Below are 69,620 nucleotides of genomic sequence, written 5' to 3'. Positions count from 1 at the left end.
TGTGAGGTCATGTTAACCGTTGTGACATTGGTCTGCAGAGCATTGTGATGCAATTTCATTGTAACAATATCTCCTAGGATTGATTGCTTGATCTCACACAAGTAATATCTGTGGTGAGGGCAGTTTTGGATGATAATCACCCTGGTTACATACCCATTCACCACTTAAGCTTCGTTTTGAGGCCCGTTTCATTGACAGGATGCTAAACATGGAGGATGTATGGTCGTTCATGATTTTAAGAAGCAACAATGTCACAGCTACTTGCCTAGACTTTTGCATGTGGTTGAAAATACAACAGGAATGTCTTGTAGCATAACAATGTCTCTCCCCCCATCTTAGTACTCAGAAAAACATTGTTTTCCATCTAATTTCTTTCAATAATAGTCTGGTGATTAACTAAATACAGAAAGGATTGCTCAGAAGAGGCTCCAATTTTGAATGTGGATCTATGCCAAAAGAGGACTCAGAAGCAGCATTTTGATTGGTTCTTGATGTCACACTCATCAGCCAGTGATAAGAGAGATGGAGCTGGTGCCCTGACTTCAAAAATGAAGCTTTGTTTGTTGTTTAACGCCGCACTCAGCAATATTCCAGCTATATGACGGCAGTCTTTAAATAATCAAGACTGGACCAGACAATCCAGTGATTGACATCATGAGCATCGATCTACGCAATTGGGATACGATAACATGCATCAACCTAGTCAGTGAGCCTGACCACCCAATCCCATTAGTCGCCTCTTAGAGCATGAGTTGCTGAAGACTAATTCTAACCTGGATTCTTTTATGGCTACTTAAATCTCATTACATGTTTTTATAAGGTTGTCCAGTACGTTAGAAATTTACAACTCACCTTAGTAATGACCTTCGACACGCATGCTTCTTTCATGGCTTCAGAGGTAGTGGGTAAAAGTGACTAATGTTACAATGTTTAACAAATAACCGGAATGGTGACTTTAATACTTTTGAGTAAGAGCCATATGACGCTCTTGGAAATCTTCCAAGAAAGAACATGCTCGGTTGTACCTCGAAAGTTATGATTTGTTTGTTTGTTTGTTGCTGAACGCCGCACTCCGCAATATTCCAGCTATATGACGGCGGTTTGTAAATAATCGAGTCTGGACCAGACAATCCAGTGATATACATCATGAGCATCGATCCACGCAATTTGGATACGATGACATGCATCGACCACATATTTACAAACGACCACGAACAAAAAAGACCACAACATAAGACATTAGCTTTAAATTTGCTCTTGTTAATTATATATATAATGCACGTGTTGAAAGATTGACCCAAACAAAATAATTTGCCTTGAAGAAATCCCAGGCCATAATATATTGTATTTACGAATGGTTTTTTGATTCAGGAATACAAATCTACTTTAAATGAAGAAGGTGTAATCTAAAATGTTGCCGAATCGTTAGCCTTCCCAGATGATAACGTGGTATCGTTTTAAGCTTACGTACGTTTCACCTGTGAACATGTTAAACGAAACAGTAAGTCGTGGCTCCTGTCCACCAGCGTTCGTAGCTACGAGTGAGTGAGTGGGTTTTGGTTTTACACCGCTTTTAGCAATATCACGGCGGGGGGCACCATTCACACATTGTACCCATGTTGGGAATCCAACCCGGGTCCTCGGCGTGTCGAGCGAAAGCTTTAACCATTAGGCTACCCAACTGCCCCTGTAGCGCAACGAACTTGGTAAAACTTATCATTATCTATAAAGAAAATACAATTCAGCTAACATGAAAGCTGCAGTAACGAAATTATAACGTAATAGCTATGCATTTTGATGAGGATTAACGCAGTAAGGATTGTTGTGTATGAAGAGGATTATCGCAATAACAATTGTTGTAAATGGGAAGGATTATGAAACTATAGAGTGTTGTGTATAATGAGGAAGGTTATTTAAGCAGGGATTTACGCAAAGTTTGCACATCGGTTTTTTACGTTTATAACTCCATAAAAGCGAAACACATATTGACATTAATTCTTGTAAAACGTCAATAGTCTTTATTGAGTATGGATGTAGGCCACAGGCCCATAACACAAATAATGTAGTCAGCAACAACAGTTATAAACACAATTGTTATTTATTTGTAACCATCTGCATGTATATTTAAACACTGTGTAGAACAAGTATTATAATTCTTATGAATAAATACATCAACAATAAAAACTTCACAAAACACACTTAAACACAATAAACTGTAGACAACTGTACGAAATCAGTGACAGCAATGCAATATAGACCCCTCCCATTCTGATGACAGCCAATCAGGAAACTGTAGTCTGTTAGTGGGCACGATCTAATCTTATGGATCTACTTTTATGGAATATTTGTGGTTAGCCAATCCAAATTCACATGCAATGTATTTATAGCAATAAAGATTGTTGTGTATTTTTCATAAAGATTCCTGTGTATGGCGAAGAAAATTTCAGCAATAATGATTGCCTGTATGATGAAGACGATATCTGCAATAAAGAGTGCTGTGTATGAGAAGGAACGAGAGAGAGAGAGAGAGAGAGAGAGAGAGAGAGAGAGAGAGAGAGAGAGTTTGTTGGAGATGTTTGTAGCAACATTGCTGTCTAATGCTGTGTAAGAGTGTGGTTACAGCAGTAAAACATGTTGTGAATTACTGAGGAGGACTGATCAGCTGATGCTACTCCCTCTGCATGGAACTATGCTCTTTAAGCCTCGTTTTCAATACAAGATAGCGAAAGTATGAAAAAGGGCAATACTTTAAGAGATTGCTGTGTTTGACGAGGAAGATTTCAGCAGTAAAGATTTCTGGTATGGTAGCGACGATTACTTCAATGGATATTGCGGTCTATAAGTAGGATTAGTTTAAAAGATTACTGTCTGCGACGAGCAAGATTACATCAATAAAGATCGCTGTGGACAGAAGGGAATATTAAAGGACAAAGAGTCCTGTGAAAGGCCAAGGAGCGCTGACACCGACGACCACAGCTGTCACTACAACTGCCTTTCTACGGTAACTGGGGTATCATTGGGTGTGGACATCACCCGCAACTCATTCTTACACTTCACCACAGATGCGGAAGGTTATACTTCCCTTGCTACTCGGAACATTCTGACCAGCAAAATAAACCCACTATATCTACTGATCACATTCTTCACATGGAAGTCCTACATCGTGTGGCTTTCTTGGAATGGAGCCCACGTGACCACGGACAGCTGCAGCTTATAACCCATGCCAGGGCACCATGGTCGTCGGTTTGAACATTATGTGGGAGACAGATGCTTTCTTTAGACACCATGTGCTTTATTAACAGTTCTTCTCGATGCATCATTCAACGGGAGTGATTACAGCATTGACAATGATTGTCTTCATTAGCAATGTATAGATTGTGTCTATGGTAATTTTGATTGCAGAAATATAGGTGTTCTGTGTGATGTCGGTCAGCAACATTAAAGAAAGAAAGACTGCCATTTGTGATAATGAACATTTTAGCAATAAACAGCAATATATGATCAGGAGGATAACAAGCATAAGAAACGCTGTGAATTGTGAAAGAAGAATATTTCCATAATACAGCCTACTGTATGTGATGGGTGGTGCTTAAACAATATAGACTTGTGAAGGATAAGGACGATTACAGCAATACAGATTACTTTGAAGGATAAGGAAGATAACAGCAATACAGATTGGTGTGTAGGATATGGATGATTACAGCAATACAGATTGGTGTGTAGGATAAGGAAGATTACAGTAATACAGATTGGTGTGTAGGATAAGGATGATTACAGCAATACAGATTGGTGTGTAGGATAAGGAAGATTACAGCAATACAGATTGGTGTGTAGGATAAGGATGATTACAGCAATACAGATTGGTGTGTAGGATGAGGAAGATTACAGTAATACAGATTGGTGTGTACGATAAGGGAGATTACAGCAATACAGATTGGTGTGTAGGATAAGGAAGATTATAGTAATACAGATTGGTGTGTAGGATAAGGATGATTACAGCAATACAGATTGGTGTGTAGGATAAGGAAGATTACAGTAATACAGATTGGTGTGTAGGATAAGGATGATTACAGCAATACAGATTGGTGTGTAGGATAAGGAAGATTACAGCAATACAGATTGGTGTGTAGGATAAGGATGATTACAGCAATACAGATTGGTGTGTAGGATGAGGAAGATTACAGTAATACAGATTGGTGTGTACGATAAGGGAGATTACAGCAATACAGATTGGTGTGTAGGATAAGGAAGATTATAGTAATACAGATTGGTGTGTAGGATAAGGATGATTACAGCAATACAGATTGGTGTGTAGGATAAGGATGATTACAGCAATACAGATTGGTGTGTAGGATAAGGAAGATTACAGCAATACCGATTGGTGTGTACGATAAGGGAGATTACAGGAATACAGATTGGTGTGTAGGATAAGGAAGATTACAGTAATACAGATTGGTGTGTAGGATAAGGATGATTACAGCAATACAGATTGGTGTGTAGGATAAGGAAGATTACAGTAATACAGATTGGTGTGTAGGATAAGGATGATTACAGCAATACAGATTGGTGTGTAGGATGAGGAAGATTACAGTAATACAGATTGGTGTGTATGATAAGGGAAATTACAGCAATACAGATTGGTGTGTAGGATGAGGAAGATTACAGCAATACAGATTGGTGTGTATGATAAGGAAGATTACAGTAATACAGATTGGTGTGTAGGATAAGGAAGATTACAGCAATACAGATTGGTGTGTATGATAAGGAAGATTATAGTAATACAGATTGGTGTTTACGATAAGGAAGATTACAGCAATACAGATTGGTGTGTAGGATATGGAAGATTATAGTAACAAGATTGCTGTGTAGGATAAGGAAGATTACAGCAATACAGATTGGTGTGTATCATAAGAAAGATTACAGTAATACAGATTGCTGTGTAGGATAAGGAAAATTACAGCAATACAGATTGGTATGTATGATAAGGAAGATTATAGCAATACAGATTGGTGTGTATGATAAGGAAGATTACAGCAATACAGGTTTGTGTGTATGATAAGGAAGATTACAGTAATACAGATTGGTGTGTAGGATATGGAAGATTATAGTAACAAGATTGCTGTGTAGGATAAGGAAGATTACAGCAATACAGATTGGTGTGTATCATAAGAAAGATTACAGTAATACAGATTGCTGTGTAGGATAAGGAAAATTACAGCAATACAGATTGGTATGTATGATAAGGAAGATTATAGCAATACAGATTGGTGTGTATGATAAGGAAGATTACAGCAATACAGGTTTGTGTGTATGATAAGGAAGATTACAGCAATACAGATTTGTGTGTAGGATAAGGAAGATTACAGTAATACAGATTGGTGTGTAGGATAAGGAAGATTACAGTAATACAGATTGGTGTGTATGATAAGGAAGATTACAGTAATACAGATTTGTGTGTAGGATAAGGAAGATTACAGCAATACAGATTGGTGTGTAGGATAATGAGGATTACAGTAATACAGATTGGTGTGTAGGATAAGGAAGATTACAGCAATACAGATTTGTGTGTATGATAAGGAAGATTACAGCAATACAGATTTGTGTGTAGGATAAGGAAGATTACAGTAATACAGATTGGTGTGTAGGATAAGGAAGATTACAGTAATACAGATTGGTGTGTATGATAAGGAAGATTACAGTAATACAGATTTGTGTGTAGGATAAGGAAGATTACAGCAATACAGATTGGTGTGTAGGATAAGGAAGATTATAGTAATACAGATTGCTGTGTAGGATAAGGAAGATTATAGTAATACAGATTGGTGTGTATGATAAGGAAGATTATAGTAATACAGATTGGTGTGTATGATAAGGAAGATTATAGTAATACAGATTGTTGTGCAGGGTAAGGAAGATTACAGCAATACAGATTGCTGTGTAGGATAAGGAAGATTATAGTAATACAGATTGGTGTGTAGGATAAGGAAGATTATAGTAATACAGATTGGTGTGTAGGATAAGGAAGATTATAGTAATACAGATTAATGTGTAGGATAAGGAAGATGTCAGTAATACAGATTGGTGTGTAGGATAAGGAAGATAACAGCAATACAGATTGGTGTGAATGGTGAGGAAGATTACAGTAATACAGATTGGTGTGTAGGATAAGGAAGATAACAGCAATATAGATTGGTGTGTAGGATAAGGAAGATTACAGTAATACAGATTGGTGTGTAGGATAAGGAAGATAACAGCAATACAGATTGGTGTGTAGGATAAGGAAGATTACAGCAATATAGATTGGTGTGTAGGATAAGGAAGATTACAGTAATACAGATTGGTGTGTAGGATAAGGAAGATAACAGCAATACAGATTGGTGTGTAGGATAAGGAAGATTTCAGCAATACAGATTGGTGTGTAGGATAAGGAAGATTACAGTAATACAGATTGGTGTGTAGGATAAGGAAGATTACAGCAATACAGATTGGTGTGTAGGATAAGAAAGATTACAGCAATACAGATTGGTGTGTAGGATAAGGAAGATTATAGTAATACAGATTGGTGTGTAGGATAAGGAAGATTACAGCAATACAGATTGGTGTGTATGATAAGGAAGATTATAGTAATAGAGATTGGTGTGTAGGATAAGGAAGATTATAGTAATACAGATTGGTGTGTAGGATAAGGAAGATTATAGTAATAGAGATTGGTGTGTAGGATAAGGAAGATTATAGTAATACAGATTGGTGTGTAGGATAAGGAAGATTACAGCAATACAGATTGGTGTGTATGATAAGGAAGATTACAGCAATACAGATTGGTGTGTAGGATAAGGAAGATTATAGTAATACAGATTGGTGTGTATGATAAGGAAGATTATAGTAATACAGATTGGTGTGTAGGATAAGGAAGATTATAGTAATACAGATTGGTGTGTAGGATAAGGAAGATTACAGCAATACAGATTGGTGTGTATGATAAGGAAGATTACAGCAATACAGATTTGTGTGTATGATAAGGAAGATTATAGTAATAGAGATTGGTTGTATGATAAGGAAGATTATAGTAATAGAGATTGGTGTGTATGATAAGGAAGATTACAGTAATACAGATTGGTGTGTATGATAAGGAAGATTATAGTAATACAGATTGGTGTGTAGGATAAGGATGATTATAGTAATAGAGATCGGTGTGAATGATGAGGAAGACAACATATCAATTCTCGATTACAAATGCCCAGTGCCCAGCCAGCCCTTCCCCGTTCCCGAATACCAAATGGTAGGATGGTCGGTCCCTAAGGAAGAAGAATACGGCCAAAAGACGACAGCATGAGGACGACGACTGCATCAGTACATAAATACATATAGCTGTGTATGACGGGAAGCACCGCAGCAAGGAAGATTGCCGAGCATTGCGATTTTTATTCGTTTTTATTGAAAAACGTGTTTCAGTAAATACTGGAGAAACACGTGTTCACGGGAAATGCTGTTTTGAAGTTGTGATCGAAAACATCTTACGTTCTCATCTCCGAACCTTTTAACTGCATATTTTTTTCAGTTCTATCACGTTTACAATTGTTTTCAATGACTTATGAAAGTTATGTTACATCTTCAAAAGAAAAACATGGTTTTTTTACAAATAAATAAATGTTGTACAAATACTATAAGCATTACACACTCCACAACGCATCCCGCATCAATTGTATGTGAGTTTGGAAAGTAATATTAAAATACCTTCTGGTGAATCCAACCTACGTATATATAAGATTATGTTTTTACTATTTCCCTTCATAATATATAACTCCATGATATACTCCTATAATACTCAGTCTCGATTATCTGCCCAAACAGATTCCATTGGGCGTAAAAGGAGAAATGGTGGTGAACATAATATGAATGGATAACTGAAAATCCGCTTTGGTAATCTCCCCTGAACCGAGGGGCGGTCGGGTAGCCTAGATGTTAAAGCGTTCGCTCGTTACGTCGAGGACCTGGGTTCGATTCCCGAGATGGGTACAATGTGTGAACCTCTTTCTGGTGTCCCCCGCCGTGATATTGCTGGAATATTGTTAAAAGCGGCGTAAAACCAAACTCACTCCCCTGAACCGTGTCTCGCTGACAGCATGAATTGTCGAAGGGAGTCAGACCGCGGGATAGACGAACCGATTTTGACAGTTCAAAACGATGGCCAAACACGTACATGCGTCAAATGGCGGATTTTAGACAATTGTAGACACTGAGGTTAATACTTAATATGTAATATTATGTAATATAATGCGGAGAACCACATTGACTTTCAGTCGGACATTTGTTATCCAGATTTTTATTTGGTTTTTAACACAAACATAATGTATTGAATAAAACCACTAAGTAGTTTAATTTTTATCCCTTAAGGTATGAAAAGTTCCCTGATTTATACTAATTATTGGTGTGATTTGGGGACGCTGCTGGATTACGTGCAACACCTAAACTTTGTCATATTTCTTTTCAAACTGCAAGTTACATTTAATTCTAACATACTTCTTGTATTCAATACCTCATTAGGATATGCCAGACAAGACCTTATAAATGTGTTTTTAAACATAATTTCGTAAATACAATTTCTTTCGGGACATCCAGCATGTTTTTTTTCTCAGAAATACCAGAGAGTAAATTCTATTTTTTCATTTCTTCCTGGAACAGTGGCATCCCCAGCCTGGTTCCCTGGGTATGCTGCGCTGGCGCTATACCCAGGGAACCAGGCTGTGGCATCCCCTAATGTTCACACCATGTCTGTATGGATTACTTTTGGAGATAGGGCGGTCGGGTAGCCTAGTGGTTAAAGCGTTCGCTCGTCACGCAGAAGACCCGGGTTCGGTTCCCGACATGGGTACAATGTGTGAAGCCCATTTCTGGTGTCCCCCGCCGTGATATTGCTGGAATATTGCTAAAAGCGGCGTAAAACCATACTCGCTCGCTCGCTTTTGGAGATACCGGATGACAGCGCAGTAGCCAGTTTGTCTATTTTCATCCAGAGGAATGCCTGGTCACTTTCATGAAATATACTGCCTGGCTATGTATTTGATTCAAGTGCAGCTTTCAAACGTATTGTACTTAATACATGCAAACTATTACGAGTGTGCTGTGCGTCCTTCGCATTTAGTCGCCCTTGAGTCTGCGTTCCAGAGACTGGTGGTGAAAAATCTCTTTGAAACACGTAAAACGGTACTGGATTTCTGTGTGTTGTTTAATAAATAAAAATGCTGATTGCGGCATAAATCAACACACGAACAAATCTATGTGCATGTCATCCAATGGTTACAATGTTTCTGTATTGTTTCTTACTGATGTGCTTCACTGAAACAACTTTGTCTCCAGCACTGTATAATACCGCAACATTTGTAAGATTTTGTGTTGCAGATAGATATAGTACAGCGTTATAAATACCTGTATGAAAACAAACCTATATTTAAATGACAAGGTGGAACTCATATATTTTCTTCAACAATACTTACTCATGTCGTTAATAAACTGAAGTAAAAGACGGATAACAAAATGGAATTCCCTTATTCCGTGATACGGGTTTGTCCCGATTAAAATCCAAACTGACCCACTTTGAAAACGTATATTCAAATTGTTGTAAAATTTGGCAAAATGGACACATAAATACAATTACAGCGTATTTAGGCATGAGAGAATCCATCACAGCAATAAGTTGTTAGCGTTCGAATGTCAATCGATGCTTTTCGAGATGGCTTTGAGGACAAAAACACCTTTAATGCTTGAAAACATGTCTATATCGTTTTCATTTTGTGTCTGTTAAACAAATAAACAACTTCTCTCCCTCAAATAAAACTACGTATTGATGTATTGAGTGAGTGAGTGAGTTTGGTTTTACGCCGCTTTTAGCAATATTCCAGCAATATCACGGCGGGGGACACCAGAAATGTGCTTCACACATATTGTACCCATGTCGGGATTCAAGCCCGGGTCTTCGGCGTGACGAGCGAACGCTTTAACCACTAGGCTACCCGACCGCCCCTATTGATGTATTGGCTAGAACATGTTATCCAAAATGGCAGCATTAGCCTGTCTCATATAAATGATATTTAAATTTTGTCTTTATCGCCCTCATCTTCACATGGAAATTTCTTCTGAGGGCTACGTATCACAACAAAGGCATATGAATAATAAAACCGCCGTAATATAGCTGGAATATTGCTGACTGGCGTTACACAACAACAACAATAAGAATAATAAAATAACATTGTGCACTCACCTTTCTCTGAAAAACGACTCAGCTGCGGAGGCAACTTTTGATGTTACAAAGCTAACAAAGATTTACAAAGTATTTCTTTGAAAAATTGTCGTCTGAAGCAAGCTGTTTAAATCCAGTGCAACGGAAATGAGCTTTGATTGGTTGAAACAGCAAATACGGAATCACGTGGTTTGACCATTGAACACCTGCAGTGAAATATACCACTCCACTCCATGAGTGTTCTGACAAGTGTTTGTGAAAACACTTGGTTCTCATGGCAACCAAGGTCAGGCTCAGTGACTTGGTCGATAGCCTACACACATACCCGGATGTTGCCCATACTATCAATCACTGGTAGCTTGTCTGGTCCAAGCCGGTCTGGCCTGTAAGTGGCGGTAGCAACCTGTAGGGCTGTACAAGCTTACCATTTTCGAGAACATCCGTTGTCATCATTATTTTGCCTTTTGCACCCAACGAATTCTGTTTAAAGAGTTAATCGGGACTGATTCAGCTGTGGTGTTGACGTGTTATATTTATATTGTCTGGTCCAGGTTCAATCGTTTACTACAGGCCGCCATCATTATTGGAATATTGCTGAGTGCGGCGTTAAACAACAAACAAATAAACCAATAATTTGTGCTCATATAGTATTATCGAATCTTTACTAGTTATACCATCACAGAGTAGATTCATTCTGATCAGAGAACATTGTACTGTATATCGAATCTTTACTAGTTATACCATCACAGAGTAGATTCATTCTGATTAGAGAACATTGTACTATATATCGAATCTTTACTAGTTATACCATCACAGAGTTGATTCATTCTGATTAGAGAACATTGTACTATATATCGAATCTTTACTAGTTATACCATCACAGAGTAGATTCATTCTGATTAGAGAACATTGTACTATATATCGAATCTTTACTAGTTATACCATCACAGAGTTGATTCATTCTGATTAGAGAACATTGTACTATATATCGAATCTTTACTAGTTATACCATCACAGAGTAGATTCATTCTGATTAGTGAACATTGTACTATATATCGAATCTTTACTAGTTATACCATCACAGAGTAGATTAATCTGATTAGCGAACATTGTACTATATATCGAATCTTTACTAGTTATACCATCACAGAGTATATTCATTCTGATTAGAGAACATTGTACTGTATATCGAATCTTTACTAGTTATATCATCACAGAGTAGATTAATTCTGATTAGAGAACATTGTACTGTATATCGAATCTTTACTAGTTATACCATCACAGAGTAGATTCATTCTGATTAGAGAACATTGTACTATATATCGAATCTTTACTAGTTATACCATCACAGAGTAGATTCATTCTGATTAGTGAACATTGTACTATATATCGAATCTTTACTAGTTATACCATCACAGAGTAGATTCATTCTGATTAGTGAACATTGTACTATATATCGAATCTTTACTAGTTATACCATCACAGAGTAGATTCATTCTGATTAGTGAACATTGTACTATATATCGAATCTTTACTAGTTATACCATCACAGAGTAGATTCATTCTGATTAGAGAACATTGTACTATATATCGAATCTTTACTAGTTATACCATCACAGAGTAGATTAATCTGATTAGCGAACATTGTACTATATATCGAATCTTTACTAGTTATACCATCACAGAGTAGATTCATTCTGATTAGTGAACATTGTACTATATATCGAATCTTTACTAGTTATACCATCACAGAGTAGATTCATTCTGATTAGAGAACATTGTACTATATATCGAATCTTTACTAGTTATACCATCACAGAGTAGATTCATTCTGATTAGAGAACATTGTACTATACGGCGCTCCTGTATAATAGATGGTCCCTTGTATCAGTGCACAAGCGCAATCAGAACCGGAACCGGATATGTTTCAACCTGTTCAATACTTGTTTAGTTATCGCCATTTCACACTTGTTCTCTCAAGTAAAGTGGTCGAACAAATGGACCTCGGTTCTTATTTACTGATCAAATCAAGGATGGCAGCGCAGGATTTTTGATTATTGTGTTGCTTGATTTAATCAATGCTTATTGGAACATTCAAACAGTTTGCCTTCTTTACTTTATATAATCTGCATTCAAATTCACTTTCTACTCCAACCAGTACTCTTTACTGACAGAGACGTAGAGATAAATGCACCTAACACCTACGAGGGGCGTTCAATAAGTTTTGCAACTTCAATATAAGACCAAGTCGCAGAATATCTTTTATTTTTCAATATAAACTCCATTCACCTCAATACACTTATTCCATTTGTCCTTCAAGCTTTTAATACCACTTTTATAGAAATCCGTAGATTGGCCCTCTAACCACGCCTCTGTGGCAGCCTTTATGTCCTCGCCATCCTGCAAGCGTCCTCCACATAGGGCAGATTTCATTTGCCGGAACAGGAAATAGTCACTGGGGGCTAAGTCTGGGCTGTAGGGTAGGTGATTTAACTGTTTTTAACTCTGCGACTTGGCCTCATATTGAAGTTGCAAAACTTATTTTGAACGCCCCTCGTACTTAAAATAATTTAAAGTGCGTGATTAGAAATATCACATATCACTCTCCATCACATCGCTATTCATTAAAGTATTTCGATTTGAGGTGTGTATGTTTATCTGAAGTGCTATTGGTCATGTTTGGAGTGAGTATGTTCATTTAAGAAACTTATGTTCATCTGGGGTGCTTGTGGTCATCTGTGAGATGTGTATGTTCATCCGAGGTGCTGTATTCATCGGATGTGCTTATGTTCATCTGTGTGTACTTATGTTAATCTGTTGTGCTTATGTTTATCCGAGGTGCCCATGTTTCTCCGAGGTGCTTTTGTTTATCCGAAGTGTTTATGGTCATGTTCATCCGAGTTGCTCATTTCATCCCATGTGGGGGGCACGGGTGGCCCAGTCGTCTAAGGTTCCGCCATTCGCTGTGTAGAGTTGCGTCCCTTGGGCACGCCAGAAACCTATGATTGTGGGTTCGAATCCCGATTCGCCCCGATTATGTTTCTAGGTTTGTGGGTTTGACCGAAGTGGTAAACGTCTGAGACCTGCATCACTTCGGGCTTTCCTCCCACATTAAGCTGACACGCCGTGATATAACTGAAATAGTGTTAAAAGCGGCGTTAAACCCAACTCACTCACTCATCCCGTGTGCTTATGCTAATCTGTGGTGCTTATGTTCATCAGACCAGCATTACACCCCTTACCGGGTTGTATGGCTTATCAATGCATATGGAAAAGGCGACTATGCTTGTCGTAAGAGGCGACTAACTGGATCGGGTGGTCAGACTCCCTGACCACCGTCACGTAGCTGTAATATTGCTGAGTGCGGCATTAAACAACAAAGAAACAAACCAATAATTTGTGCTCATATACCACTGAGGATTATCGAATCTTTTGAATGGGCGATCGATAACAGCCCGGATGGTAAGATATTGGAGTTACGTCCCTTAGTGCGTGGTCTGCTCTGCTTTCCCTTGACATTATCAAAATGTATAATAACTGCATTCATTTTACAATTTGATGTTATAGAATATGATAAAAAAAAGTTATTGTATAGCAGTTTTCATATCAGACCCCATATCAGCCCGAGGATGATATGGGGGTCTCGGGTTGATTAGTGGTGTGATATGACACCTGCTTTATAATAACCTCAAAGTATTATAGTTACTAGTATATGTTTCATATGTTTGAACCAATAATTGCTTGTCCCAAGTTATCTTCAGCGTGGTGCTGACATGAATCAACTGAGTTTACAGAAGAAGTTTAAGTTGTGTTATCCATTTGATTTATTCAAACTATTATTTTTTGTGTAAAGCTTATATACTTTTCTTATTCATAAATCATATTAGTCGCTCCAGATAAATTGCCAATGCGACGTTAAATTATAACTCACCCTTGACAGCTACATGACATCAACCAATGGCACATTTGCAAGAGATGGATAACTATGACGTTGAATATTGTCACTTATAGAACTATATGTATGAATAATAAAAAAACATGGCTTACATAAACCGTAAGGGACCGGATATCGTGAATTTACCCTGTGTGTGTAATGTTCGTTCAAAGTTTTTAGTGACTTGATGAATGACTACAGTTTGACCTCACTCATCCCCCCACCCCCACCCTCACCCCCAGCCTCTACACTGTTATATTTCCAGTCCAAAGTCTCGACATCAATGTCTAGACACACCAGGCTTGATATTATTCATCCACGACACCAATTCCGTTTTGAGTATGACTTCACCGGTGTTACGTACATCGACTAAAAATGCTGAATAGTTCGTCACGTACTGCTATTCAGTTTGAGCTCACCCCAACCAACAGTAAACGTGAGTAAATGTCACGATGCTTTCCCTGTCATGGTATTTTGCAAACTTATATGTACTACACAAAAGAAGTAAAAGAACACCCGATGTTTTCATATAACTATAGATAATTTGTCGTGGCTAGTGGGTATTGCAACACACAGCCTTCTCATTGTGGGTGTTCTTTATGTTGTATTGAGTTGCATGTTTGTGACACCCCCGAAGCCATAAGGTCGACCGTAAACTGGAAGGTTAGGTTAGTTTCTGAATATATATCATTTTGATAGAAAGAAACAACTCGATTTAAATTTAACAAGGAGGCCAATGAGATGGGACATTCAGATTCCTGAACCTGTGGAACATCTAGACTTGCTTCATTTTAAGCTATAGTTTACAGTAAGGGCTTGGCTGAAGGGAACCTAATATCAGGGACGGTAAGACAGGCTACCGTATTTCCTCTATTAGACGCTCGGGCTTCTATTTATTTCGGACAAGCCTTTGACCCGGCGTCAATTAGAGGTCCGGCGTCTATTAATACCCCCATTTCACTATGACCACGAATGTCCCGAATCTTCACGAAATGGAAATATTTTGTGTTCGTAGATATCCGTAGATATATCTCAAACAATTCTCGACCCGGCGTCTATTAGAGGCCCGGCTTCTATTTTTTGCACTGAACAATTGACCCGGCTTCTATTAGAGGCCCGGCGTCTAATAGAGGAAATATTGTTTGGTATGGCATTTGTTTGCTTCCACTAACTAGAGTCAGAGTTTGAGACAAGGCGACTGATGACACCAACACGGAGTGAGTGAGTGAGTTGGGTTTAATGACGCGTTGAACAGTATTCCCGTTTTATCACGGCATTTCTCGGCGTGTCTCCGGCGCGTTTACCACTTGTTGAAACCCGCGACCACAGGTTTGGTGCTGACAAACCTAGAAACATAATCAGAGCGAACCGGGAACCTTCGACAATAGGTTTCAGGCGTGCCTAAGGGACACAGCTCTTCACAGCCCTGCACGACCTCCACCCCACCCATCTACCAGGATTTCACACACAAGGGACGCTGCATGGTAGCTATTAGTTTCGGGAATCTACTCATTGATAAAAATCTGGTTCTGAATAAGAAGCCGCCGACCTTGCCTCTCTCTCTGCCCTCTGTCGGGATTCCTGTTTTTTTGTTTGTTTGTTTGTTGTTTAACGCCGCACTTAGCAATATTCCAGCTATATGGTCTGTAAATAATCGAGTCTGGACCAGACAATCCAGTGATTGATATCATGAGTACGATCCACGCAATTGGGATACGATGCCATGCGTCAACCAAGTCAGCGAGCCTGACCACCCGATCCCGTTAGTCGCCTTTTACGACAAGCATAGTCGCCTTTTACGGCAAGCATGGGTTGCTGAAGACCTATTCTACCCCGGATCTTCACAGGACCCAGTCAATTGGGATCGATGACATGCATCAACCAAGTCAGCGAGCATGACCACCCGATCCCGTTAGTCGCCTCTTACAACAAGCATAGTCACCTTTTACGGCAGGGATTCCTGGTAAGATATCACACTCACTAACACAATGATGATCCGGTGTCACGTCACAAACAAACACTTACACGTTGATGCAAGTTGTGTGATTGGCGGGTGATACAGGTGCACAGGGCATGCTTTCGATTTTCGCGAACACCTGGTGTTATCACTGACTTCAAGTGATCCATTCATAATTTGTTCACCTCTATTTTGCCTGGAATCAGTTTAGGCGGATAATCGAGACTGGTTATTCTCTGTCTTTGACGTTCTGTATTAACAAGGTGTGCCTGATTGGGTGTCATCGTGCCCCGACGGCGTGGCTTGATGCTCATGCATTCAACCACTGGTTTTCCTGTCCCAGTCTCGACACGGACGACCGCGATACAACTAGAAAATATTACTGATTGCGGATAAAAATACATTCACTCACTCATATGCATTCAACAATTGAGCTTTCATTCAAACAAAATAGACCCGTGAAGGTCTGGAGTAGACCCGTGCTTCCTGTAAAAGGAGGGCGGTCGGGTAGCCTCGTGGTTAAAGCGTTCGCTCGTCACGCCGAAGACCCGGGTTCGATTCCCGACATGGGTACAATGTGTGAAGCCCATTTCTGGTGTTCCCCGCCGTGATATTGCTGGAATAGTGCTAAAAGCGGCGTAAAACCTCACTCACTCACTCCTGTAAAAGGCGACTATGCTTGTCGTAAGAGGCGACTAACGGGATCGGGTGGTCAGGCCTGCTGACTTGCCAATTGCGTGGATCGATGCTCATGATTTCAATCCCTGGATTGTCTGGTCCAGGCTCGATTATTTACAGCCAACCGTCATATAGCTGTAATAATGCCGGATGCGGCGTTAAACAACAAACAAACAAACAAACAAACAAACAAAATAGTTTTTGAGGAACTTAAAACTTACCATAAATGACATGCCCGGGTCTAGTCTTTCTGTATATTTGGGGCGGTGGGGTAGCCTAGTTCACTCGTCTGGCCGAAGGCCGTGTTCGATTCCCCACATGGGTACAATGTGTGAAGCCCATTTCTGGTGTCCCCTGCCGTGGCATTGCTGGAATATTGCTAAAAGCGTCATCAAACAACACTCAGTCACTTCTCTATACTCAGACACCAGCAACTTCAGTGTTTTTTTTTACAAGTATGTTGCAAAGAACCTCGAATCAAGATAAACTAAGTGCTCTATTAATTGAGGAAATTGCCTTTCTGCCGCCAAGCTGACGAGGAAGTTTGTTTTTCATATAAAGGGACGGTTTCGTATCTGTGCTTTCATACCCGTGTCATGCACAACACAGATGAGACATATTAATAATCGCTACAGCAGTGCAGTGCAGTGCACATTAGGCAGTCGAGGAGCCGCGTGCACTTTCGAGAACTGGGGATCGCTGAGGCGTAGGATAGACTACGGTCCGTTGTCGAATACTTGGTTCTAAATCCTTTAAGAATATATCTATAGTGTAAGAAGTACGCTCTACCCGAGGAAGAGAGGAAGACATATCGTTAGAGTTGTGACTTGAATTTCTTCCACCAGGACCGGAAAAATGACGATGGTTGGGAACGCGGCGAGACGAAGGTATTTGCTTTTTAACTTAATTGTTAACTTTTTTTAAGTTGCTAAGTCCCGATAACATTGATAATAAGTGTAGAGAAGTATCACGTGATACTCCATACTAATTTTTCCGTTCAGTAATATTTACGTCCATCGTCACTTTTGGCTTTTCTCCGACATAACGCTGAAAGCAGCGTTATAACGAATATAATGTTCTGTCCATTCTATACCGGTACTTAGAAGATAAACATACACTTTTTAACTCGTTAGCTGACATAAATTGAATTTAGAACCGAACGAACCGACATGTAGACTGGCATGTACAAATGGTTGGCAAACATATGAATATGTTCGATAAATGTCAACTTTTCAAAAGCTATGTTCTACTTTCTTTTCTTACATTGTAAGTGTTGGACTCTGACACCAAGTATGGCTAGAATGAAGGGAAAAGGCCGGGTTGTCGGACACTTGCTGTGACCACCGTTATATACTTGTCTTTGGAAGGCATTTAGAAGTGATACACATAAGGAAGAGAATTCGTGAATGGCATCCATAAATTCTCCGCTATGTATTTGATTGTGTTCCTTGCTCGTGTGAGCCATGCTGTGTTCACCCCATACTAGAATACGAAGGCAAAATTATATTTTTTAATCGAAATCTGATTATTTTCTCGTTATTTCAAAATTTTAAAAACAATTTCGAATTTCTTCTCGTTACTGCTCTTATTTTCTCGTAATTCTATTATTTTCTCGTTGCTTCGATTAATATTTCGTAATTTCAATTATGTTTCTGTTTCTAATTATATTTTTGAAAATAGATTTTTCGATAAAATAATTGAAATTAGGAGAAAGTTATCGAAAAAATATTTTAATAATTGAAATAACGAGATAAATACTCGAAATTTCGATATAAAAAATATAATTATGCCACCAAAGTTGCAGCATTAGGCTTTCGTGAGGCTATGGTCGGGTCTTTTTAATGATGAGCTGGGATTATTGTTTCAATATTTCATCATACATTATTTTCTGGTTTTTAATTTTTGTTTATGTTTTATGTCTAATGAGAGGGAACAAGGTAAATAACATAACAATTCATGCCGGTTACGTTGTACATGTAAATGTTTAAAGTAAGAATATTTTACGTCAATTAATAGGTCTTCAGCAACCCATGCTTGCCATAAAAGGCGACTATGCTTGTTGTAAGAGGCGACTATCGGGATCGGGTTTTCAGACTCGCTGACTTGGTTGATGCACATGTTGCTGAGTGCGGCATTAAACAACAAACAAACAAACAAACTTTTATTGAGGTTTCCTTTTTTGTTTATTTCTAGCGCCAACCGCCAGTCTGGGGCACTCTATCAAGGCCTCAGCATGGCTCGGGAACTTGGCTTACCAGAGAACCAGCTGCGAGCTGCTCGCGTTCAGAATGTTCCCGATGAGATCAAAGCCCTTCCGTACTTCTATGCTAAATTCGGTGACAGCAAAGTCGTAAGTGGATTATACATAATGTTCATAACATAGAAGTTTTTTTGTTTTTAGTTAACGTCCCCCTCCGTACTCACTTATATTCCAGTTATCTGAGACGGCCTGTACACTCTAAACCCAAGTGTTCCACTTCTGAACACTAGACAGAACACATGGATGTAACACTTTTAGAACGCGTCCATGTGTTCTGAAAATATTCTGAACGTTGATGTTCTCGACCCAGAACAGGAGTGTTCTACAAACATATTTAGAACGCTTCAACGTGTTCTGACGATGTAACGCTTTTAGAACGCCTGTCAAGTGTTCTGGACCGAGATTCAGAACACTACACGTTCTCGGACACGTACTTCCACATTACTGAAACGACAACTCATCGTGTGTGTCGAATACAATTTACCCGATGTTTTTCAAGGTGTACAAATTTAAACCATACACCCATGCATATTATCTGGCATAAAATCACACGGACGAAATTCTGAACTGCAACCATGAATTCTTTATTACATTTGTTTGGGATGATCATGGATATTCAAGTCACTTATGAGTCAGAGTTCTTCATGAAAGATTACAAACTGTCGTGTAGCAAATTGAAGCATACTTCCATACTTAAGATAACTTAAGTTTCAAGCGCATGTACTTCGCAGATGTTTCTTGTGGGTAAATATCCCCAAAGGACGATGTTCGTAACAGCGACATGACCATCGCAGGCTTCAGGAAACTTCATGTGAAATATGACTCCCCAACATCCTACAACACAAAACATTTATTTGATCATAGTCATATAGTTATCAAACTCGTACATATTACATAGGACATTATAACAAATGTTCGTTAGTAAACCCAAGATTACCGTGACATTTGTTTCATTATTTATAGGTTGCAAAATGTTTTGCCAAAAATGTCATTTGACTAACAAAGTTACCACTTACTTGGATAAAGGTTAGAGCAAAATATACACAAGTACCTTCTTATTTGATCTGCAAAACCTTGTGTCTTTTCCTCCTTTGTGTAGACGTGTGCCCTGTGCAATAATTTCCATGGATGGTACTGATTATCTGCAATGCACCCTGAAATAGAAACAACAAGACTGATTCTCTAAAATATTTCACATAAAATAGCCAAAAACATGTCCTATGAAGGTTTAGTTCTTTTTGTTCATTACATACTTACACTACTGTCTGCTGATTTCGATGCATTGTCGATGCTTGCTGATCATGCCCTCGGATCCCAAATTTAGATGTTCAGAGATTTGTTGCACGTAGCCCGCTTCGCACTTTCAGGCGATTCATATAGAACCTGAAATATATATTCATTTTATTTGAACATCATTCAAATAAACGGAAACGTTCAAATAGTGACACTTGCAATTTTGATTGGAATTTCAACTCATAATTTATAAATAAAGCGTGTGGAACAATGGCAGAAATGACGGTCAAAATGGCGAGTAATATGTCGTCTGCTATGCGTTTTGTAAGGGGCCGGTTTTACTTCGTTGGGATCAGCATATGAATATATCGCCGAAATATTACATTATTTTAGGTACATATTAAATATGAAACAAAAGTATTCCTAGATGGATACTTACCACAGACACACCTCAGATCATAGGAAATTGTAGCGCCAAATACATGCGACGTCACGCCAGTTTCTCACATAACGGATGTGAATCACAGAGCATGGACAGCTTTGAATGCTTGTTAGAAAAACAGAACACCGATGTTCTATTAATGGAACATGTGTTCTCGCATATAACATTATAGAACACAGCAGAACACACGCGTTCTAGGAGAGAACGCAGGCGTTCAGCAAATAGACCGTATAAGTTCCAGAGCACCCATTAAAGATCCAGCTAAAATTAGCCATCAGAATGCCAGTGTTCTGATACAAGTAAATGTCCCCAATGCAAGCAAGTTATTTCCATGTATTAGCAATGAGTTGTATTTCAGTAATGTTTCTTGTTGTATTTATTCAGGCTACATATAAGTTATTATTAACCCAAAGTATGCCATGTTTATAAACTATTTATTATTCATCAAACTCAAAATATAACCCTTCTTATACACATTTTCTGTTTGACATACCAATCTACCAGCCTCTCTTCTTCTCAAAAATAAATATTCCGAAAACACAAATATGATGGTCGAATTTAAATTTGTCTAACAGCATTCAGCACATTATCTCTGCTAATGTGCATGGACTTCTCCCAGGAGAGAACACACGCGTTCTACAACAGATCACAGGCGTTCAGCAATAGAACACGTGCTGCACGAATTAGAACATTCGTATTCTGTGGCAGAACGTATGGACGCGTCCAGTGTTCTATATTAGAACACATAGATTTAGAGTGTAGTGTAAGTGAGTCGGGACCCGACAAACCAGTGATTGATATTATGAACAACGTCCCGCGACGTCGGGTACGATGGCTCCAAATGAACCATGTCATCGAGCCTGACCCCCTGATCCATTAAGTCGCACCTGTGATGATCCGAGTTAGAGTTGATCTTCAGCAACCCACGCTTGTCGTTATAGGCGACTAACGGGATCGGTGGTCAGGCTCGTTGGCTTGGTTGATGCATGCCATCGTATCCCAATTGCATGGATCGATGATCATGATGTCAATCATTGGATGTTCTGGACTCGATTATTTACAGACAACCGTCACATAGCTGGAATATTGCTGAGTGCGGCGTTAAACAACAAACAACCATTAAGTCTCATCTTACGACAAGAATGTTACTAGCGAACATTTCCAACCTGGAATACTTAACGGTGGTTATAACACAGAAATAGTGAGTGAGTCGGTGAGTGAGTATGGTTTTACGCCGCTTTTAGCAATATTCCAGCAACATCACGGCGGGGGACACCATAAATGGGCTTAACACATTGTACCCATGTGGGGAATCGAACCTGGGTCTTCGGCGTGACGAGCGAACGCTTTAACCGCTAGGCTACCCGACCGCCCCTTAACACAAAAATATGAGGTTTAACGTGTGCATGTTTTTCAAATGAACCAGAACAATGTCATGAAAACATGGATGTAATGTTGTTTTTATTTACAAAATACTAAAATACAATATTTATATATTTTCTTTCAGGCACAGAGATACGTTGAGGAACACGCACAGGGGCCAGGCTATTACCTTTTACGGCTAAGCTCGAAGGGAGATAACTACTTGTCGCTCTCAGTCAGGTCGGTTGAAGTTAAAGCGTGTTTCTATGTGCAAATAATTATTGTGTGTTGCAATGTGTCAGATTTCGTCAGGTGTTTTTGTTGCAGTTTCTGTTGCAATGCGTCTCAGATTTTCCATGGACCTCTTCTTCTACTTCCACGCACATTGTCTGTTACAAAGTTGGTTGTGCCTGTTAAGACCACAAACTGTTTCTAGTGGTTGGTTGGTTGGTTTGTTGTTTAACGCCGCACTCAGCAATATTCAAGCTATATGACGGCGATCTGTAAATAATCGAGTCTGGACCAGACAATCCAGTGATTATTATCATGAGCATCGATCCACACAACTGGGATACAATGACATGCATCAACCAAGTCAGCGAGCCTGACCACCCGATCTCGTTAGTCGCCTCTTACGACAAGCACAGTCGCCTCATACGGCAAGCATGGGTTGCTGAAGACCTGTTCTACTCCGGATCATCACGGGTCTGTTTCTAGTGGCAATTTATAGTTTCTCTTTAAAAGCTGATTTAAATACATGTATGTTGCTTTAGCAAATATATGCTGTGGCATTTGTTACAAAGTTTCCTTAACATCGCTAATTTTGTACAATTGAAGGTTAAATTTTATCTTCAGCCACCCATGCTTGTCGTAAAAGGCAACTCACGGGATCAGCTGGTCAGGCTCGCTGACTTGGTTCATGCATGTCATCGTATCTCAGTTACGTAGATCGATGCTCGTGAATTTATAGCCATTTGAAGGTATAATAAAAATCCCAATTTTCGATGATTTTTACTGCCTATCAGTAACCACTTACACTTCAAGACCAATGTCGAAAACCCCTAATTCTCAAAGAAAAGTCCACGCGCATACATTTAAGCTGGCCTAAGTGTGCGCAGTACATTATCTCATGTTCCAAATACATTTTTGAGATCCTTAAGGTATTACGTTTGTGACTTCATACTAGAAACTGGCAGTTTCATCTATTTCAAGGGATTCGTCTTGGGGCTTCCGATACGACCCTATTTCCCAAAAAATATTTGTTGTAACTCGCGGCTGTCCTATGGATATATCGCTGCGGTTTCAATGTTTGGTATACGTTTTCAGTTTTGTGTGTGTTCATGTGGTTCACACTTTGCCATGATACTTTTGACTAAAGTATTTAGGTCACTAGACTATAGACAGGGTTGGGGATCATGAAATATTTTATTCACAACAACAATGTACCCACAGGTATTTATGATTCCTCACTGGGGCGGTCGGGTAGCCTAGTGGTTAAAGCGTTCGCTCGTCACGCCGAAGACCCGGGTTCGATTCCCGACATGGATACAATGTGTGAAACCCATTTCTGGTGTCCCCCGCCGTGATATTGCTGGAATATTGCTAAAAGCGGCGTAAAACAAAACTCACTCACTCACTCATGATTCCTCGCCCTTTGTGTTACGAATGTAGTATATGTATTAGAGAGCTAACATATTTATCTTCTAAATGTTTTACTTCTTATTCTCATAATACTTTGTTTCTCGCCACCAGCATCGATGCAAGCTCTGTCCGACATGTCAACGTGGTGATTGAACGAAATCCAACCCTGAAATACTACATCGTAGAACAGATCAAATTCAACTCCTTCAACGAACTGTGCAAAAACTACAGCAGTCAGAGGATCCGGAACCTGGAGCAGATAGATAACGTCAGACTCATCCACCCAATCATCCACGGAGCTGAATCCAAGGAGGCCTATGCACCCCTGAAAGGCGGAATGCCCAGCACATCCAGAAGGTACTCCGACAACAGCCCTCCTAAAACACCCGATGCTGGAAAGCTTACTCCCCAGTTCGATTTCGGAGTAAGATGCGTGGATGGTCCTCAGCAATCTCGAACTCTTGGAGGAAGGAGACGGTCGGCAAGCAATGCAACACGCCCCCTGCCCAAACCACCAAAGTCCAACAGTGAGACCCGACCCCCCTGCCCCCCTCCTCCGGGGTCAGGAAGCAACCCAGGCCTGTACTACTCGTCCCCGAGGGATGTGGACAAAAACAGGTTCGACGAACTCCGGGATGGATTGATGGATACAGATCTCTGTGAATGTGGTGTGCCCATTTGTGATTCCCAACTCCCCCAAGGCTGGACTCTGCACAAGAGCAACGACCCCGCCTCGTACGGCTGTCTCTTCTACCAGAATACTGAAGGTGAAACAACATGGGTCCTGCCTCTCCATATAGTACCTGGCATCACTGCCAAGATGAAGAACGTGATCATCAAACTGAGCAACCAGAGCGGGAACTCTCCCCCATCAGTGCTGTTCCCGCCGTATCAAGATAAGACGAGGGGACGAGGGGACGGTCCATGGAATGGAGTGAATTCCATGTACGGTTCCTGCAGAGATACGAGGGAATTGGATGAGGATGACTAGGTCCATAGATGCTCCTTCTTCTATGGACTCGCGCATGAAGGCATGCACTTGCTATCGCATCTCAATTGAATGCATTTATGAGAACGTATGATCAGAACATGGCAGTGGACTGGGCGTGACAGAGGGTAGCATTTGTATGATACATCGTTACCCTACAGTAAGTGATACTTTCATCTGAATCTCTTTCCTTGGAAACCAATGACTACACGGAATGCAGGACGTCAGCTTGACCATGTTCTGAGTTCTGGTGAGACACTTGAGAAACTATGCCCAAGACGGATAATGGATTGACTGTTTGTGGGGACATTTATCACTGCTGAACCAACAGAATTGAGGAATATTTCCAGAAGATTCATTTATTTCCATCGTATGGAAACTTCACAGGACAATAACTGCTCAATCGTGTCCATTTCTGACCCGTAAATTATACGTTACTCTACGTCTATAGGTCCATTGGAGCCTCACAATGTATGTAACTGAATGTCCAGGTTATGGTTATATAGCTCAACGGATTGATACATTTAATTTATACTGCAATCAAATGGTTTTTACCATGTTTTCGATATTTTTGTAATCGATAGTTTGGTGTGTAGAGTGGATAGCCAGGGGTGCAGCATAATACTTATTACAGTAAACTACGGTTATAACGAACTCAAAGGGACTACTAATTTTAGTTCGTTATAACCGTAATTGGTTATAAGCATATATACAGCATAACCACAGCATATAGTCGGGACTAAAAAGTTAGTTTGTTATATCCGTTAGTTCGTTATAAGCGTGTTCGTTATAACCGTAGTTTACTGTACTACCTTTGATGCCCATCGACCGTCGGGTAACCTCAGATGGAGGCCTGAGATGTTCTAATAATTCAATACTGTTGGCAGACATTTTCAGGATTATTAATTTAAGTTCATGTATTATGGGTATTTTATGACTCGATTGAAAATATTTTTGCAGGGATATTCTTAGAGGAACGGTTACACAATAGGCGGTTTGTATAACACTTATGTTTGCAATTTGGTTATTCTAAAACTGATTCATTCTTGACATTCACTCATCCCGGAAAACGTGTGATCAGTTGATGACGTAAGATACCATTGGGACTGGATTTAATACGCAGTTCGTGTATGATCCATATATTTGTTTTAATTTAAATTTAGTTTCAATTGAAAGTCAAGTCGAAGTTAAAAGTGCTATTTCTCAGGAAAATGTTTAATAATAGCACATGTAAATATTTCCTTGTTTCATAGAGAGCTATATCACGAGATGGCTATACGACATGGAAATACATTTGACATGTCCCTCAAACTACATGCCGTTTCCTGTGACATATATCACACACCGCCGGCAGTAGTATACTCAGCATGGTTAGAGTGAGTGAGTGAGTGAGTTTGGTTTTACCCCGCAATATTCCAGCAATACCACGGCGGGGGACACCAGAAATGGGCTTCACACATTGTGCCCATGTCGGGAATCGAACCCTGGTCTTCGGCGTGACGAGCGAACGCTTTAACCACTAGGCTACCCGAGCGCCCGCATAGTTAGATGTTACGCTGTGGCAGCCATGCCACATCTTGAAGAACCTTCCTTCAGTTTCGGTAACCACGAGGCAGCAATCTGTAAACATAAAGATCCCTAGAATGAATATAAAATAATCTGAATATAATGTTGGAATAAGATACCAAAGACTCCTATTTCATTACATTGTTTTGTGTGAAACGTCTCGGGATTTGTTATCTAAGTAAAACCTATATTTTTGTAGATGAACAACACCCTGCTACTATATGATGTTTTAATATTTAAAGCATTTTACTTTTTATTTGTTATATAATGTACATAGTTGCATATTTAGTTTTAACAATTTTTATATTTGAACGTTGAAATAATGTATACATAATGAATTGAAACATCAATTTTTTAATAACACATATATGCTTTAATATATTTTAAATTTCCTGCTTGTTGACATAACCCCCAAATAAGATTGAATTAAGAAGAAATGTATATACTTTGAGATGGTTTTCACCCAATCTCATTAAAATCAGTTTTTAGTTTTCGCCTCTGCAAAACAAAGATCTGAGGACACCCCATTACAGGCTTCGTCAGAACGCAAACTTTGTCCGACCAATGAAATGAAAGTCGAGATTAGCCAGTCAGAGAGCAGCTCACTGGAGCTATACGGTACTGATTTAAAACTGACGACTACGCTTTGAAATTTTTTTTGACAAATTTTCTGTACTTACAGTGTGAAAACTGAACAAAAGAACATTCTGGAATGTTTATTAGATGATCTAGATTGTATGCCAGTACATCTCACGTGCCATGCAAAGTCTGTTCCGTTCAATGTTTAACCCATTGATGATAGACGAATATTACAGTGAGCTAGCACTATAAATCGGCATTAGTCCGGACTAGTACAAGCAGCCACACACACACACACACGCACACACGTGCATGCACGTCGCTATATAAGTGCAATCTTGGACGCGACGTTAAACCCAATTTCACCTCATCTTTTTTTCTACTGCTCAGATTGTTTACAAAGGGCAAAACTAAGTTGCATTGCTTTTGCTTCTTTTGTTCTACTAGGCGCCCAGTTTCAAAGGGTCTGAACGATGCTTTCATATTTGTAGTTTTCCCTGTAAATATGTTCGTCCTTGTATCATAATCGAAACTCTGGGCAGAGGCAAAGGTCTTCACATAACTGTAATAAATATTTCCTGTACATCAAAGTCTTGATTAGCCTTGAATCAGCCGTGTACAGATAGACTCTGATTGTGAATTAACCTTTGATGTTGTGTACATGGTGAAAATAAACTGTTATATACACGTATATCCCCCTCGTTTTTCAAGCCGTTGTGGTGGAATTTGTGTGCAGCATGAGGCGCCGTGGCATCGAATCCTAGATTTGCTCATATAATGATTCTTGAACCATACCCATGCTCGTAGGTTTCACTAAAGTGGTAATCGTCTAAGATCTGCATCACATAACCCTTTCCATATCCCCAGGTTCGATCCCCGACATGGGTACAATGTGTGAAGCCCATTTCTGGTGTCCCCCGCCGTGATATTGCTGGAATATTGCTAAAAGCGGCGTAAAACCATACTCACTCACTCCTTTCCATATCAATAGAAATCTCTGCATAAAGCAGAGTCGATTGTATGATTCCGACTACATCTAGATCATTGGTTCAAGAATCACTATCAAATAGTCATAGTACCAGGTGTTGGTGAAAAGGTGTGCGTATCCTGCCCCACCGGTGGCACCCATCACAAACACATGCAAAGGCAAGTCAATTGTTCTGGGGAAAAACAACCGGGAACATATAGTACAAGTCCAAATAGGGAATTGCATGGGACATCATTTTTGTCACTGACGAGACAAATTTGGAAATGTCCTCCACATGTCTGCCATAAACTTTTTGAAATCTTTACTGAGGCCTTGAATGTTGTGACCTTGATAAACTCAAGCAATCAATGAAACTAGTGTTTTAAGACGTACCAGAAAAAGTGAGTGAGAATAAATATTGCTTAAACAGCATCAGCGATATTGCAACACTTTGTGGTTGCCAGTTACAGATTCGTAGTATGTATGATCTTAATAAGGGAATAAATATTACATATCAGGCCATAACGAAGCCATGATTTACACGGGGCGGTCGGGTAGCCTAGTGGTTAAAGCGTTCGCTCGTCACGCCGATGACCCGGGTTCGATTCCCGACATGTGTACAATGTGTGAAGCCCATTTCTGGTGTCCCCGCCGTGATATTGCTGGAATATTGCTCAAAGCGGCGTAAAATCAAACTCACTCACTCGCTCATGATTTACACAAGTCAATTGAAATTGGGGAAAAGAAACAGAATGTACCATGGTGAAATCATTTGGTAATATACACCATTTAGTAATATACACCATTTGGTAATATACACCATTTAGTAATATACACCATTTGGTAATATACACCATTTGGTAATATACACCATTTAGTAATATACACCATTTGGTAATATACACCATTTGGTAATATACACCATTTGGTAAAACCAAACCCTATTATTCACAGATACCTTTAGAACATTGTTCTTGGCTCTGTCAGGTTGTTTTGCTCAGCTGATTTATAGCGGGATACAGCTACTGTAATATATACACCTAGAAATTAATTAAGCACCCCCTGGTTTTGCGACCATATCTGTACAACATCCAGGTATCATTCGCGTCAATCCTGAGCTGTGATGGAGAATTAAATGTCTTGTGTAAAAATGACTCTTGACAATGAAAACACAGAGAATGATGTCGATGGTACTGTAATTGAGCAAAATTGATAACCACGACAACTGCGGATCTTGGAAGTTCCATGATCAGGTATGGCCGACCATTACTGTCCAAAAACGTTAATTGTTATCTTACAAAGATAATCACAATCCTGAAAATTAGTAGCGAGTGTAACCGCCCTGTACCTGGATGACAGATTCTACCCTTCTCCCCATTCCTCCAGTGAGTCTTCTGATACCTCTCTGATACTGCTGCCTCTCCCGATGCAATGCAGCCTCTAAAGCTGCCACATTCTATCCTGGTCGATCCATTGCCAGTAGCTGATGTCACTAATATGTCCAGTGGATTCAAATCTGGACTGATAGCGGGCCAAGGCAAAGTGTCAATAGCGTGTCCTTGCAGAAATGCAATCAAAGCACATGAACGATGGGGAACACACGTCAAGTGGCAAGTGCATGATTGTCAAAATATGGCACAACAACAGTTGGCTGGTTGGTTTGTTGTTTAACGCCGCACTCAGCAATATTCCAGCTATATGACGGCGGTCTGTAAATAATCGAGTCTGGACCAGACAATCCAGGGATTAATATCATGAGCATCGATCCATGCAATTGGATACATACATCAACCAAGTCAGCGAGTCTGACCACCCGATCCCGTTAGTCGCATCTTACGACAAGCATTGTCGTCTTTTACGGCAAGCATGGGTTGCTGAAGACCTATTCTACCCCGGATCTTCACGGGTCGGCGCAACAGGACTGGGGCTGTTCTGGATGTAACAATCGCCGTTAAGATTGCCTCGTACGGTTCCCATGTCCAGTTTACAGTCATGATCATGAGTGAGTGAGTTTGGTTTTACGCCGCTTTTAGCAATATTCCAGCAATATCACGGCGGGGGACACCAGAAATGGGCTTCACACATTGTACCCATGTCGGGATTCGAACCCGGGTTTTCGGCGTGACGAGCGAACGCTTTAACCACTAGGCTACCCGACCGCCCCTCATGATCATGAGATATTGCTTCCCACATCAATACGGAGCCTCCATCATACGGGACTGTTGTCACAAAACCGTATTGGCCCATCGGTGATGACGTGCAGCAAGAATCTTCTCGTATCAGACCAATAGATCCTTCGCAACGTCCTCAGATTCCAATGACTTCGAGCCAAACACCAAGCCAATCGAAGTCCCTGATGATGGGCAGTTGACAAGGGACGTCTGGTGGCCCTTCGTGACTTCAACCCAAATGATTTTAGCCGGATTCGGGCAGTTCTGGTGGACAGATGCCTGTAGAGAAGACATTGTTTTTTCAAAGCTTTACTCGTAGCAAAAGGTTGTCGCCTCACCAGACGTGCTGGAGCCGTCTTCTCGTACAGCTGTCTTTCAGGATGGCCCTGGTTGTGGACGGTCCTTTACTTCACGTGTATGTCGGTTTTTTCTTACTTACGCGTCTGCTGATGACAGATTGGGTATAGTCAAGTTGTTGTCCAGTGGCCCTGTGTGACATACCTGAGTCACGCATGCCAATAATTTGCCAACGGAGTGCCTCTGACTTCCCCCTGTGTGCTATGGTTAAATGTGCTGACTCAACAATCGGACAATTGCCATGGTCAGTTATTGTCATGACTATACTCGAGATCGACAGCCATTCTATGAATGAGTATCTTTAAAAATTGATTTTTTATGAACGGGTATACTATTCTCTGTTTTGTCAGGGGGTGCTTAATTTATTTCTAGGTGTATATATGCTCATTTGAACAGTCACTATTATAAGGTCAACGTTATATTTCAGGGCCCCGTTCCACAAAACGATCTTAGGGCGAAGTTGATTGTAACTCACTAAGTACACGATCTTAAATTTTGGTTACGATCGGCCGCCCGTTCCACAAAGCAATCTTAACTAAGAGAGTTGTAAGTTAAGATCAAAATGCTAAGTTGCTCCGGACCAACTTAGGATGGCTAAAATCAATCTTAAATAGTGTACCATAACAACAAAGTTAGCCATATTTCGACAATGCGTCGTCGGCTAAACATGACCAAGGGAGGCCACTCTTAGGGAAACTTTCGTATCTTCATGGCTGAAGATTCCGATCTTTGTTAAGATCGGCTACTTAAGAACTTGTAAAGTTACAATCGCCCTAAGATCGCTTTGTGGAACGGGCGTAAACTTTAGCTAAGACGATTTTATAATCGACGTAAGTCTCTAAGATTGATTGTAGTTACGACCGCTTTGTGGAACGGGACCCTGGGCATTATCATTTGCAGAGTCCCGAGGTCTGCCCTGAGAAGGAGGCCGGTTGAACAGACCCAATTTTCAAAAACACAACTCTGGAAAAAGTTAATAAAATTATACCTGTCATCTGTTTGGTTCCTATGTTACATGCACGGATGTGATCAAATATGCGGAAAAATAAATTAGAAAGGATTTTTCTGAAGTTGTGTAAGAAAATCCTAGGCTTTCATTCTAGAGCCATTAATAACGCTGCATATGTTGAATTGAGTAGATATCCTTTATATATAGATTTGTTAGATTTATCATGTACTGCTTCAAACTATTCAATTTCAGTAACAATGTAATGAAATTAGCACTTATGAATTTGCACTATTGTAATAGTAGTAACTGGTCTTTTTTAATTATGAAATCTGCTATGTAATCATGACAATGGCCGTGTAGGGATAAATCCTGCAAGTTTTAATCAACAATCCCTTCGCCCTGTATTAAAACAACGTCTCTAATCGATGAATTCATACAGAGAAGGGGAGGTGGTATACTACAAAGTAAGAAACGTGTGTTTTATTCTGAATTGAAGTGTATATTTGGTTATGATCTATCTTGATATCCTTGCTCTTAGTCGTTTATCTTTTATTTGCTAATTATCTTAGCTTAAAGTATCTTTCACCAAATTCAAAATTGAAAACTTCGGTTTCGTGTTGTATGTAAATCAAATGTCTGTAATTGAAGATGAGCGTCATTTTGTGTGTATTTGTCCACAGCATTAGCATAACAGAGTTAAACATGTTGATCGTTATTATTGGGTGAGGTGAGGTGAGGTGAGGTGAGGTGAGGTGAGGTGAGGTGAAATGGGTTTTAACGTCGCGTCCAAGATTATTGCACTTATATAGCGACGTGCATGCATGTATGTGTGTGTGTGTGTGTGTGTGGCTGCTTGTACTAGTCCGGACTGATGCCCATTTATAGTGCTAGCTCACTGAGATACCATGCCGCAGTTTAACATGGATGCCCCACTCAGACACAGTTTACTGACTCCGAGTCGACCAGTCCTTGTTTTAGCCCCATAATGCCGAGCGCCAGACAGGGTAACAATAAGTACCATCTTTTAACGTCTTTTGGTATGACGCGGCTGAGGATCGAACCCCGGACCTTCCACTCTACCATTAGACCACGGAGGCGGTCTATTATTAGGAATAATCTGAATATCTGAATATCTGAATACAGGCTTGTCCTCTATTACAGTTTAAATCAGTTCTGTTCTGTTATAACAAGCATAAGTGAGTGAGTGAGTTGGGTTTAACGCCACTTTTAACAATATTCCAGTTATATCGCGGCGTGTCAGCTTAATGTGGGAGGAAAGCCTGAAGTGATGCAGGTCTCGGACGTTTACCACTTCGGTGAAACCCACGAGCACAGGTATGGAGCTGACAAACCTAGAAACATAAACGGGGCGAACCGGGATTCGAACCTACAATCATAGGTTTCTGGCGTGCCCAAGGGACGCAACTCTGCAAAGCGAATACCGGAGCCTTAGACGACTGGACCACCCTTGCCCCCAAAAATGCATTAGAACAGGAAATGTGTCGTGTGATATCAAGATTGTTGTCCATTGTTTCTTCCGTTTATTATAAGTACACTGAATGTCTGCGTACGTGTGTACCTGTCTACGAACGTGTGTACCTGTCTGCATACGTGTGTACCTGTCTGCGTACGTGAGAGCCTGAATGAGTTCATGCGTCAGGGGCGAATCCCGGCTTTAAGGGGTGGGGTGGGGTTTCGTGGAGGGAAGGGAGTCTCCCAAAAGCCTAACCCCAAAAACACAATATGTAAAACATGATTAATGTTGCTTTTACCACCAATTCAAGATGTTGTAATGGTAGGTAATGTGCATACAAAATGCCATTACCACTTTATAAAACCTACTACACAAACCAAGGATTTATTTTCCGAGATGAAAAATGTTCAATAAATATTTGGACAATAGTGTCATACGTAATTTCATGCCTTTTCATGCGTAATTGGATTTAAATGGTAATTGGGACATAGAGAGTGTGTGGATATGTGCGTGTGCGATGTGCGTGCGGGTGTGTTCCACCTTGGACAAGTTATACATGAACCGTGAGCTACAGTCTGGACCCACTCCACCCCCGTACAGGCCACCCCCAGTAACTACTAACAGGAGAGACCCGTGAAGATTCCGGGGTAGAATAGGTCTTCAGCAACTCATGCTTGCCGTAAAAGGGTGACTATGCTTGTCGTAAAAGGCGACTAACGGGATCGGGTGGTCAGGCTCGCTGACTTGGTTAATGCATGTCATCGATCCCAATTGCGTGGATCGATGCTCATGATAATAATCACTGGATTGTCTGGTCCAGACTCGATTATTTACAGACCGCCGTCATATAGCTGGAATATTGCTGAGTGCGGCGTTAAACAACAAACCAACCAACCAACTAACAGGAGATAGAAACACGCCGGTGGACAAGAGACTGATTCACGTGAGAATGATTCATTTGAGAACTCAGAACTCAAATCACATAAGCTTTCAAAATACATTACAACTACAGAAAGACAATAAAGGCCAGAAGTGTATTAGACTAAATGACTCCTATAAACAACAAACATATTAAGACAAATGTGGAAAAGACATAGATCGAGATACACTAGATCATTGTATTGTTGTTACAGATACAAATATGTCATTACAATGTAAAGTCCAGTTTGACGTCACGAGCAATGAGAGTCATTCCGATAACTCTACTCAAGGTCTATTGCATGATCATGTAAGTAGCAAACTAACAAACCAGGTCAACCCTGAAAACTCTTTGAATATCGATAACGTTTCTGATAAAGGTAGTATTATTGTAAATGGAGACTCTTTTGCGAACGACATGACTAGTGTAGCCAATTGTGATGTAAAAGCTGCTGTTGATGACGATGACGATGCTGATGATAATGATATTATTGTTGATGGTGATGATGATGGTGATGATGATGGTGATAGTGATGATGATGATAGTAGTGATGATGATGATGATGATAATGATATTATTGTTGATGGTGGTGATGATGATGGTGATGATGATGATGATAGTGATGATGATAAGGATATTATTGTTGATAATGGTGATGGTAATAGTGATGGTAATGATGATGATGATGATGATGATGACAACAAATCCCATTTATCCAAAGTACATGTCCTTAATCTAAATGTTTGTGGTTTGATGAAAAGAGTTGAATGTGACGAATTTAGAAGCATGATTAATGATAACGATATTATTTGTTTCCAAGAAACTAAAACAGATTGTTTGGATGACAAAAATAGATGGTTATAAACTTTTTCTTAGAAATAGACAAGGTGCTTCACGGAAATCAGGTGGGATTGGAATTGCAATAAGTGAAAATTTAATTGATTCTGTAACAGTTCTTGATGAAGTAACGGATTATATTGTATGGATGAAGCTTTCAAAATGTTTGTTTGGTATTGATCAAGATATGTATGCAGGTGTTGTTTACCTCCCACCGGAAGGTTCGAAGTACGTTAATTCTGATTCTTTTGATGAAATTGAACAATCAACACTTAGATTTCTATCATTAAGCGACTATTTTTGCTTAACCGGTTATTTTATCGCACGAACAGATAACTTGTGTGACTATTTACCTATGGATAATTTTCTCGTTAAAGAGCTTGATTTGGATAACGAGGAATTAAGTAACGAGATACAACCCCAATTTTTTTTAGATGCACTTAACTTACCACATGAAAGATACTCACAAGATAAAACTAATGTTAATACTTTTGGCTGTAGACTTATTGAAATGTGTAAAAATCTCATTATGTTTGTGTGTAATGGCAGGTTTGGAAAAGATAAATATGTTGGTCAAACTACCCGTAAACAAAAAACTGTGATTGATTATGTTATATCCTCACCTTTATGCCTTCCATTATTTTGTGAATTTGAAGTCATTGATTTCTCGCCGTTTTACTCAGATGTCCACAGCCCTCTTCACTTCTCAATAAGTTCCACCATGCGTCCGCAAGAAAATGCACATCACACGGTAAATCCATCCAAGAACGAAAATTGCCCAAGTAAACCAAAAAGGTATGATCCTCAAAAATCGAATTATTCCGTAAAAATATCGACAATGAAGAAATTACTAAATTATTTGATAGCACAAAACTCGCACATGTCAGTGTAGTTGACCCCGTTACAGTAGATAACATTGCCAGTGGTATCTCGCACGTGCTGGTGAATGCTGCACGCAATACGTTTGGTGTAAGGCGTGTTCGCTCGAATGTTTCACGTGTGAAAAAGAAGAAAAATAGACCCTGGTTTAATAAAGAATGTAGAGATATAAGGAAAAGGTTCAATAAAGCTAAAAGTACATATAATAAATCCCAAAACCCTTTGAATAAATCCCTATATCAACAAATGTCTAAATCATACAAAAAATGTCTTGATAAACATATTAAACAATATCAAAATAAAAACTGCTTCGGGAATAGACCTTATCGAAAACGATTATTTCAAAGATGCAGCGAATATACTCACTCCTATTCTAACCTCGCATTTTAATCTAGTGCTAACCTCAGGATACATCCAAGAATCCTGGCTCAGTGGTATTATTCGACCTATCTATAAGAAAAATTGCGATAAAACCAATCCAAATTCGTATAGACCAATAACGATCCTGAGTTGCTTGGGTAAATTGTTCACAAGTATTCTGAATGAAAGACTAACGTTATTTACAGAAATCAACAATATCCTTACACCAGCACAAGCAGGATTTAGAAAGGGTTTTTCAAAAACCGATAATATGTTCATTATGAATATAATTTTAGAGATACTAAAATTATCAAAACGGAAACTTTATTGCGTGTTGGTCGACTTTACTAAAGCATTTGACACGGTATGGCGTACAGGGCTGTGGTACAAAATGATACGATGTGGAATTAAGGGCAAATTCTTAACACTTGTTAAAAAACATGTATCATAATATCAAATCATCTGTTATTGCTGGATATGAAATGTCGCCATTCTTTCAGTGTAGAAAAGGTGTTAGACAAGGTGAAAACCTATCACCATTATTGTTCTCTATTTTCATAAATGATCTTGAATCTTCCCTTTTCGGAAATGGATGTACGGGTGTGAAAATTGAATATGCAAATGCTGATGACATTAATCTCTGGTTACATTTGATTGTGCTGTTATATGCCGATGACGGCATTATATATCTTATATAAATACTGCTCCAAATGGAAACTCAATATTAATCTATCAAAAACAAAGATTATAATTTTTGGAGGTGGGCCTTCGAAAACAGCAAATCCAAAGTTCTCCTTTTCGATTGGGGATAGTAAAATTGAAGTAGTAGACACATATACTTATCTGGGTCTACAGTTCCATAGGAATGGTAGATTCTTGACAGGTATCAAAGTGCTAGCTGATAATGCAACTAAAGGTATGTTTGCGCTTTTAAAAAAAGCCAGAAATCTAAATCTACCAATTGATTGCACCCTTAAAGCATTTGATGCTATGATAAGTCCGATTCTGCTTCACGGCTGTGAAATATGGGGATTTGAAAAATTAAATCTTGTTGAAAAAATACATCATAATTTATTAAACTTGCTGTTGGTCTTCGAAGTTCGACTCCAAACTTTATGGTGTATGGTGAGTTTGGTCGAGAACCGCTATATATCAAAGTATACAAACGTGTTATCTCATTTTGGCATAAATTAGCAACAAATAATCAACACTGTCAATATTCCTCATTGCTATATAGTATTATTTCTGTTAACGATGTTAGCTGTCATCCTCGATGGATATGTTTAATTTAGTTACTTAAAATACTTAACGATTTTGGTTTATCAAATGTTTTCTCAAACCCACACTATTTCTCTACGTCATGGCTGGTTTTAAAGGTTGAGACTATTCTAAAAGATCAGTTTTTACAACATTGGCGTAGCTCAATAGAAAGCAGTTTAAAAGGTCAATTCTATAAATGTTTTAAATAGAATCTATGTTTTGAAAATTACCCATATTTACCAAAAGACATATATTTTCCTATATTAAAACTAAGAACCAGTAACCATAATCTACCTATTGAAACCGGCCGATGGCATTCTATACCAAAAGAAGAAAGATTACGTAAACTATGTAATGCTAATGCTGATGGAGATGAGTTTCACTATCTCTTCTGGTGTGAAGCCCTTCTCCAACACCTAAATACCTACCTCTCGATACAAATATGTGATTTCCAAAATTACCCAGTGATTAGAAAGCTCTTATGTAATAAAACCACGAAGGATTTAAAGAATCTTAAGTCATATCTGAATATATTATATAATTTGTTAAGGTAATATTCATATTATCCTGTCCTGTCACTACCCATGTATATAGTTGTTAAATGATGTAAATATTGCAAATTCTCATGTACAACCGTTGGTTGGTTGAGTAATAAAATGTTCTGTCTGTCTGTCTGTCTGTCTAGCTGTCAGCGTACATGCGTGCGTGTGTATGTTTAAAATCTCGAGCGGTGCTCACAATCTAAGGCTCGAAATTCATCAATTTAAATATTTTTTAAATTTTAATCCTAAGACAAAACTATTTTTGATAATAATATGGACAATAATATCATATTGATTATCATAACAACATGTTTTGTATGGATCAGTTTTCAGCTTGTTCAATGATCAGCGTTTGTGAGTGAGTTATAGAGTAATTGAGTTGGGTTTAACCCTCTTGGTGCCACGGGACCATATATGGTCCCTCACTTTTCACACCCTCATAGTGCCACGGGACCATATATGTATGGCGCTCGAGTTGCGAGTGAACGATTTTGATTGAATCTATGTGTACTTACTCTAGGGTGGTAGTACCTTAGTATTATCTTGTTAATTATCAAGAAATAATAATGATGTCCGATAGTGAGCGATGCCAATTTGAGTATTTTAGGGCTGTTTAGCCATCTTTCACATTTTGTCCTGTGAAAATGTCCGATGTCAATTACCCGCAAGTTGTTTTTATCACTAATGAAAGAGCAAGGACACTGAAACCTACATGGACGTAATCGAGATTTCTTCAGGATATACATTCCAAACTGTCATTCGTTTTGTAATATAACCTTTGAAACAGTCTGCATATGAACCAATCACGACCACTTCCGTCAATTTTGTTTTGACGTCAAAATCACTGACAATTTCATCGGGATTTTGAACCGGCAAATATTAATCACGGAAAATTCTCAATGAATGAGTATTTCGACATAAATGTCATATGTCTATCACCGTCAGGATATGTACTTTCAATGATATGAATAATTTGGACATTTAGATTTCAAACAAGGGCGCTTACTTGACTTTACTTGCCATGGTCGGGTGCTTCCATGTTACGATTATGTAGAAACTTACAATACCAGTACTTTTATCAATTGCTAGGCAGTGTAAAGATCTTTTGGATTTATTGACTTTGGATACTGTTGGAAAGACAATCAACTCGAGTTGCATGTTATACAATTTGGTTACACTGTGTGAAGAAATAAGAACGTTGTAACACTTTTGATACAATGTATACGTTTTTAAAACCGCGACGTCATCACACTGCGGCACTGAGCGGTGTACAAAGCCAGCTGACGGCCAGGCACCATGAGGGTTAAACGTTTACCACGTTTGTGAATCCCCCGAGTACGGCTAAGGCAACGACCGCAACAACACATTGCGGCGTCGTTTACGACTCTGTCTCAGGTTACTACTCCTACATGTATTGACAGTCAGCATGCAGCATTTCCAGACATGGCTTGATGTGTTTACCGTATTTCCTCTATTAGACGCCCGGGCTTCTATGTATTTCGGACAAGCCTTTGACCCGGCATCAATTAGAGGCCCGGCGTCTATTGGAGGCCCGGCTTCTATTAATACCCCCATTTCACTATGACCACGAATGTCCCGAATCGTCACGAAATGGAAATATTTTGTGTTCGTAGATATCCATAGATATATCTCAATCAATTGATCGACCCGGCGTCTATTAGAGGCCCAGCTTCTATTTTTTTGCACTGAACAATTGACCCGGCTTCTATTAGAGACCCTGCGTCTAATAGAGGAAATACGGTAATTCTAGTCGTATTATTATAACTTTGTCGGGAAGAGGTAGAGTAATTTAAATGAGTGGGTGAGTGATTATTGCTTAACACCATGGAGTATTAACGTTGCATAAGAGGTAGTGTGAAATATCCCTTTTAAGAAATACTAAAAACAATTGAACGATTCCGATTATATTATGAGCATGAATCTCAACTATAAAAGTAAAAGTGATGATGCCAGGTGTTCGCGAAACACATGCAAAGGCAAGTCAGTAGTTCAGCTGAAAAAAGAACCTCACGAGAACTATGGTACAAAGTTGACACAATTTATGGATAACAACTTCTTTATTTAGGGCTACGTTTCGGTAAAGATGCTTAAACCTTTGTCAAGCAAGGCTGACAAGGCCTTAAGAGTAAATAAACAAGTTGTTATCCATAAATTGTGGCTACTTTGTCATCCGTCAACTTCTAAGTAATGCCTATCAAACAAAACATACAGTATGAGTGAAAACTGGGAATTGCTTCGGACATCATTTTGTCACTGACGCGTAAAATTTGGAAATGCCCCCAACATGTCTTCTATAAAACTTTTGAAAGGTTTTAACTAATCTACATAAGGCCTTGAATGGTGTTACCCTCATTAAACACCCGATCCAGGAAATATTACTTACTACTAGCACAGAGTTGTTAGCAACTATGACCTGCTACTAGTAGGTACAAAGACGGTCTCTACGTCTCTGGAGACTAACATTTACTGCTACTACTACCTAACAGTAACAATTAAATAGCATAACCATATTAGGATGTATGTTCACAGGGGCGCATTTCACGCCATATTGGAACATGCAGTGTCCAACACAGCATTCAGCAGATGGTAGGATGTCTGTCATCATTTTGTTGTTGTTTTTTATCTCCGGTCTAGACAGGCTAGACTTAGATTTAGTATCTTAATACGGTATATGTATTTTATACAACTTCTGAGCAAGAATCGTATGACGCGCTTTGAAATCTTCGTAGAAACAAACTTATTGTTTTCTATGTCGTGGTTAGCCCTAATGGTAAATCAGCATTAAAGTTGGCCATTAAATGATGTTCACTGCATATTTTTTAAAAAGTGGCTAGTTTTTTAACCTTAACGCTGTTTGTAGTGAACATACTTATCTATATTTTTCAGTATCAAACCTGTGATTAAGTATTCTTGCAGTTTCATGTTGTGGGGTGGTGAGAGGGTTGGGTTTAATGTAATGCAGTATTTCAGTTCTATGACGCCGTGGGTGCTCAACTGGGGAGAAAAAAAACCGATGCGTCTCTCAGACGTTTACCGATTAATGGACCCGTGAAGATTCCGGGGTAGAATAGGTCTTCAGCAACCCATACTTGCCGTAAAAGGCGACCATGCTTGTCGTAAAAGGCGACTAACGGGGTCGGGTGGTCAGGCTTGCTGACTTGGTTGATGCATGTCATCTATTCCAATTGCGTGGATCGATGCTCATGATATTAATCACTGGATTGTCTGGTCCAGACCCGATTATTTACAGACCGCCGTCATATAGCTTGAATATTGGTGAGTGTGGCGTTAAACAACAAACCAACCAACCAACAACCGATTGATGATCGTGATGAAACCCACGAGCACCAAGATCCTAAATCAGGGCGATCCGATGTACAGGATTCTGACACTTCCGCAAAGCGAATTCAACGCTTTAAACAGGATTCGTTTTCTGCAAATACCACATACAATACTTTACAATAAAGAACGGATCATGAAAATATTTTAGAGAGGTTTGATCCGTTATTTGTCAGCGACAGTAAAATACCCCCAGAGCCAAATGTGGGTCGTAAAATACAGCTGCAAAAAGAATCTTGTGTGACCGGGTTCATGCTATCAACCACTGGTTTGCTTGATCCAAACTTGATTACACGTATCAGAGGCATCATGAGCTTCGATCCACGCAATTGGGATCGATGACATGCATCAACCAAGTCAGCGAGTCTGACCAGCCGATCCCGTTAGTAGCCTCTCACGACAAGCATATAGTCGCCTTTTACGGCAAGCATGGGTTGCTGAAGATCTATTCTACCCCGGATCTTCACGGGTATTACGAAGAATGTATGGTTCGACCTTTTAATGTTTAAGGACTGAAATTCAGTGTCAATCATATTTCATCTGACATTATGATATAGGGGTAGAAAGTAGTGCGGGGTTAGCGTTCAGACTGTTACACCCTGACAATCCGCTCAAGGGGCTGTTTTTACTGACTGTGTTGAAAATATGTAATTGACATTTTCAAACATCAGCATATATTTCAGGAAATTAAATTTAATTGCATGCTGTTTTCAGAATAAAGTGGCTGAAAATGTTTCCGGGGGCAACTTGTTTTTGGTTATTTCTTTGATCGAAAAAGATAAATGAAAACATTCAACTACGGACATGTTATATGGTTATAATTGAAATAACGTTCAAAGGGGGGCTATCAGTCCCGTGCACAAATGCTGTCAAGACCTTTAAGCTTCACTGTCCCGCAAAAACACGTTAAGATCCTGGTTAGAATTTGTATTGAACACCCATGCTTGTTGTAAGAGGCAACTAACGGGATCAGATGGGAAGATGCGTTAAACCCAACTCACTCACTCATTCACTCACTCAGCAATATTCCAGCCATACGACGGCAGTCCGTAAATGATCGAGTCTGGACCAGACAATCCAGTGATTGATATCATGAGCATCGATCCACGTAATTGGGCTACGATGACATGCATCAACCAAGTCAGCGAGCCTGACCACCCGATCCAGTCCTGGCCCAACTCATGCACCAGGACATGCGAGCCACGAAACCTCAAGGATATGCGGTAGCCTTGGGGTTAAAGTGTTGGCTAGTCACATGAGACCCGGGATCGATTCCCTTAATTAAACAATGCAGCGGCGGATCTAGGATTTGGGTGTAGGGGAGGAAAGAGCACATAATATACCCAAGTCACGTGGAGACACGGTCGAGGGAGCACCTGGCATGTAACAGTAAACCCACAGTCAGTCAAAAACCTGTGTGATCAGGCAACTGAAGCTATGTACTTTCTTCTACGTAAATCACTTATATAATCTTCAACTTAAATGTCAACTTTATTTATCTGATGCCATGGTAAAACCTTTTCTCATACATGGATGTCAAGTTTGGGGTTTTGAAAATCAAAATTTAATGGAAAATGTCTACATACAATTTCTAAGAAAACATAAAATAACTTTTAAAATTACACGACTACCGTAAACTACGGTTATAACGAACCCAAAGGGGTCAGTAATTTCAGTTCGTTATAACCGTAGTTCGTTATAAGCATATATACAGCATATATACAACAAATGGCCGGGACCAAAAATAAATTCGTTATATCCGTCTGTTCGTTATTAGCATGTTCGTTATAAAAGTAGTTCACTGTATTTATATTTGATGGTCAGCTGGGTAGAAGCCCTCTTGTCATAGATATTAAGTAGATAATGATTACATAGCTGTCGAAAGTTTTAACTGGAAAATGTTCTTGTATAAAGATAAAATTAGGTAAAATGTACAAAGGATCACTTTTATTCAAACTATCTTTGATCAAACTGGCCTGAGGTATGGCTGTCACACAGTTTCATATCACTTCCAAGTTATAAGTACTGCTTTCACGCAAGCTACACGATATAACTGGAAAACTATGGTGTTGCAAACTCGCCTAAATAGACCACATATCGAATCAAAGTTTGACAATAACCTAGAAACATAATTTTATAATTTTGTAATAAATATTCCCTACCCTCTTGCACTTAAATTACTCACTCGTCCTGACTTCCGCTTCAATAAGCGATTACATTAAAAAAATAATTTATATTTGTAAATTATGTATTGAAAGATGTTGGAGATGAATTCATTACATGCTTAAATGTACATAGTTTAATGACGCACGTAAATTGTATATCCGGTGTGAATATAGGAATCAACCAAATATGCGACGATCGGCAGCTTGGCTCCTGTCCCACACTGAAGCACGCGTAACACGTGTGGCGTCTCATTGAGCTAATGACTGTTAGAATTGTGACTTAGTTCGCCCAGCAGTGAATGGGTACCCAGTAGGATTATGGCGATGTGATTGTTTACCTTATGGCGCCTAACAGGCAGCTTGGGTTGTATACTCCCCAGGGAGCTGAGAATGATTGTAGAGTGCACACTTATTCACTGACTGGGGTAATAAATGTCTAAGCGCGTAGAGCATGCTTATGCGTGGAGCACAGCGCCAGATAAATATTAACGTATTATTTATAATTTCAAATATATTGTCCCTATACCTACCTACATGTATTAAAAGATCGAACCCACCTTCTCAAAACATAGAGTTTGGAATTAGACGAAGCGCCTGTAAAATGATGCATTTTGGTACTTTTTTAAACGGCACAACAACATTGTTTATGATCGATCGTTTTCACTTGGATTCATATAGACTGATATAGATTAAAACACATCTGTGAAGTCATTCTATTGTTTGAACGCTCCATTATTTTTTTCAGAAATGGGGAGTTGTTTATCAACTGTACATTATCTTGAATCAACATTTGAATTAATTTCCACTTGGAATGTAACTATTTTTTACAATTATTGACAAGTGAATAATTTCATTTTGTTCCGACAACATGTGTCGCCAGCAGGGTTCGAACCCGCATCGTTTGATTCTGAGGACCTGTAATTGGCAACATCAGCTACGGCGGCACGTGAACATATGCTGTGAAGTTAACTATTAATATCTTCATAATTTTGCATAATGCTTTAAAGCTCAAAATGGTATGTATATAGTTTGTGTTAGAGCAGGTTACCTACAACAATGTTCATATTTATAGCAATTAGATAAACCTTTGAGGAGAAAAAACAAATCAGGTGATATATATATATCCTTGTTCGGGGCTGTATATTTCCTACGATTCCCGTCAGCATGTATTAACAATGTGCAAGCGATTGACAGATACTAGTTTAGGACCCAACGAAATTATGAAGAGCCGTTTACCATGCATTGTAAATGTCAGCTGTCGACGGAGCTTGGCGCACGTGCAACAGCGGCAGAGAACGCATTCCTCGTGCATCACGCAAGGGCGACTCACACAGTATAAATACAGTCTACAAAGGGTTCAGGTTTATTTTTCAAATATTTTCCAAAACAGAATATTTTGTCAAAGTGTAAAAAGACGGATGGATTTTAAGTAGGGGAATATTCTCGTAACTCTCCATTCCTTAAAGATAATGGGCCTCGGCCTTATTTTTAAGGAATGGAGAGTTACTCGGACATTCCCCTCTACAGAGATTACCAGCTGCACGTTCTTAAGTAACACGGATCGCAGACGTTACCGTTTAACTGATATCCATATAGGTGCATACGAGATTCGAACCACGAGGAACGGATCCGTGCATGGCGAAGAGACACCTCTGTACCTACAGTACACCTATACGCTTCTACTCGTCTCTACGCAGACGATGCATCCATTGGCACGCCATCTTTTCACATAGTAATGATAGAACACAGATTAAACAGTGATCTAGAGCTTCTCAACAATTGAGTTAATAGATGGTTAGTTAAGTTTAACCCGGACAAAACAACATTTTATATTTTTCACTCATTGTAAAATCGTTCTGCAGATAAAATTTATATAAATACCGCTCTTAGCGCAACTGGGGCGGTGGGGTAGCCTAGTGGTTAAAACGTTCGCTCGTCACACTGAAGACCCGAGTTCGATTCCCCACATGGGCACAATGTGTGAAGCCCATTTCTGGTGACCCCCGCCGTGATATTGTTGGAATATTGCTAAAAGCGGCGTAAAACAATACTCACTCACTCTTTGCGCATATATATTCGCACAGAAATCTGGGTGTTTATGGGGCGGTAGGGTAGCCCAGTGGTTAAAGCGTTCGCTCGTCACGCCGATGACCCGGGTTCGATTCCCGACATGGGTACAATGTGTGAAGCCCCGCCGTTATATTGCTGGAATATTGATAAAAGCGGCGTAAAACCATACTCTCTCACTCACTCTGGGTGTTTATATACTATCTCTCTGAATATGATATGGACAGCCGAAGAGGTCGGGTCCGTCAAAAAATAAACAAGTAGGGTAAAATTGAACTCAGCTTTAATTGGCTGGCGCTTTCAGCCCTGATTAATGGTCATAGTTCTTCTATATGTTGTGACGTCACATAACTAGACGTAACAACTTCATGTCCGTTAATCGGTTATGGCCTGATGAGACTCATTCGTAGTACGAGAAGAAAGATCTAGCCAATTAAAGTGGTGTACCCTATACCAAGACGCACGTGACTAAGGGGTGACAATATTTATGAGCATGGGTTTTGTTTGTTTGTTTAACGCCGCAGTCAGCATCAACCAAGTCAGCGAGCCTGACCACCCGATCCCGTTAGTCGCCTCTTACGACAAGAGTAGTCGCCCTTTTACGGCAAGCATGGGTTGCTGAAGACCTATTCTAACCCGGATCTTCACGGGTTTTTGACCATTTTATGAGCACGAGTATATATGAAACATTAAATGTTTTCGCTGAAGATAGTAAATTGTCTCTACCCCGCAACCCACCCCCACCCCCCACCTATAAGCCACGTGGGCGTAAATAACAGAATTATTCACATAATGTTACATCTGACCAGCGATTGGTAAAGAAACACATCAAGCCTTACCTTAGGGGTAGTCCAGTGGTTAAAGCGTTCATTTGTCAAACCCGCATTATACGTGAAACCCACGACCTCTCCCTCCCTGTATAACCCATTGGCTTACTAAACGAAAAGATGAAGGGGTTTTAAACTGAATTTGATTTTGGTCGCCCGAATACGTTCGAAAACGTGAAATAACATATCGAATTTGAGCCAGTTCCACTCTGTGACTGTTGTTAAAGGCATTCACATTTACAAGACACAGTGGCAACAGGTGATGTGTTTGTTTGTTTGTTGTTTAACGTCGCACTCAGCAGTATCCCAGCTATATGACGGCGGTCTGTAAATAATCGAGTCTGGACCAGACAATCCAGTGATTGACATCATGCGCATCGATCCACGCAATTGGGATACGATGACTTGCATCAACCAAGTCAGCAAGCCTGACCACCCGATCCCGTTAGTCGCCTCTCACGACAAGCATAGTCGCCTTTTACGGCAAGCATGGGTTGCTGAAGACCTATTCCAACCCGGATCATCACGGGTTACAGGTAATGTGCTGGACACTGGTTCAGACAAGTTAATCGCCTGGGACAGACACGCTGGCAAATATCAGCGTGGGTCGTGTTTCCATCCAACAGAACGAACTCAACAAGTACTCTGCGCTGAAGTGTTTGTTTGGAGCTACTAATTATTTCATTAAACTGTAAACACCATATTTAGTGTCAAATATTTCAAAACATACTTAAAATTCATTCCATGGCTTAATCTTGAATAAAATATTACTACCCGTAATTAAAGACAGGACATTCCCGGTACATATCCACGCCAAATGCAAGGGGACATTACAGTATTAATTTTTGGAAGCGCCATGTAAATGACTCGTCATACGCTACCGGATTGTTCTGTTCTGTACATGGTAGTTAGTTATGTTTAACTGCGTTTGTCCATTCAGTAATGAGCTAGAGTAACTTATGTTATCAATATTTTATTCTACTTTCAGTTTATCTGACCAATGATCTTTTTTTTTACAATTTTCTTTAGCTTCAATGGCAGCATAAGCTAAAGTGATGACAAACGCTCTCAAACCAGCTCCACCAGACTTGTTTCTGTCAAAAGGTCTAAGAGTTTCGGTAACTGAGATAGCTCCATCTACATCAACAGCCCCGAGAGTGTCATGTCCATCAACAGCTCAGAGAGTGTCTTCTTCATCAGCATAATGGTTGTATTTTATAAAAAAAAGTTCGCGGGCCTATATTCTGCGGACATATCGCTTTACCTTGAGTCAAAGCTTTACGAGCAGAACCGTGGATCAATGAGTGAGTGAGTGAGTGAGTTGAGTTTGCTTTCAACAGTGTTTGAGTTTTTTCACCGCGTGTCGTCCTAAATGGCGCAGGCCATGTTCATTTACAACTTTGGTAAAGCTAAAGAACGGCTGGCCCGTGAAGATCCGGGGTAGAATTGGTCTTCAGCAACCCATGCTTGCCGTAAAAGGCGACTATGCTCATCGTAAGAGGCGACGAACGGGATGGGGTGGTCAGGCTCGCTGACTTGGTTTCCTGATTGCGTGGATCGATGCTCGTGATATCAATCACTGGATTGTCTTGTCAAGACTCGATTATTTACATACCGCCGTCATATAGCTGGAATATTGCTGAGTGCCGAGTTAAACAACAAAACAAACAACATACCAACCATTCTCCGGTTATTGTCGATATTTTCCGAATGAAATAGATCTAAGGGGGACCATTCTCCGGTTATTGTCGATATTTTCCGAATGAAATAGATCTAAGGGGGATAGCTCAAAGTTTGTTTTCTGTCGTTTGCTAAAAGACGAAGTGGATAAATAACTAACTGCAGTATTTTACCGACCAAAACATGCATGCATAAGACACAACTGCAATATAATACCTGTCCGGTAAGATAATTTCGTTGTCAACTGGCCCCCCGGTGTCATTGGTTGACGTATCCTTCAAGCTCAGGGAACATGAACTAACATAGATAGTACATCAACCCATGTCCTTCAGTATCCGTGGAGATTCCGGGGTGGAATAGGTCTTCAGCAACCCATGCTTGCCGTAAAAGGCGACTATGCCTGTCGTAGGAGGCGAGTAACGGGATCGGGTGGTTAGGCTCGCTGACTTGGTTGATGCATATCATTGTATCCCATTGTATCGATGCTCGTGATATCAATCACTGGATTGTCTTGTCAAGACTCGATTATTTACATACCGCCGTCATATAGCTGGAATATTGCTGAGTGCGGCTTTAAACAACAAACAAATAAACGTGTCCCACTTGAGACAGGTGGACCTATATTTTAACAGCTTGTTCGAACATTATATAAGCAATAATAGAGAATAGAATGTCTTGAACTGAGGTCTATCGTTGCTTCCCCGTTGCGGTCTAGAGGTACACGTGCACAGTGCAGAGAAAACAGAAAGAATAAAAAAGTGTAAGTTTGCTGAAAGGACAAGAGTGTCTTCCTAAAAAGCTGCCCGGAAAATGTTCCACATTGTCATAAAGTTAACAAAGTTTATTTTGAACTAGTTGTAAATAATTATGTTTGTTATACAAATGAATGATCTGCAGTAGGTCCGCTTATCTCGTGGGATCAGCTCCTGCGTTTTTTTAAGCATTTAAAAAAAATAAACAGAGCATTTTCCGTGTTTCCAATACAGCCATGTGGACACATTAGTTCAAAGCGTAGATGGTATCGCTATGAACGAGATATATAATTTATCAATGTGTTAATTGCTTGTGTATATGTCCTTTCTCTCACGATCCCAGGTAGGAATAGGTCCCCAGGAAAATGTTGGTCAATACTTCTGATCACATCACGAATGATTCTAACAAAGTTGATAGCTGCCAATGTGCGTGTTCGCCTCATCATTACAACCCCCGTTTGCCTATACAGTCTAATAGTGAGGTACATGGGGTAACCTCATGCCTTATTAAGGAACGGGGGCACGGGTGGCCCAGTCGTCTAAGGCGCCGCCATTCGCTGTGCAGAGTTGCGTCCCTTGGGCACGCCAGAAACCTATGATTGTGGGTTCGAATCCCGATTCGCCCGGATTATGCTTCTAGGTTTGTCAGCACCATACCCGTGCTCGTGGGTTTCACCGAAGTTGTAATCGTCTTAGACCTGCATCACTTCGGGCTTTCCTCCCACATTAAGCTGACACGCCGTGATATAACTGGAATAATGTTAAAAGCAGCGTTAAACCCAACTCACTCACTCACTATTGAGGAACGGACACCCTCTATCTAATTACCGTATTCTTCAAACAACATCCACAGGACCGCAACCGCAGGGACACAGTGTGGGGCGTTTGTTTTTGCAAGTCTTGTTAAAACAAGCATCCATCTGGTCGCAACTGCAGGGTCCTCGTTTTGGACGTTTGCTTTTGCAAGTTTTGTTAAGACAAACGTCAACACGATTGGGACTGTGCACGCATTTGTTGCAAAGGTTTCGCGCCTGGGTCGCAATCGAGGTGACGTTTGTTTTGTCCCGTAGAGTAAGAAAGCAATCTTAGAAGTTCAATAAAGAATGTTCACAGAACCTTTTAAATGTCCTGATAGTTATCACTGCATTTAGATTGCTTTGTTTAGGAAACAGCTGGCATGTCTGAACAGAATGTTTTTTTGTGGACACAAGTTCCTGTTCCGATATGTGTAATTTAGGAAATAGGATCAATTGCTAGCTTTTAGCTTCTATTATTAATTTACAGAACAATTGCTCCCACCAACAAAAAGACTTTGTGAGAAAACGCAATAAGCTGTTTATTAGAGTTCAAGACATAATGTTATTGGAACATAGATAACTTAATTATTATGTAAATGCTCTGATACATTTTTCCCGGGATGATGCACGTTTGATGACTTCTCACTACTGTGTGTTAACTTAAAGAAAAAAAACCCCACCAATTCTGAAACACAGAAACATTATTTTTTAGAAAATTGTAACATTTTTTTCACAGTGTCAGAAGCAATTTTAGCCTTGTGACGTTTCTAAGACTGACATTTAAATAGAACCTAATGGAAGGCTGGCTTGCTCTCACACATTCGAACTGACGTTTCCAATTTAAAACGTCATTATTTCGCTTACGATGAGGGAGTTAATTTCATGTCGGTTTTGTTGTTAAATTTCGTCCCATCGTCATAATTATGGAGCCTTCGTGGAGAGCTGATTGTCTACATAATGAGCTGATTAAGAAAACAGAGAGAACGAGATTAGATTCTTCAAGTCTACGCTGATTGGCTGAATGGTCAATGGCGGTCCACGCCTTTCCGGTACGCCAATTCTCATCAATAAATGTTGATGAACCTACAATTAGCAATGTTGTCTTTTCTTCTCACAGCTCGGCTAATATTTGCATTTGCAATTTGTGTCATTCTTAAGGACGCGGTGAAGAGATTTGTCCCTCTCCAATGGTTTCCCTCGAGTGTTTTCCTAGACGAACAAAAACAAATTTGGAACCCACGTTTTTGTTTCCGATTTTCAGTGGCGAAGGTATTATTGAAGAAGGGAAATGTTGCTTCCGGCGATGACATGAGGGCTAATTAATCCTCTAATACTCCATCACAACATCTGACATGTAGGAAGAAACACCAACGAGATATCCCGGGATTTTCTTTAGAAGAAGAATGTCCAGAATTGGACACTTCAGTTAGAATTGGATTTGTCATCTATCTTAAGTTCTCTTAGGTAAAAATAGTCAACAAATGACACAAATCCAGTGTTATTTTGGTTTCACGTAATTACATCCAGGGGGTTGCCGTTGCACTTTACAGCATTGGCGAGAGTGTCGGTGACTTAGAGTTAGTACATGAACAATAGCAGCATCAGATCAAGAGACACCATACATAGGTCAGTTTGCAAACGTTAGTGCTACGAGGCTTAAGATACCCCATCTCTTCAACGGGATTGAAGGAGACAATAAGTATGTATTGTTTAGGAGTGAGTGAGTGAGTTTTTGTTTAACGCCGCACTCAGCAATACTTCAGCTATATGACGGCGATCTGTAAATAATCGAGTCCGGACCAGACAGTCCAGTGATTGACGACATCATGAGCATCGATCCACGCAATTGGGATCGTTGACATGCATCAACCAAGTCAGCGAGCCTGACCACCCGGTCCCGTTTGTCGCCTCTTACGACAAGTATAGTCGTTTTTTGCGGCAAGCATGGGTTGCCGAAGACCTGTTCTCACCCGGATTTTCACGGGTAAACAAAATATGGAATGCACAGATTCCACTCTGAAATATTCATATTAAAACTTCTCTCAAATATCAATTTAAAAAACAATATTGTATTAATGGAAAATATAAAAAGGTTTATTTTAAACAATTCAAACACGTTAAAAGCTTTTTGAAAGCCTTCTACGAATATTTCAAAGAGCGTCATACAACTTTTGCTAACTTGAATGTTGGAATCAATCAAGGCCTTAGTAAAATTTTCAAACGGTTTTATTGTACACATGTGGATGACGTTTCCAAATGTGACGCCTCAGTGACCAAAAAGTGTCCTGTACAATTCCATTTTTTTCCAGTGGAACAATTGACTTGCTTTTGCATGTGTTTGTGACGGGTGTTAACGGCGAGGCGGGATACGCTCACCTGGTATCATCACTATTTGATGTTAATTCATAAACACATACTTATGTTATAGTCGGCATGGAAACAAAGGACTACTGTAAGCAGATATTTCTTATGATTAAAGGAAATGTTTTTTTCTCTCGCTTTTATTTAAGTCAAGTTTGTAAGCTGTCACAATTAGACGATGTACATGTGTCCCTCCCCATTCTAGAAGTTTAGTGGTAATATTGCGAAAAAAGTCTCCATTTTTGTTCTTGAAAGTATCAGTTAAGTATAAGACCACCCAGTTTCAAATAATATTTGTTTAAAGTTTCTAAAATAATTCAAAACAAGAAACTACCAAGATAAAATTTTGTCAAGAAATATCGACAGACTATTTGAGCTATGATTATCGAACGACGAACGGACCTTCTGACAGACAAAGCGGTTTCAGATTATTATCATGATATGATGAAGAAGCGGAAGAGAAAGAGTGAGACGCTAAAGACAGATCGAAGCAAACTTTAAGGAACATTCACATGCGTCCAAAATTGTGGATGGAATTAAGACACCATTGTCGACTCGTCGTGTTATGACGTACATTCCAGCAGGGCCCGGTTGCACAAAGCAAGTCCAAGTTTAATACTCTGGCCCTATAGGCATTCGTCTTTTGGGTCACGTGTCGTACAATTACATCCTTATAATGTACTCCAACCTCAATAACAATGCCACACGAGCTGCACGTTCCTCGAGATTTACACCCTGGGGTTTGTGTGGGTAGTTTTGTTTGTTTGTTTGCTGTTTAATGCGGCACTCAGCAATATTCCAGCTATATGATAGCGGTCTGTAAGTAATCGAGTCCAGACTTTTCAGCATTCATAGCTTTCGGCCATGCGAGCCGCGACAATTTACATTTATCAGAGGGGTACACAAAGTAGGTGATCTAGACTACCATTTGTCAGACTTTTATTTTTGCAAATATTTGTATAAGTATCACTTTTCCCCAACTTGTATTTTCATGATTAAAATAAAACTGCCCCCGCCCGCCTGGCTATGGCACTGGTAATCTCAAATGTAACATTTTTCTAAAAGACTTTTATAGTTAGTAAATTCCCTTGCCTCGGGGAGATGTCAAACGGCTAATTGAGCAAATTGTATTTGGTATATCTTTGTTTCCACGGAGACTGATCTATGACAACGATAATACCTTCATGGGCATTTTAAGGTTTCTTTGAGACGGAGAATATCATGCTATAATTAGGCTATTCTTCGAATGACCGCGACGTTACAGCCCACTTTCCCTCACTTCACCGCTTCGGTTGAGACACACACGCCAACAAACATATCAAAATACTGATTTATCTTTTTCTAACAGACCAATAAAGAAGACGTCAGTTGCGATCAAATCTGACATTTATCGTCTCCAGTTTCCACACATGCTTCATTACATTAAGTGAAATAGAAGGTGAGTGAGTGAGTTTGGTTTTACGCCGCTTTTAGCAATATTTCAGCAATATCACGGCGGGGGACACCAGAAATGGGCTTCACACATTGTACCCATGTCGGGAATCGAACCCGGGTCTTCGGCGTGACGAGCGAACGCTTTAACCACTAGGCTACCCGACCGCCCCTGAAATAGAAGGGGAAATGGAAACAGTTGGTATTGATTATACACATACATTGTTCATAGTTATGCATTAAGATTATATGACATCAAGGATAACTACTTGGTCTTAAAGCTAACATATACATGATCAAATATATTGCAGTGTTTAAAAATATGCACTTTCGCTTCTTTCTTAAACAGTTATTAAAGGAAATGTTAGATCATATTTAAAGATATATATCTACAAAATTAAAAAATATATAATCCAAATGGAGCCCATAACAATGCTTAAGGCTGAGGCAATCTAAACTTTCCAAATCATTTCTGACTTGATTTGGAATATTTTTAAAAATATATTCTCTGGGAGACTAAACACTGTGTCTAGTAAGTACTTTTCTAAACCCTTGCTTATGAAATTAGTTCCTGTGCTATCACAATTTGTTTTATTTAGTTGTTTGTTTAACGTCGCAATATTACCGCTATATGACGGGGGCCTGTAAATAATGGAGTATGGTCCACATAATCCTCCATCAAAGGTTTTTAACACGACTAAGGGACACATACGTGCACAGTGATTGGCCCCTATAGGGCCTCAGTCACACACTCAGGACTTTTTACTGCCATCCTTGTTAGGACCATTCCCGTTGAAAATTTGTCAAAAGTCTGATCAAGATCCTGTGATTCGTGGCGGGAAATTCACAAAGAATCCGATATTGTTCAGATAGCGTCCCGATTCAGCCGTTTCCAGCCGAATTCGTCCCGTTCTCAGTCCGAATCTGATCCGATTTGTGTCTTCCGCATGGTAAAAAAACGACCGGATCTGTCCCGACAGCGTGCCGATCCGACAAAGATCAGACATTGAGCGGACAGTGAAGCGACAAAGACGGTTCGCATTCGGTACGATCTGGTCGCAATCTGGACTTAATCGACAAAAAACGGCAATGAACAATTCATGCCCGTTCATCACGACAGCGTCCCGATGCACGGGATACCGTCCGGACTACAAAGGACATTGTTACGATTTTGATCCGATACAGCAGAATCTGTCACGACATAGTCACGATTGTAATCCGACTAGACAAAATCGGCTGGGTTTTCCGAATGTTAAGGGACGCACCATACTGTCGGGAGTGCTTGGCCGACCTCTCTGGACCTTTCCCGATCCGTAGGACTCTGTTACGAACGTATACGACTGCGTTCAGACAATGATAGGACATTCTAGATCATTGAGGATAGTAATCCGACTTTTTCACTTTTCGTGTCGTAGCGCTGTCTGATCTCAAAGGGGAGCCATACTCGGCACTGTGTGAACCTGGCCTTAGGATGAGACAGTCTTGTTCACGCAAGGGTGAACATGTCCCGCCCTATCGATAACACCTGCCACTAACATTATGTGCATATAATGGGTGAGTGAGTGGGTTTAACGCCGCTTTTAACATTATTCCAGTTATATCTCGGCGTGTCAGCTTAATGTGGGAGGAAAGCCCGAAGTGATGCAGGTCTCAGACGTTTACCACTTCGGTCAACCCACGAGCACGGGTATGGTGCTGACAAACCTAGAAACATAATCAGGGCGAACCGGGATTCGAACCCACAATCATACTATTTTATTAGGTTTCTTGCGTGCCCAAGGGACGCAACTCTGCACAGCGAATGGCGGCGCCTCAGACGACTGGGCCACCCGTGCAACCATGTGCATAAAAAGGTTAAGTGTTAGTTCGTTGCCAGATGCCGCACAGCAGGACTCCCGCAATGCGTCGGCATCCTTTAAGCAAACCAGACAATCAAGTGATGGACCAGACAAATACAGCGACACGACAGCGCATTCACCGACCTGTCGCAACTAAAATCGACTTGCTAATCCTGAATCACGTCCGCATGAACGGTCAGTTTTAATTACTGAGTGGATGTAGATAAATACACATGCCACTATTGTCCAATCATATCCGCTATTAACTTCACTGCAGGCTCTGTCTGGCTGTGCGACTGGTACAGGTTTAATGTAATGGCATCTCTAGTTCCCCTCCGGAAACTAAGCTTGATTTACAGGGTAAACCCGTTGGTGTGTCTCCTGTCAACTTCCTTCTGCCGGGTCTTATAACGATCGTGTCATGAACGGAAGACATCAATAGCGTCAATATGTTTTACAGTGTGTCTGACAAAGATCTAGTGTATATTAATATGTTCACGACACTAACCTAGCTTTAAGGTAATGCAAGGCGTGCCAGACGAGACATAGGAGAAATATATGGAATACTGTAAGGGTAAATATGCCCCAAACCCAAGAATGCGAGATCGCGAGAACGCGAGAAAAGGAAATGTCGCATTCTCGCGATTTCGTGTTTTTTTGTGGCCTAATTTGACAAGTCGAGATTGTGAGATTGCGAGATTTTGCATCATGTCCAAATGTCGCATTCTCGCGTTGTCTACTTTTGACAAAACGTTCTATGTACAAAAAACACGAGAATGCGAGATCGCGAGAACGCGAGATTTGGCCAAAATCTCGCGTTCTCGCGATCTGCATTCTCGTGTTTTGGGCATATATACCTCGTTTCCAAAGGTCGAGATCGCGAGAATGCGAGATCGCGAGAATGTCCCTTACAGTATTCCATAGAAATACGCCAATCTTAGTCATTTTCTCAACGTCAGGTATCTAAGTCCGTCTGATCGAATCGTCTGCGTCTAATGATTGGTCACACACGCTCGCTGACCACCTTGTCGTCTGCTCAGCACCAATACCGCGCCTGTTTCTCCCCAACACTCAACATGGCCAAATGAGTGATTCATAGATTGTCAAATTCAATCCAAAATTTTTTCTTTAATTCTTGATCACTCGTGTCGTCTGCTTGAAAACGGAATTAGAAAATCGTAATTAAGTGACAAACGCGTGGAGCCCCAATCAATTCCGCCATTGCCAATGAAAACGAGGCGCACGTGCTGCAGTCGCCTTGACTCTCCCGGCTTGCGGGAAGCTATAATTCTGTTAACATGTTTTTTTTACCAATATCTGCACTAATAGCAGCGAAACACGGAAATGAGACGAGATCAAATGCGGTGTTAATGGACTTTTTTTTTAGATTCTGAGTCCTTGCTCATTAAGTGACTTTTCCTTGCACTCTTGTGTTCAGACGCGGGCAGGATGACACACCTTGATTGACCCAGAAAACAGTACTAAGTGTGACGAAATCTGTTTATCTGTTGAGGTGAGGTGAGGTGAGGTGAGGTGAGGTGAGGTGAAATTGGGTTTAACGTCGCGTCCAAGATTACTGCACTTATATAGCGACGTGCATGCACGTGTGTGTGTGTGTGTGGCTGCTTGTACTAGTCCGGACTGCTGCCGATTTATAGTGCTAGCACACTGAGATCCCATGCCGCAGTTTAACATGAATACCCCACTCAGACACAGTATACTGACTCCGAGCCGACCAGTCCTTGTTTTAGCCCCTTAATTCCGAACGCCAGACAGGGTAACAACAAGTACCATCTTTTAACGTCTTTTGGTATGACGCGGCCGGAGATCGAACCCCGGACCTTCCTCTCTCCGGGCGGACGCTCTACCACTAGACCACGGAGGCGGTCCTTATCTGTTGCGACGAATAAAGACATGCGACATTTTGACATTTTGGACGTCAAGTCTTGACATGACATTAAGATAACTAAATATACTGTTCTTAAAATTACTTAAAGTGACTTTCGGTAGCATCATTCCTTAAAATGTTTAGTTGGGTTCAAGATGGCACACTTTGAGTGAACAAGAAATTTCTAAAAACGGTTTCAGAAATCGACGGATATGTTTTAACGAATAAGTTTTGACAAATGTGACAAACCAAATCTCATTAGGTGAGTGAGTGAGTGTTTTTACGCCTCTTTTAGCAACACTACCTCAATATCACGGCGGGGGACACCAGAAATGGGCTTCACACATTGTACCCATGACGGGAATCGAACCCGGGTCTTCGGGTCGACGATCGAACGCTTTAACCACTAGGCTACCCGACCGCCCCAAATCTCATTAAGATGAGATCAGATACACGAAGATATGTTTTGTATCGGTGGATGTTAAAGATCTGATTTTAATGTGCTTGCGAAGAACACTGACAAAACTTAACGATCAGTTATGGTATGTGATGAAATATTGTTCTTAAAGAATTCATGAAACGTACTTTGAATAGGATCTAGTTCTTTCGATATAATGCCCTTAAAATTGTGACATTGTTACAGTGAGTGAATGAGTGAGTGAGTGAGTGAGTGAGAACAGCATTTCAGGTATATCCCGGCGAGTCAGCTTGCTTTTGGAAGACCGAGTTAGTGAGTGAGTATGGGTTTACCCCGCTTCTAGCAGTATTCCAGTAATTTCACGACGGGAGACACCAGAATTAAGCTTCCCGTGATGTGTGAATAAAACACAAAGTGATGCAGGTTTTAGGCCAGCATGCACGGGTATGGTGAAGACAAAGTTAAACCTAATAAGACCCGTGAAGATCCGGGGTAGAATAGGTCTTCAGCAACCCATGCTTGCCGTAAAAGGTGACTATGCTTGTCGTAAGAGGCGACCAACGGGATCGGGTGTCAGGCTCGCTGACTTTGTTGATGCATGTCATCGTATCCCAATTGCGTGGATCGATGCGCATGATGTCAATCACTGGATTGTCTGGTCCAGACACGATAATTTACAGACCGCCGTCAAATAGCTGGAATGTTGCTGAGTGCGGCGTTAAACAATAAATAAATAAACAAACAAACAAACAAACAAACAAACAAACAAACCTAATAAAGAAAAATCTGGGATTCGAACCCATTTCAGAATTAACTGTACTCTCTAGTCGATAACTCTTATTGCTTGTAGACCCACCGGACAACCGTGATCCGACACGTGTGACAAACTTTGTGACATAATATGAGGGACATCCAGTGAAGATGTTTAAAGTTAATGCTATTACCGCAGATATCCGAGAAACATTTAAATTCTTTGCACAATTCGCCGGGTAGAGTATGGAGCATGTCGGCTCAATGCCCCGCATATTGAAGCTGTGTTAATGTGTCTCTTCTTTTCCTCTCGATGGAATGGACCATTTAATAGATGGGTGTATATAATCCATTAATCCATCAATACCGCCAACGTTGAACATAGTTGAGTTTGCTGGTTAAGTTGATTTCTAGAGAGGAGTGTGTTTCGGTGTGGCTATAACGAAGATGAATGGACGAGCTCCGCACAGGGACATGACGTTCACAGCGAAATTTACAAGCCGAGATGCTATTATATCACGTGACTAAAATAATCCCAAGGAAATGATATTTTTGATATATGATTATATGACTCATGTGTGTAAAACTGTCGGATTATTTGTCGCGTAATTTCATGGCGTTCGTATCAAGACTTCAAAACCGATGGCTCGGGATGTAATTAACTGCGTTAAATGTCGGCTCCAGTTTGTCCTCCACTTCATTGGACGGTATATATCTGACGCCAAGACGGGGAAAAAAACGTCAAAACACCAGTTAACTTTTTTTGGGTTGGGATGGATTCTCTCGGTATTGATTAAGACCCTCTTTCTGATTTGGGGTTGTCAAACTTTTCTTTTAGCAAGGCTGGAGGTAGGATTGATCAAGCCAAAAAGACACTGAAACGTTGTCAGTAAATTAACGAAAAGAATGAACACGACATGAATTTTCATTGAGTTACCATCTGGATATGACGTGAATGTGACGCGCGATATTCGGAGCTCGATTGCAAAAGACAAAAAGTTAAATGGAAGCTTAGAATCGATGTGAAGTGTCAGCTGAATGCCAAACAAAGATGCGAAATGTCATAAATTGTTGTTCGAAAAACGCCATACTTCTCCGTTACGCAGCTCTCCTGGGCATTCTGAAGATGCTTTAATGACGTTTTGATTTGACAAAGAAACCCGTGTTCTTTGTCCATGGGAACAGAATTAACATTTCAAAGGTTTGTTATATACAACGTGTTCTGTTTCTGGTTCCTGTCAGTGCCATTTTCCAGATTTGTTTTCTCTTGATTTTAACGAAGGGAGATAACTCTTCACATGTCAGTTATTTATTTGGAGGGCTGCAGGGTACGTGTACAACCTCATGCAAATTAGATTTTCAGCTACGATACGATACCTCTCTGTATGCAAAGTCTGACTCACCAGCCATACTGGAGGCCGGTCAGTCGAACTTTCTAATCTGCCAATCACCACCGAAGCTTCTAAATTCTAGGTATCTCGAAAACGAACATAAACGGGCAGTCCCAAATGCAACATAAAAAGCCCGCTTGATCATATAGTTGTGTATATTTCATACACCCTGTTGTTTTGGAGCCTACGTCTACAGCCCAAAGTGTGTACAGCCAATGTGCATTTGTGTTCAATGTGGGGTTCTTTTGTTTACACGACCGCCTCCGTGGTCTAGTGGTAGAGCGTCTGCCCGGAGAGCGGAAGGTCCGGGGTTTGATCCCCGGCCGCGTCATACCAAAAGACGTTAAACGATGGTACTTGTTGTTACCCTGTCTGGCGCTCGGCATTAAGAGGCTAAAACAAGGACTGGTCGGCTCTGGGTCAGTATACTGAGTGGGGTATTCATGTTAAACTACAGCATGGTATCTCAGTGAGCTAGCACTATAAATCGGCATTAATCCGGACTAGTACAAGCAGCCACACACACACGTCGCTATATAAGTGCAATAATCTGGACGCGACGTTAAACCGAATTTCACCTCACCTCTTTTGTTTACATAAATGGAGCGGATTGTGGGTGTCCTTTAACTTATGTTGAGTAGAATATAATGTGGCCACATTTAGAGGGCAATAACTTGCGCTTTTCATGTATATCTTGGATTAATCTTCAGAAAAAGACTCACTCGTTTCCCCGGCCAGTCGGAGAATATGTCTAGGTTGACGGTAGAGCAGGACATGCTCACTCGTTTCCCTGGCCAGTCGGAGAATATGTCTAGGTTCAGTGATGACGGTAGAGCAGGACATACTCACTCGTTTCCCTGGCCAGTCGGAGAATATGTCTAGGTTCAGTGATGACGGTAGAGCAGGACATGCTCACTCGTTTCCCTGGCCAGTCGGAGAATATGTCTAGGTTCAGTGATGACGGTAGAGCAGGACATCCTCACTTGTTCCCCTGGCCAGTCGGAGAACATGTCTAGGTTGACTGTAGAGCAGGACATGCTCACTCGTTTCCCTGGCCAGTCGGAGAATATGTCTAGGTTCAGTGATGACGGTAGAGCAGGACATGCTCACTCGTTCCCCTGGCCTGTCGGAGAATATGTCTAGGTTCAGTGATGACGGTAGAGCAGGACATGCTCACTCGTTTCCCTGGCCAGTCGGAGAATATGTCTAGGTTCAGTGATGACTGTAGAGCAGGACAAGCTCACTCGTTTCCCTGGCCAGTCGGAGAATATGTCTAGGTTCAGTGATGACGGTAGAGCAGGACATGCTCACTCGTTCCCCTGGCCTGTCGGAGAATATGTCTAGGTTCAGTGATGACGGTAGAGCAGGACATGCTCACTCGTTTCCCCGGCCAGTCGGAGAATATGTCTAGGTTCAGTGATGACGATAGAGCAGGACATGCTCACTCGTTTCCCTGGCCAGTCGGAGAATATGTCTAGGTTCAGTGATGACGGTAGAGCAGGACATGCTCACTCGTTCCCCTGGCCAGTCGGAGAATATGTCTAGGTTCAGTGATGACGGTAGAGCAGGACATGCTCACTCGTTTCCCCGGCCAGTCGGAGAATATGTCTAGGTTCAGTGATGACGGTAGAGCAGGACATACTCACTCGTTTCCCTGGCCAGTCGGAGAATATGTCTAGGTTCAGTGATGACGGTAGAGCAGGACAAGCTCACTCGTTTCCCTGGCCAGTCGGAGAATATGTCTAGGTTCAGTGATGACGGTAGAGCAGGACATGCTCACTCGTTTCCCTGGCCAGTCGGAGAATATGTCTAGGTTCAGTGATGACGGTAGAGCAGGACAAGCTCACTCGTTTCCCTGGCAAGTCGGAGAATATGTCTAGGTTCAGTGATGACGGTAGAGCAGGACATGCTCACTCGTTTCGCTGACACTTGGTGCCATCATTGTTAATTTATACAGATTCGCTAAAGTAAGTCGCTGTGAATCGCCGATTCCACCTTGTTCGACATGAGGCTAATTGTGAATGGGATTGGCACGTCTATATCCGATCACATTGCAACGAGTAGGAACGTCTGGATGATGCCCCGAGAACAATAATAAGGGGTTGACATGATAGAGAATGCCATGCGGAAACACCGTACAGTCAGGCTCCTTTAAATTGACCGAATATAGATACAGCTCCTTCCAGAATTATTTTACACGTTTAACATGCGACACCAGCTTCATGACTCGATCCTAATGGTCATTTAAAGTCCAGTCGTCAAGAAACGTGACCGAAAGCAATCACTTCCTCGGCCTCACGAAATACCCTGTCCATCCTCTATCCTGTTCTCTATCCACCTTCTATCCTGTTCTCTATCCACCCTCTATCCTGTTCTCTATCCACCCTCTATCCTGTTCTCTATCCACCCTCTATCCTGTTCTCTATCCACCCTCTATCCTGTTCTCTATCCTGTTCTCTATCCACCCTCTATCCTGTTCTCTATCCACCCTCTATCCTGTTCTCTATCCACCCTCTATCCTGTTCTCTATCCACCCTCTATCCTGTTCTCTATCCACCCTCTATCCTGTTCTCTATCAACCCTCTATCCTGTTCTCTATCCTGTTCTCTATCCACCCTCTATCCTATTCTCTATCCACCCTCTATCCTGTTCTCTATCCACCCTCTATCCTGTTCTCTATCCACCCTCTATCCTGTTCTCTATCCACCCTCTATCCTGTTCTCTATCCACCCTCTATCCTGTTCTCTATCCACCCTCTATCCTGTTCTCTATCACCCCCCTCTATCCACCCTCTATCCTGTTCTCTCACCACCCTCAATCCTGTTCTCTATCCACCCGTTTGCCGTTCCTAAATCGCCCCCCTACGTGTGTAGGGGGCACGGGTGGCCAAGTCGTCTAAGGCGCCGCCATTCGCTGTGCAGAGTTGCGTCCCCTGGACACGCCAGAAACCTATGATTGTGTTTTCGAATCCCGGTTCGCCTCGATTATGTTTCCAGGTTTGTCAGCACCATACCCGTGCTTGTGGGTTTGACCGAAGTGGTAAACGTCTGAGACCTGCATCACTTCGGGCTTTCCTCCCACATTAAGCTGACACGCCGTGATATAACTGGAATAATGTTAAAAGCGGCGTTAAACCCAACTCACTCACTCACTCCTATGTGTGTAGATTAAAAAAACAACCTATCACCATATCCCAACGAAACAGGCCACTTTCAGAAATAAAACAATCAAAATCAAAAAGACGTTTTTCACTTGCAAACCAACCACTACGATATTTCGATTATCTCATTGACCCCCTGAAAACATGTCACCCAAAATATTACTTCCGATTTTTTTCAGAAGCCCTTCGGGAAAAAATACACATAAAATGTATTAAGCAAATGTGTGCATGGATTTGAGTATTACGGTATGCAATTCTACTTAGTCAGATACTCGTGGCTATTTTGATGTGATGCGACGGTACGTAGAAAGGTAAGCAGACATAATGCATGGCTAACTGTTTGTGGAAACAGCAACACAGCCTCCAATTTATGTAATGGCTTTCAATCAGGAAATCAAAGAAGGCTATTCCCATTTCATGTAATCACAAAAAGTCAAGGTCCGCTAAAAGGTTTAACCCCGTAGCACCAAAAACCATCCTCCGATCGAACAAACGTCCCGACTATTTCATAGACAATTCTTGGCATTTGTTCCACAAGCAATTATCAATAACATGACTTCCATTCTAAGAGCAAGGATGGGCAACCATCAAACCACTACAAAGACACTTTAGCTTCATGCATCAAAGAAGAGAAGTCTTTGGTAGATCAAAGACTTCCAGGATGTCGTGGAACTGGCGGTTTTGGTGGCGGAGGCGTCAAGCTGCTGGGAGTAAAGAGATTCTGTCAACGTGGAAGCACGCAGACAATCGACAGTCCGGTTGGACCTGATTATCGGGTCGTTTTGTTTTCGGCATAAGTGGTAGATCAGTGCGTGGAATTTCATGCCACCTCTTTGAGAGAGTGAAGACTGATTTGCCAGTCAGGATCTCAAAGACATGTTGTTAATGTTTAGTTAATAATCTATTCTTTCATCATTAGGTAAACAGATGGCACCTGTCAATGTTTCATGATGTTACCAGTTTTAGGACAGAGGATGTGTTTTGGAGTGACAAATAAAAGTGGGTGACATGTGTACTGTTCAAAGCGGCGTTAAACCAAATTCACTCACTAAACATGAATTAATGTTGACAATAATTCTTAAGGTACAGCGAGCAGTATAGCAGAATATACCATAGGATCACTTCATCCAAAGTTAATGAATTGATACAATACATGTACATCCTTTGGGGACCCGTGAAGATCCGGGTTAGATTTGGTCTTCAGCAACCCATGCTTGTTGTAAGCGGCGGCAAACGAGATCGAGTGTTCAGGCTCGCTGACTTGGTTGATGCCATGTCAGACATAGATCGATTCCCATAATGTCAATCACTGGATTGTCTGGTCCAGACTCGCTCATTTACGACCACCGTCGCATAGCTGGAATATTGCGGCGTTAAACAACAAACGAACAAACAAACAAAATTCGGGGTTTATTCAGTCTTGCAGGAATAGTCGAGTAGCTTCGCAGACATCGGTGGTCGCGACCAAGGAACACTATCACGAGTGAGTGAGTGAGTTTGGTTTTACGCCGCTTTTAGTATTATTCCAGCAATATCACGGCGGGGGACACCAGAAATGGGATTTACACATTGTACCCATGTCGGGAATCGAACCCGGGTCTTCGGCGTGACGAGCGAACGATTTAACCACTAGGCTAACCGACCGCCCCCTATCATGAGAAATGTGAGAGGAGTCAGATTGCCAATGGGCAACATTTCTGTGGGGAATTACCTTGTTGATGTCATATATAAGAGTGCTTTGAACGTAAAAGAGTTTAATTACAAAACACATATCCATCTAAATACAAAAACATTAAGCATTAAGCATTAAAGTTCCAACATTAATATACTTATTGATCAGCTCTTTGAAGTCTCAAAAGCAATCTGACAGCTGTAATAGATGTTAAAGATTCATTTAGACTCCAACAATATATGTTTTTATTTGACTATGCATGAAACAAACAACCCCAATTATAATGATTCCTTAAGGAAACTTTGAAATGTCCTTTTTATCCAAGACGCATTTGAACCATCACATTAAAATTCACTTGTTTGGTTTAAAGATGGCTTTGCTGTTTTGAATCTTTCCTTATGTCAAATTTGAATTCATCATTGTATGATATTATGATTGATCAAATTTTAAATTATATTATTTCCTTTTGCTTTTCACGTTATCCTTAAAATAAGAATTCGATCAGAAAAAAGAAGATAATGTTAAAGCTTTTTAACAAGGAATTAAAGTAATTTTGAGTTCTTGATCCAGAAAGTATCTATAGAAACAGTAGAGTGACGAAAATAATTCGCCCTTATATCTGTTAATAGCTTTACCATTGACGTTGATTAAGAATTCAGACATAACAAACCTAATTTTTATTGTCGACTTTTCCTCTCCAGGTAGTACGTCATTAGAGAAACAAATCATTGGTGATATATTCCGGACTTGTGCTGTCAGTGGCATGATGGCGTTTTTATATGTTTTGGACGTTCTCATTTCTTGCTTGTTGTTGTAACCCGAACCCGCCACCATCCCAGCTATATGAGTGAGTGAGTGAGTGCGTAAGTGAGAATGGTTTTAGGCCGCTATTAGCAATATTCCCGCAACATCACGGCGGGGGACACCAGAAATGGGCTTCAGCCATTTCGGGAATCGAACCCGGGTCTTCGGCGTGACGAGCGAACGCTTTAACCACCAGGCTACCCGACCGCCTCAAATCTCATTAAGATGAGATCAGATACACGAAGATATGTTTTGTATCAGTGGATGTTAAAGATCTGATTTTAATGTGCTTGGGAAAAACACTGACAAAACTTTACGATCAGTTATGGTATGTGATGAAATATTGTTCTTAAAGAATTCATGAAACGTACTTTGAATAGGATCTAGTTCTTTCGATATAATGCCCTTGAAATTGTGATATTGTTACAGTGAGTGAATGAGTGAGTGTATGAGTGAGTGAATGAGTGAGTGAGTGTATGAATGAGTGAGTGAGTGAGTTGGGTTAGAGCAACATTTCAGGTATATCCTGGCGAGTCAGCTTGATTTTGGAAGAGCGAGTTAGTGAGTGAGTATGGGTTTACCCCGCTTCTAGCAGTATTCCAGCAATTTCACATCGGGGGACACCAGAGTTAAGCTTCACGTGATGTGTGAATAAAACACAAAGTGATGCAGGTTTTAGGCCAGCATGCACGGGTATGGTGAAGACAAAGTTAAACCTAATAAGACCCGTGAAGATCCGGGGTAGAATAGGTCTTCAGCAACCCATGCTTGCCGTAAAAGGTGACTATGCTTGTCGTAAGAGGCGACCAACGGGATCGGGTGTCAGGCTCGCTGACTTTGTTGATGCATGTCATCGTATCCCAATTGCGTGGATCGATGCGCATGATGTCAATCACTGGATTGTCTGGTCCAGACACGATAATTTACAGACCGCCGTCAAATAGCTGGAATGTTGCTGAGTGCGGCGTTAAACAATAAATAAATAAACAAACAAACAAACAAACAAACAAACCTAATAAAGAAAATTCGAACCCATTTCAGAATTAACTGTACTCTCTAGTCGATAACTCTTATTGCTTGTAGACCCACCGGACAACCGTGATCCGACACGTGTGACAAACTTTGTGACATAATATGAGCGACATCCAGTTAAGATGTTTAAAGTTAATGCTATTACCGCAGATATCCGAGAAACATTTAAATTCTTTGCACAATTCGCTAGGTAGAGTATGGAGCATGTCGGCTCAATGCCCCGCATATTGAAGCTGTGTTAATGTGTCTCTTCTTTTCCTCTCGATGGAATGGACCATTTAATAGATGGGTGTATATAATCCATTAATCCATCAATTCCGCCAACGTTGAACATAGTTGAGTTTGCTGGTTAAGTTGATTTCTAGAGAGGAGTGTGTTTCGGTGTGGCTATAACGAAGATGAATGGACGAGCTCCGCACAGGGACATGACGTTCACAGCGAAATTTACAAGCCGAGATGCTATTATATCACGTGACTAAAATAATCCCAAGGAAATGATATTTTTGATATATGATTATATGACTCATGTGTGTAAAACTGTCGGATTATTTGTCGCGTAATTTCATGGCGTTCGTATCAAGACTTCAAAACCGATGGCTCGGGATGTAATTAACTGCGTTAAATGTCGGCTCCAGTTTGTCCTCCACTTCATTGGACGGTATATATCTGACGCCAAGACGGGGAAAAAAACGTCAAAACACCAGTTAACTTTTTTTGGGTTGGGATGGATTCTCTCGGTATTGATTAAGACCCTCTTTCTGATTTGGGGTTGTCAAACTTTTCTTTTAGCAAGGCTGGAGGTAGGATTGATCAAGTCCAAAAGACACTGAAACGTTGTCAGTAAATTAACGAAAAGAATGAACATGACATGAATTTTCATTGAGTTACCATCTGGATATGACGTGAATGTGACGCGCGATATTCGGAGCTCGATTGCAAAAGACAAAAAGTTAAATGGAAGCTTAGAATCGATGTGAAGTGTCAGCTGAATGCCAAACAAAGATGCGAAATGTCATAAATTGTTGTTCGAAAAACGCCATACTTCTCCATTACGCAGCTCTCCTGGGCATTCTGAAGATGCTTTAATGACGTTTTGATTTGACAAAGAAAGCCGTGTTCTTTGTCCATGGGAACACCATTAACATTTCAAAGGTTTGTTATATACAACGTGTTCTGTTTCTGGTTCCTGTCAGTGCCATTTCCCAGATTTGTTTTCTCTTGATTTTAACGAAGGGAGATAACTCTTCACATGTCAGTTATTTATTTGGAGGGCTGCAGGGTACGTGTACAACCTCATGGAAATTAGATTTTCAGCTACGATACGATACCACTCTGTATGCAAAGTCTGACTCCCCATCCATACTGGAGGCCGGGCAGTCGAACTTTCTAATCTGCCAATCACCACCGAAGCTTCTAAATTCTAGGTATCCCGAAAACGAACATAAACGGGCAGTCCCAAATGCAACATAAAAAGCCCGCTTGATCATATAGTTGTGTATATTTCATACACCCTGTTGTTTTTGGAGCCTACGTCTACAGCCCAAAGTGTGGACAGCCAATGTGCATTTGTGTTCAATGTGGGGTTCTTTTGTTTACACGACCGCCTCCGTGGTCTAGTGGTAGAGCGTCCGCCCGGAGAGCGGAAGGTCCGGGCTTCGATCCCCGGCCGCGTTATACCAAAAGACGTTAAAAGATGGTACTTGTTGTTACCCTGTCTGGTCGGCATTAAGGGGCTAAAACAAGGACTGGTCGGCTCTGGGTCAGTATACTGTGTCTGATCACGAGTGGGGTATGCATGTTAAACTGCGGCATGGGATCTCAGTGTGCTAGCACTATAAATCGGCATTAATCCGGACTAGTACAAGCAGCCACACACACACGTGCATGCACGTCGCTAAATAAGTGCAATAATCTTGGACGCGATGTTAAACCCAATTTAACCTCACCTCACCTCTTTTGTTTACATGAACGGAGCAGATTGTGGGTGTTCTTTAACTCGTGTTGAGTAGAATATAATATGGCAACATTTAGAGGGCAATAACTTGCGCTTTTCATGTATATCTTGGATTAATCTTCAGAAAAAACACACAGTCACTTTAGCGTAAAATACAGATATCCTTCTTCTGAAAAAGTGAAACAAAACTATTCTGTGGTTGGATATACCACATGACTTTTAAAAAAGAAGGGTCTTCGAGGCGTGTTTTCAAGTGTAAATGCAAGGTACCCGTGAAGATCCGGGTAGAATAGGTCTTCAGCAACCCATGCTTGCCGTAATTTTGGCGACTGTGCTTGTCGTAAGAGGCGACTAACGGGATCGGGTGGTCAGGCTCACTGACTTGGTTGATGCATGTCATCGATACCAATTTCGTAGATCGATGCTTATGATATCAATCCTGGATTGTCTGGTCCAGACTCAATTATTTACAGACCGCCGTCATATAGCTGGAATATTGCTGAGTGCGGCGTTAAACAACCAGCCAACCAACCAACCAACCTTTTAAGTTCACACTTATTTGGCACATTTTTCCATGGAATACACATATTGTATATTTAATAATACATGTAAGGTAAAGGCTATAGACTATAGTACACATGCACAGTTGAGTGGCTGTACAGTCTTTATCCTTTTTGCATTCCCATGACTCTATTGAGTACCAACGTTAAGCTTAAATCCGACCTAGGGGCACGGGCTACAGTGTCAAAGGTGATCCGATTCGCCGTTTAGAGTTGCGTCCCTTGGATGTGCAAGGATCCGGAGATCGAATTCCGAAATGGTCCTGATTATGATCCATGGTTTGTCTGCACAATACCCAAGCTCAATGGTTTCAGTAAGGCCGTAAACGTGTTCGAACACTGCTGCACCTACACTATTGGATTTCTTTCTGTATTAAGCTGATACGCTGTGATATAACTGTTCAAAGCGGCAGTAAATGTCGGCTATCTTCCTGATCTTTTAACTAGTATAAGACCCCATGCGGTTTCCGGGTTAGTATAGGTCCGGCGTGGGAAAATACTCATAATATCAATCACCAGATTGTCTTGTCCACACTCGATTATTTACCTGCCACCGTTATATAGGTGGACAAGTGCTGTGGGCGACGCTGAACAACAAACAAACAATGAAACAAACTCGTCTAAAGAACTACCTTCTGTGCCCCAAGGTGGCGATGGGTAAGCCCAGTGGTAAAGACGTTCGCTCGTCACGCCGAAAGCCCGGGTTCGATTCCCCGCCGTGATATTGCTGGATAATTGCTAAAAGCGGCATAAAATCACTCACTTACTCACTCACTGTGCCCCAAGGTCGATGAATAACATGCCAATTAAAGCTAAATCAGTCAAACGCAGAAAAATATTTTCTGTCCAGTCGGAGAATATGTCTAGGTTGACGGTAGACCAAGACATGCTCACTCGTTTCCCTGGCCAGTCGGAGAATATGTCTAGGTTCAGTGATGACGGTAGAGCAGGACAAGCTCACTCGTTCCCCTGGCCAGTCGGAGAATATGTCTAGGTTCAGTGATGACGGTAGAGCAGGACATGCTCACTCGTTTCCCTGGCCAGTCGGAGAATATGTCTAGGTTCAGTGATGACGGTAGAGCAGGCCATGCTCACTCGTTTCCCTGGCCAGTCGGAGAATA

General features: G+C 40.7%; 1 protein-coding gene and 1 long non-coding RNA gene across 3 annotated transcripts; one reads left to right on the top strand and one right to left on the bottom strand.

Annotated features, from left to right (window-relative positions):
- Positions 1-14,496: 14,496 nt before the first annotated feature.
- LOC124146124 lies at positions 14,497-27,568 on the top strand. 2 transcript variants are annotated; one of them, XM_046516250.2, is made up of 4 exons: positions 14,497-14,607; positions 19,000-19,156; positions 22,249-22,343; positions 23,856-27,568. In XM_046516250.2, exons 2-4 carry the CDS (start codon positions 19,040-19,042, stop codon positions 24,733-24,735), a joined length of 1,092 nt encoding a protein of 363 aa, XP_046372206.2. In that variant the 5' UTR covers positions 14,497-14,607; positions 19,000-19,039; the 3' UTR covers positions 24,736-27,568. The 2 variants fall into 2 exon arrangements, with proteins under 2 accessions (XP_046372206.2, XP_046372205.2); XM_046516249.2 differs by lacking the exon at positions 14,497-14,607 and adding an exon at positions 17,211-17,693.
- Positions 19,603-20,881, bottom strand: LOC125376013. Its single transcript, XR_007218911.1, has 3 exons — positions 20,324-20,881; positions 20,118-20,220; positions 19,603-19,900 (listed from the first exon to the last, which is right to left on the bottom strand). It is a non-coding gene; the product is annotated as an uncharacterized LOC125376013 (long non-coding RNA).
- Positions 27,569-69,620: the final 42,052 nt, after the last annotated feature.

The sequence above is a fragment of the Haliotis rufescens genome, unplaced genomic scaffold, assembly GCF_023055435.1.
Source record: "Haliotis rufescens isolate VD_foot unplaced genomic scaffold, xgHalRufe1.0.p SCAF_68, whole genome shotgun sequence".
Lineage (NCBI taxonomy): Eukaryota > Metazoa > Mollusca > Gastropoda > Lepetellida > Haliotidae > Haliotis > Haliotis rufescens.
Note: the sequence above shows the minus strand (reverse complement) of the source record. Positions and strands in the feature narration are given on the sequence as shown.

Coding starts and splice junctions, on each gene's coding strand:
- LOC124146124 (XM_046516249.2), top strand. CDS start 17,662: ATGACGATGGTTGGGAACGCGGCGAGACGAAG. Junction 17,694..18,999: donor GGGAACGCGGCGAGACGAAG/GTATTTGCTTTT, acceptor GTTTATTTCTAG/CGCCAACCGCCAGTCTGGGG. Junction 19,157..22,248: donor AATTCGGTGACAGCAAAGTC/GTAAGTGGATTA, acceptor ATTTTCTTTCAG/GCACAGAGATACGTTGAGGA.